Source organism: Coturnix japonica, chromosome 7 (assembly GCF_001577835.2).
Source record: "Coturnix japonica isolate 7356 chromosome 7, Coturnix japonica 2.1, whole genome shotgun sequence".
In the NCBI taxonomy this organism is placed as follows: domain Eukaryota; kingdom Metazoa; phylum Chordata; class Aves; order Galliformes; family Phasianidae; genus Coturnix; species Coturnix japonica.
In genome coordinates this window covers 4,448,993-4,510,819 of record NC_029522.1, presented here as the reverse complement: position 1 = coordinate 4,510,819, position 61,827 = coordinate 4,448,993, and the positions used below count along the sequence as shown (strand labels likewise).

At 40.7% G+C, this 61,827-nt stretch overlaps 2 protein-coding genes and 1 long non-coding RNA gene across 9 annotated transcripts; 2 read left to right on the top strand and 1 right to left on the bottom strand.

Moving 5' to 3' along the window:
- Positions 1-1,098: 1,098 nt before the first annotated feature.
- On the top strand, positions 1,099-3,756 carry LOC107316422. The gene is made up of 3 exons (XR_001556339.2): positions 1,099-1,208; positions 1,901-1,972; positions 3,005-3,756. It is a non-coding gene; the product is annotated as an uncharacterized LOC107316422 (long non-coding RNA).
- A 354-nt stretch (positions 3,757-4,110) lies between these two features.
- On the top strand, positions 4,111-34,872 carry WDR75 (WD repeat domain 75). 6 transcript variants are annotated; one of them, XR_004307902.1, is made up of 23 exons: positions 4,111-4,247; positions 4,340-4,469; positions 4,999-5,064; positions 5,153-5,246; positions 5,978-6,102; positions 6,501-6,571; positions 7,419-7,535; positions 8,053-8,141; positions 9,204-9,362; positions 9,702-9,761; positions 9,845-9,960; positions 10,413-10,582; positions 11,311-11,474; positions 12,761-12,944; positions 14,380-14,474; positions 14,878-14,973; positions 15,530-15,699; positions 16,442-16,501; positions 17,557-17,697; positions 17,778-17,869; positions 23,597-28,310; positions 34,015-34,297; positions 34,402-34,872. XR_004307902.1 is itself a non-coding variant. In XM_015867833.2 (21 exons), exons 1-21 carry the CDS (start codon positions 4,162-4,164, stop codon positions 20,811-20,813), a joined length of 2,493 nt encoding a protein of 830 aa, XP_015723319.1. In that variant the 5' UTR covers positions 4,111-4,161; the 3' UTR covers positions 20,814-21,374. The 6 variants fall into 6 exon arrangements, 1 of the variants encoding a protein (XP_015723319.1); XR_004307901.1 differs by having other exon boundaries at positions 33,412-34,297; XR_004307904.1 differs by lacking the exon at positions 34,015-34,297 and adding an exon at positions 28,420-28,489.
- A 10,127-nt stretch (positions 34,873-44,999) lies between these two features.
- SLC40A1 (solute carrier family 40 member 1) lies at positions 45,000-59,434 on the bottom strand. Of its 2 annotated transcripts, none has more exons than XM_015867835.2 (8): positions 59,159-59,434; positions 58,941-59,008; positions 54,909-55,068; positions 54,006-54,121; positions 53,558-53,684; positions 50,226-50,468; positions 49,088-49,753; positions 45,000-48,155 (listed from the first exon to the last, which is right to left on the bottom strand). In XM_015867835.2, the coding sequence occupies exons 1-8, from the start codon at positions 59,202-59,204 to the stop codon at positions 47,836-47,838; spliced, it is 1,746 nt and encodes a 581-aa protein (XP_015723321.1). In that variant the 5' UTR covers positions 59,205-59,434; the 3' UTR covers positions 45,000-47,835. The 2 variants fall into 2 exon arrangements, with proteins under 2 accessions (XP_015723321.1, XP_032301634.1); XM_032445743.1 differs by lacking the exon at positions 59,159-59,434 and adding an exon at positions 56,272-56,381.
- Between the last annotated feature and the right edge of the window lie 2,393 nt (positions 59,435-61,827).

The following is a 61,827-nucleotide window of genomic DNA, read 5'->3' as shown; positions in this document are numbered from 1 at the left end:
AAAAAAAAAAAAACAACTTAAGAAACTACAGTATGGAATGACACATGCTTGTATGAGGACACACACCTTAAACAACACAGCCACAAAACTAAAACAACAACTAAAACAGGTTGTACTAAAAAGCACCATAAACAGAATCATTACAATGCAAAGCAGATGCACTACCTCCAGCAACACAACAAAGATAAAATAACAAAATCCCAAACTATGTTAACAAAAAAAATTCATAAATATACTAATTACTAAAACAAAAAGAAAAAAGCCCTTACCCTCAAATGACCTCAGGTATGCAGGAACCACCAAAAAATACCAACGCTACTGCCAGCCCTTAAATCAGGTCTGGGAAGGGGTGGATCCTGGCTCCTCCCCTTCCAATCACTCAGAAGCACTGCATACACCTGAACTCTTTAGGTTGGCCCTGCCTTCACACCAGGTGCTCCATCACTGCTTCAAGGCATGACTGAGCATTTGCACTTTAACAACCAAACATCTATTAGTTGTCTTTAGTCTCTGATAAACTCCACAATAGCATAATTGGTATTTCAATATTAATTTTATATTAGATTTATTTATTTGATATTGAATACATTGAAACATGCTGTTTTTAATAGAGGTGTGGCAGAAATACTGAGTCATGGCCAGAAGGTCAAAGGGATAATTATAAGAGCTTTACTGCTCTGTTGTTATTATGCTATTGTTGTATTTTTGTTGTTTTAAGAATTGTTTTTATTATTTAAATTTTAGTGTCTATGTCTTAATTGTTCTTTTGCTTACTGTATGCTAATCATTTAATTTTAAAACTACATTTAATTAAAACCTTTTTAGGAAAAACAAAGAGTTGTGTAGTTAGTTCATATGTTATTGTTAACTTTTACAAGCTTAAGCAGTTTTAATATGGTGCTTTGTGTGAAGAGGTAGTTATCTGCTATGAATTTAGTAAAAAATACTTAAATTTTGTATGTTATTGTGTGAAATGCTACTTAAAACAATTATGGTACAAGTAAAGAATAATTTATGGAAATTTTTTTAGGTGGTGAGAATGCTCAATAATACTCCTTGCAGTAAAGCATTGTCCATAATTGAATTTTTTATTTTTTAGCTGTTCAAGTTACTATTGAATTTTGTTGTTCAACAATTATGCTGTTCATTATTTCTACAATCACACAGAAAGGATGTTCACAGAAGATCTTAATGCTCTATTTTTAAAGGTAAGGACACACTGGTGCTGCCTTCAACTATAGACAATGGGTTGCATTTTGTTAGTACGAGATTGCTTTAGATAATCAAAGCTAAAGTAGGAATACTGCATGTTGTAGTGGATACAGTGAGTATCTGTAGTTTAATTTTTTCTGTTTTTTGTTATTTTGATGAGTTGTTGTTTTCATGGTCTCAAATAATATCTTTATCTTCTTATTAACATTAAGGAAGCAGAGTATTTTATACTATCAGTTTATTATTTGGCAACACAGTTTTGGTTTTGCTTTTTTGCTGAAGTGAGGTGTAGTAGCAAAAAGTAAGAAACTCTGTATGTAGGAAGGTTGGGTTTGTATAGAGGTTCTTAAGGGACATCCCAACTTGCTTTTTATTTCTTAGTTTTTCAGTTCTTATTGCAGTAGTTATCCTTCTAGCACCCTCTAGTGTTCCTAGCCATCATGAAGCACCATTAGAAAGTTTATCTCATCTGCAATGTTTAAAGAGCCATTTCTCCCACTGGAGAACTCCTGATTTACCCCACTGTATGAGTTACCTAGAACATCACATACAACTAATAGAAGATAATCAGTATTAGGTATATTTTCCTGTGATTTTAATATATTACCAAAAGACACCTAAGATTAGTTGTATTATTTATAAACTGTGGGTCAAGTTCTAAAGTCTACTAAATACTTTATCTACATAGATTAAAGCAGTATGCAGCTTACAAGCAGGGAGCTGACTGTAGCCAATTCTGAGCATTCCTCAGCAGAGGGAGGTAAGAAATCAGCTGTTCTATTAAGTTGCATGACTGAAATGAAGCGAGGTTTCAAAAAAGCAAATCCACTAAGTAGTAAATGGGGAGCAAAATCATTACTTCAAAAGCTTATACCCTAAATTGTGATACTGATTTCACACATTAAATTAAAATGGTACAGAAGTACATCACATCCTACCTTAAGAGACTTGATTCTGCTGTCTGAAGTCAGGGTTGTCTACTGGGCCATTAATGCAGGCTTTGGTGTTGATGCAGCAAGTTTGCAGACAGTGAACAAATGCACAATCTTGACACTGTAGGTGAACCAAACAAGCAAGATTGGTTTAGAATGTGCCTCTTTGCCTGGGGAGTTTTCCACCTAAGTTGATATAGTAATATCTTCTCCATATGCTGTTTAGTGTTTCAGAACAAATGCATTTGATCTCATTGGTTTATTTAAAATGTCTCATTAAGTCACACAGGGGATTCTAAAAGCAAACAGCCATTTGCTGTATCCACTAATCACTTGATTCACTGCAGTGCACACAATAGAACTATATACCTTGAAGCACTTTGAAAATCACAACTCCTCCTGAATAAGAGCCATGCTGAAAGCACTGCGGTCCCTAACAGAACCAAGGTGTTACTCTGGAAGAAACATTAGCCAACACCTTTGGCTTTGCACATTGTAGTTACCATATGTTCATTTGAACTAGTTCAAATACAGCACTAAGGCCCCACTTCAACCACGCGAATCTAAATTAGTATTGCCAACAGCTGAGATTGGTTTTTGTTCCTTGCTCATTCATTAACCAGACAAGAAACAGGTACCTTAGGGCAACTCTTAGTGCCCAAATCCTCCTGATAATCTAAGGAGCTGTTCTGGTTCTTTATGCTTTTTGTGCTTGTGCTTTTTTGTGTTGCACTGACCTGGTAGTGCCATTGCTTGGTCTTTACCTTAGTTTTATGGTTTTCAGGAACACTGTGTAGTTTATGATGCAAGATTTCAGACCTTGTGACTAACTTTGTAAAATAATGGTTATTTTGCTGTAGCACACAATTAATAATAGAAAGGTGATAGAAGCACAGTGGTGTATGAAGGGAGCTGCGGGATCACTCTGTCCCTGCAGTTACAGCAGGTTCCCACAGCAGCTCACACAGGAATGTCTCCACAGAAGGGACCCCACAGCCTCTGGACAGCGTGTTCCTGAGCTCAGACACTACTAAGTTCATCTTTGTATGGTCACTCCTGTGTTGCAGTTGGAGCGCACACGTTGCTTTACCTCAGGCTGTTTAATAACCAGTTAAAGCTGAACTGGAGATGTGCGACTGCGGTATGTCAGACGGCTGCTTTTGAAAACAAGAATCAAGAAAATAGGGACCCTTCATGAAGATTAAGCATCCTAGGCCTTGGGTAATGTCAGAACAATAGGACTAGTGGGACATGTCGACATTACTAACACAGCTGGGATAGCACAGCTGAGTCTATAGTTAAGACAATACAGCTAGAAGGGAAAGGTAGCCAAAGAAATTGATTTTGACTGATTGAGTAGAGGAGCTGGGTCGAAGTAACCTGAGGAAGACTTCTGACTTCATCGCAATGACCACTGGAGTGAGACCCCCACTACGGACTGCGCACGCGTCAGTAGGAGGGACAGCATGTAAATGAGGTTCCAGATAAACAATGAATATGTTAATGATTTCTTGGAAATTTGATGAATATGTATACACTTGCTCTATAACTTTGTAACGCTCCTGCCTTTCGTGTGATAGGAGGAGTGATCCCCCATGTGCCCAGCGCTGAATAAACACGTACATGCTTTATAACCTATCTCTGGTTATCACAGAATGACCCGGGTTGGAAGGGACCTCAAGGATCACGTAGTTCCAACCCCCCTGCCTGGCAGGGCCACCAAACATACACCTTTACTAGATCAGGTTGCCCAGGGCCCCGTCCAACCTGGTCTTGAACACCTTCAAGGACGGGGCATCCACAACCTCCCTGTGCAGCCTGTTCCAGGGCCGAACCACTCTCCTCTTATAGAGTCTGATTCCGCACATCACTTTGCTGTGGCCGCCCATCCCTCCCGCAGAGCCCACCCTAACGCCGGTGTCCCACGCCCCTACAGCCGTCCACGTGCTCCGAGCCGTGCAGGAACTGGGCGGAGCTCCGTGCCGGAATTGCGGCCGGGCGGTTCCGCTGGATCAAGATGGTGGTTCCCGCTGCGCTCCGCGTGGTGCGATGCGGCGGCGGGTCCCTGCACGGCGCTCGGGCCGTGTTCTCCGTCGGCAACAAGTAACCGGGGCGGGGGGGGGGGGGGGTTGGTCGGGGCTCTGGCCGGGTCCGGGTGACCCCGCGGGACGTTCACGGCTGTCCGCTGTTCTTAGGTTCCTGCTATGCGCCTCCGGGGACTTCGTGAAGATGTACAGCGTGGCCACCGAGGAGCTCGTGCGGCTGCTGCGAGGGCACAGCGACCTGGTGACGGGCGTGCAGCTCGCCCCGCACAACCGTATGCAGGTGGGATGGGGCGGCGTGCGGGTGTGTGTAGGCAGGAATCGGGTGCGATGGCGGCACGGAGCTATTCCGTGTCTGTTTGCGGTGATTGAGCCGCGTTGAGTCTCGGTGCTTCAGTACAAAGTTAGGGATTCGATGTAAAACCTGACCGTGCTGTGTTCCCAGGAGGGGAGTAAACTCTTCGATAGGGCTGACAGTAGCAGGACTAGAGGAAATGGTTTTAAGTTAAAAGAGGGAAGATTTAGGTTGGATGTTAGGGGGAAGTTCTTCACTAGGAGAGTGGTGAGGCCCTGGAACAGGCTGCCCAGTGAGGTTGTGGATGCCCCGTCCTTGGAGGTGTTCAAGACCAGGTTGGACGGGGCCCTGGGCAACCTGATCTAGTAAAGGTGTATGTTTGGTGGCCCTGCCAGGCAGGGGGGTTGGAACTACATGATCCTTGAGGTCCCTTCCAACCCGGGTCATTCTGTGATTCCGATTCTTGTAACTAATGTTTGGTTCATTGTTTTATTGTGTGTGTTTTGTTTTTTCTCAGCTCTATTCTTGCTCCCTTGATGGCACCATTAAGCTGTGGGACTTTACAGATGGGATTCTTATTAAGGTACGATGAGCTGTTCCTGTTGAGTGATGTTGTTTTTGGTCAGCTGAAAATGATGTGCATTAATTGTTGGACTTGTATTCTTCCCCAGACATTCACTGTGGGATATCGGCTCCTGGCCCTGTATGCGCTGCCTACTTCTGAGGATTCAGTGTTTGTTATCATTCCTAAGAGTGGTGTCAGAGGTACGATGTGATTGCTGCCATCCTTACATTGTTATTGTCAGTCTGAGCAGCAGCATCTGACTGAGCTGTATGCTGTGAAGTGCTTTAACGTGTTAGTCTTGATATTCTTTGAGTGTTAGATCAGCTGCAGGTCTGTATTGTGTGTATCATGTTTTGTTTGTGTTCTGCTTGCAGCTGCACCTGAACCCGCTATCTTGGCCGTGAACTTCAGTGCTGTTGTTCGAATTAGAATATAATTTTTATAATTATTTTTTTTGAAAGGTATTCAGCTCAAAACTACTGAAGGGTACTAATATGTTACGGTAGAATAGTTGCAAATCCCCTTTATAGTGTGTATATGTAATGGTAACTGTTGATCACAGCATTCAGGCTCTGATTAATGGTCTGAGGCAAGAGATGAATCAGCTACAAGAGCACATGAAGGTAGTTCAGCTGTGCTTTGGGAAGGGGTGGTGCTTGGCTCCACCTCTCCTAGATCCCATTTAAGAGCTGACCACCACTAAGGTAGTGTCTCTTTATGGAGATAGCCTCTTTGTGGAGTTTTCTGTGGTGAGCCTCAATGCTGGTGAGCATGTATCTCACCTGAAAGCCTCAGCACTGGCGAGTCTTTTTATTAGATACCCTCTGGCTATTTACTCTGTAGTTACAACTATATACTTGTATTATTCCACGTGTACAGAGTATAAACCTGTTTGTGCGAGTATTTTGTTAACAGATTTTCCTTTGTCCAGGTACATTCCAGCTGGTCTCAGTTAAGCTGACAAAAGCAGCAGGCCAACATGTGGAAGCCAAGGAACTGTCTGTGATTTTGGAGGTTGTGGATGCATCACCCAAGTGTACTGCATTTGGAAGAGAGGTACATTCACCTTTGGGGGGATTGGCTTTTGTTTTGTTGGTTTAGTTTACAGTTAACTTAGATACTGTTTATGCTCTTATAGAAGTACAGCAGAACTTTAGGCTCCTTGATCAAATCTTTTCTTTTAAATTATAACTTCATGAACCTTTGGCTGTATTCTGTTACTTGCATGTTCTTATTTCTGCACAAGTTTTTGAAGCTCCATTTAATTGAAGAAATGACTTTGTTATCTGTGTGTACTGTGCTTTTTTTTTATGGAAAAAAACACAACATGATTTAACATCTCTCGCCAATTTTAAGTCCTTTCTTAGTGAATCATGACTTTCTCTATTTTTCATTTATGTATTAGTACCCAATCTGCATGTACTAACTTCTTAATTGCTGTTTTATTGTAACAGGGTGAATATGTGGCATCAGTAAAGGATGTTCATCTCCAAGTTTATTTCTTTAAAAGGAAGCAATTGAACAGGTATGAGTGAGAACATTAAGTTGTATGGGAAGTGTTGAGTCAAGGCTTGTAGCACTGATTGAGCACCTGGGGGAAGGACCTGGTCAGTGTTGGGAGCACATGTGAAGGCAGTTCAGCTGTGTAACTGGGGGGGTGGGGTCTGGCTGAAGCTCTCTTAGACCCAGTTTAAGGGCTGACTGCTGCTGGGATAGGATCTCCCTCAGGAGTTCTCTCCCTTCTGAAGTTTTCTGCAGTAAGTATGGGTTGTCAGTAATGGTTGAGCAGTCCTCTTTATAGCACCTTTCTTTCACTCTGGTCCTCTTGTCATTGCACTTCCTGTATCTTCTTTCTGTTGTGTTGATCTTTCTGATAGTTACAGAACTATTGCTTTTATTTGACGTGTTTAAACTGTTGTGTTAACTGGTGAGGTGTATGTGCAGCTGAACCCAGTATATTAGAAGCTTCTCTTAAGGAGTCAGAGAGTGTTTGCAGCAGTTGTGTTGGTAGCTGAACTTTTTAGCTCAAGTAATTACTTTTTACAGTTAATTACTTAGCCTGATGCTGGGCTGAAAGAAGTGATGCTTAGTCCAAGGAAAAGTGGACAGGGACGGTGGAACAAAGAGAAGGCTTTCAGCTTGATTGAGGTCAGAGATCTAATGAAATAAAATGGGAAGAAAGATTTTTGACTATGTCTGTTTCTCACTATCTACGTTGGTTTCTAGGAACTTCGGGGTCTTTAATTTTGCTACTCAGAATGGTTCTCATGTGTGTTGGTGCATCAGTTGGTCTCTTTAAATGCTTTTTTTTTAAAAAAAAAAAAAGGAATACCTATATGTTGTATAATTGAAGTTGCTTTTTTAACTTGAAGGTTTTCTCTGAGAGCAACAAATAAAAAAGGTGGAAACAACATCTTTACTTGTGTAGCCTGCCATCCTCAGGAGGATTGTATTGCAACTGGCCACGCTGATGGGAAGATTCGTCTCTGGTATGCATGTTGTGATTCACCTGTGTACCCTGTAGTCTGACTTGAGCATGGGAATTAAGTGAGATCTGAGCAGATAAGTCTAGTTGGTTCTTGCTGTTGTGATTATCTTAGAGACAAAATGAGTAAAGAATAGCAAACCCTTTGATCTGTGATCCTGGTGTTGACTTGAGAGTACACTTTAAGTTTAATGTCAAACAGGAAGATACTCCTGTGAGAACACACTGTTACTTTAAAATGTATTTGAAAAAGTAAGAGCAGTTGTAGTAAGCAGTTGCAGGCAGCTGGTGTCCTACTGACAGCATGCTACTGGCATTGTGTGGTGAACCAGGGGTGCTGTACAGCATGCATTAGGCAAGCTGCTGGTGTATGATTATTTCCTTTTGTTCTACATGTGTTCAAGAAACTAAGGCTGTATAGTCAAGAGGTTAGAAGGAAGGATGGTGTTCAGTATTCCCCTTTGTTTGCCCTGCTGTCGATGTCTTTGTTTAAAAAAAGCTGTTCCCTTTCTTCTCCACAGGAGAAACTTCAACCACCAAAGAGAGTACACGTTCTCTACGCTGCACTGGCATCATGATCAAGTCCTGGATCTAGCTTTTTCACTAGAAGGTGAGTACAAAGATCTTTAAAAGCCAAAGAGTTGGGAACAGAGAATTCAACAGAAGTTCAATATAATCCACTTACTGACTTTGACTACTCTAAGTATGTCCTGGAAGGATCTGAAAATACTGAGAGCAGCTGTGCTTTCTTTATACCAATTGGTTTGATATTTGTTATGTCTAAGATCTGCCTGTAGTGGACATGCTTAGTACAAAGTGCAATGGAAAAAGTACAATGGAGCACCTGGTGGGAAGGCCAAGCCAACCCAGGGGAGCTTGGATGCATGCGTTGCATCTGAGTGACTGGAAGGGGTGAAGCCTAGGTTCCTCCCTTTCTCTGGCCTCATTTGAGGGTTGGCAGTGGAGGTGAGGGCATCTCTTGCTGGAGATCCCTGCCTACTTGAGGCCTTCCTAAGGTAAGCAGCTGTTTTTGTTCATTTCTGCATCTGTGGCTGCTGCTTTTGGGCCTGCTCTCTTTTGCTGTAGCTGGAGCCTTTGCCACCCTGCTATTATCATCCCATTTTTATGACATTCCACTTTTGACAGAATGTCAAATCTAACCTGTCGTAAAATATTTTAAATCCTACTTAACACCTTCTTCCCTTTTGCCAGCAATACCAATGAGTTCTTGTCTGAATCCAAATAAACAGACTCAGGCTTGACTGAGCTTAAGCCTAGTGGCACAAATCCAGTCAGTTATCACATAAAGGTATTCCTTAGCACTGTATTAACAGCAATATACTTCTAGTTGAAGCAAAGCAAGTAATATATTCTATATTCTAATACAAGTACTCAGGTAATCCAAAAGATAATAGGATTTAATAGTTAGAAAGCATTTCTTACATTGTACCATAGGCAGAAGTTCTTGTTATTTATCTAAGTTTCTGTATGAGTTTTACATAGGGTAACAAGAAGTGTAGCTATATGTAGTGCCCAAGCTTGATATGAGGAACAATTCATTTGTATGCGGCAGTTAAAGAAAGGCTTTTCTGGGAATCTGTGCTTATGTCATTGTCATGCGTATGCTGATGTTATTTCTAAAACAAAACCTCTGTGTTTCTCTTATGAAAAGGAACTAACTTGCTGAGTGGAGGAATTGAATCCGTTCTAGTTCAGTGGCACAGTGGATCAGACTACAACAAGGATTTCCTTCCTCGCCTGGGATCTGCTATTGAATATGTCACCATTTCATCTGATGGCGCTTTCTACTGCACCTTGCATACAGACAACAGTATGTCAGCATTTTAACTACAACTTATTGCAAATGTATATGAGCTCTGTTTTGTTAATTCAGCTCAAGCAGACAGATGCTTAAAGCAGTCTTTTGATCTTTTGTTAGTTGCGCAAGTTTTGTTTGAGGACTGCTTATAGCTTGGCTTTTCCTCTTGATTTTTGGAGTCTGACAGGTTGTGAGAAGTTGTGTATGTGCCATATATATATATATATATATATATATATATATATATGATTAAGTAGGTATAACTAAGATATAACTAAGTTCCCTTCTCTGCTGCGGTTGTGATTTACTTATGAAAGGTTTTTGCATTACTTGGTATGCTTTTCCTTTCAGGAATTAGTATAATCAACAGCAACCTGAGATTTGCCAAAACTATTCAAGGGCTAATTAAAGGTATGTGTGATTAAGTTTATTTTCTGCATGTGGCGTACAGTGTGTCTCTTTCAGTCATCGGTTATTTGTTGTCTTGTTCCCAGCCAGGGATGTCAAGACTGGCCTAGTGGTTGATCCTAGAACCAAAGCTTTGGTGCTGAATGGGGAGCCTGGCCACTTGCAGTTCTACAGTCTCCAAAGTGACAAACAGCTCTACAGTGTAAGTTGGACAGGCCAGTGCTAACTTTTCATTTCTTGGTTCTACTTACATGTCAGAATGTCTTTGAAGACTGTATATGGTAAACAAGGACAAGCCATCAGCTGTGCTGTGGGAATAGATTCCAGCCTGAGATACTTTTTTCTGTGTTGCTAGGATCTTTAGTACTTGTAAACATAGGTAAACATTGTTTGGAAAAATTCATTCACCTGCTGATGTCCTCTTCCTTGTAAAATGTTACATATAAACAATCTGTCATTAACATCCCCCGACATTATCCTCCTAATGTTACTGTGGTATTTACGTACCATAGTATTGCATTTCCTAAGTTGCTACTTTTATGCGACAGCCCACTCAGTTCTAATCAGTGCTTTCAAGGCATCCTTCTGCTTTGCTTAGTGAATGGTATCTCTAGATCTGCACTTGAACTTTAGAACTTTTGCTTTGTTTTTCAGTTGGATATTGTTCAGCAAGAATACATCCAGCAAGTGGGTTTAAACCAATTTGACTTGGTAAGTGTTGCATTCAGTGCCCAAGGCAAGTGGTTAGCAACAGTAGAAGAGAGAGAAGAAACGGACCTGGATTTACAGTTGAAGCTGTGGCTCTTTGATGAGAAAACACAAAGGTAATGATAATTAGAGCTGGTCCTCTAGGTGTTTAAGTCTGTATGTTAAGTATCATGCAGATTCCTATAGAAGCTTTGTCTTGAAAAGACATGGTGTTCCAAATTAACTGCTAACATTCTAGAGAAGACCCAAGGAAGGGGTTACTGTGTGGAGCGCTCAAACAACCCTCAAACTAAATGAAAGACAATTGTGAATACTTGCTCTGAATTTAAGAATTTAATTTGCTTATATTAATTGTACAGGGTGGCTGGGGGCTTTAATTCTGTAATGTTTTTGATATTAAATTATTGGGCTGGATGGGAAGGATGTGCAGGTTATTTGGTTTTTTAGTGCCTCTCAGATGTGTTGTTAATTGATTGGTCTCTTCAGGTTACATAAAATTATTAATTCTTGTTTGTTTCTTCTCTGAAGTAATAGGCCCCTGGTTCAGACATTTCCCCAACTTTATAGACTAAAAAAAAAATTAAATACAAGTTAACTTTTTAAAGAGAAAATGAAGTAAAATAATGCTGACTTGCTTAGCAGTAGTAGTGTGACTGGTAACCTAAATGTGGAATAGGTTTCCCTGTTTTCAGGCTGTATGTTTGAGGATGACATTCATATAAGCAAGAATATTAGCTGCTGAGTTTCTATCTGTAGAGGTGCAGAACTAATGGAAGAAAATGGATCTGTAAATGCATTAGCACTTTCACGATCTAATTAGAGCTTTCTTTGAATGTTTCTCTAGCTTTAAACTGAATACTAGAATAAGTATGCCTCACGATGATCACATAACGGCTATGTGCTTCCGTGACATGGAGGAATTGGAAGATGACTCTCTGATGCTGGTGACAACTGGGAGAGATTGTGTGTTCAAGGTCTGGGTGATAGTAGAAGACACTGATCCAGAGGGTAATTATGGTCAAAGCATAATATGCTCTCTTTGTCACCTTAGAATGCTGACCTTAAGTTAATCCTTTCAAAACTAGGTCATCTATTCCTATCCCTGTGTTTATCTTTGCTATTGCTTGCAGTATTGTGTTCTCCGGAGTGTCCTCTGCCATGGGCTTTTGCTGTAGTTATGTGATATGAGAATTTGTTGTGTAAGGAACCTCCATATAAAGACCTGACAGAGCTTGCTGCAGAAGGGTGTGGCAGCCTCTATTCGTTATTTAAAGGGGTGTTTTTAGAATGGTTTCTCCACTCTAGGAAGCTGTATTTTCTTTTTTTGCAGGTATAGTATTCTAAATTTCTTCTTACAGAAGCACAATACATGATGGGATTATGTTCTGTAACATGCATGGAAGTACAAATAAATTGAGTTTGCTTGTGCTTGTCCTGGGAAGGAGAAGATTGTGTAGGTCCAAGTATTTGACATAATGCAGCTTCTTTTAGCAGCAATTAATAAGCAAACTAGTTATATGTAGACCACAGTTCGTGTTTTTATTCGTAGCAAGTCGCTTGCTGTGCCGCTAGAGGGCGCTGAGCCGTTGAAGGGATGTGGTTCTAGTCTTTAAGTCTTGTGGTCACCAACTCGCAGCTTTTACTTAAATATCAAGGACTTATTCGTATGGGCTGAACTTACTTAGCTCTATTTCCTTATCTTATTTAAGTTTTAAAGGCAGGCTGGAAAAATTACTCTATACTGGAAGATGTGAGTGTGTGGTTTTAAGTTTATCCCTTTGTTTTGTTATAGTCATTATCAACTATAGAAAAAATATCTCAGTAGAACAGGCTGGCAGGTTAAGCAAGGCAAGAAAGCAAGCTGATGGGTCTCTTTGTTATCCTGACACTGTATAAATGACCCACAAGTTTTCTTGGAATTAAATGCAACTTGTGCTCTAACTTAATAATGCTCGTGTTCTGGCTACAGTTTAGGAAGAATAAGGTATTTAAGAAGAGTAGATGTTGAGCAAAAGTACTTGAGTATCTTTTCTTAATCTAATGTCTGTCTGTTATTTGGCTAAATGATTACATATGCTGTACCATATCAGTCATGGGATTCACTGGTATGGTGCAAGACGGAGCAAATAGGAAACCTATTAGATGCTTCTTGTAGGTTGTCTGTATTAAACAAAAATTGATGCCTTCTGGAAGAAAATTTGCTTGCTCTTGAGCCACTTTTGCAGCACTGCAATTTGAGCTCTTCTCTTTCTGTGTATAGACCTGAATGTAATTGATTTGATTATTCACTGCAGCGCAGCAAAGTTTGAGTTGGAGCTGTGACTTCGTAGGCAGCTACCACGGCTACCAGGCCACCAACTGCTGCTTCTCAGAAGATGGCTCTTTGCTTGCTGTTAGCTTTGAGGAAACTGTCACTGTATGGGATTCCAGCACTTGGGATCTGAAGTGTACGTTTTGCCATCCACCTGGAAAAATAAGGTACGGCTTTACATCTAGCTTGTTATTTCTTTCTGAACTTGTTGGAACAGGTAGAATCATGTTGTAGGATTTCAGGTTGGAGTATGTTCACCCAAGCTTTGAGTTAATAGTCTAAGTTCATAAACAAGCATAGTATCTACTTCCCTGTTACTCTGAAGGTGAATCAAAGTACTGGAAGAGTATCAATTTAACAAGTTAGTGTTTCATTCTTCTTAAGTGTGATATTCTTGAAAAAGTAGAGATGCAAAGAATAGGACGACCTCAATATAGGCTTCTAGGGCCGTGCAATTAGTACAGCGGTTTGTGATCCCTGTCAACTATCTGTTTTAGTACTTGTCTTAAGAAAATAGGCCAGTAGGTTACTTTGTTGCTCCATGTAGTGAAGCTCTGTGCCAGTTCTCTGTACATAAACAGATTCTGAATGAGCAGGATGCTACAACTAAATGGCAGCTTTGTTTCAGTTCTTTAGCTGCTTCTTCCACACTGTTGCTGGATTCATGTGGAAGGTTCCAAATATCTAGAAGGCGTCTAAAATGAACAGCTAAATATAGCATGTTTGCAGTGTTCTAAGTACTCAGAAATTCAGTATTGCTGGAAGATAATTGATTTCACGTTTGGGATGTGTTTGTTTTGTTCATACTGGTTGTCTGAGATAGAGAGTTCTGTTCCTAAAATAGGTCTGCAGGAAAATCATGAGAGCCTGTTAGTTCTCAATTGTATCTGAGGGAAATGCTTCCCTTGTAGCTTGCTGCAGTGGCAAGCTTTTCCTTTGAGAGGTTTTTTCCTTTACAAGCTTTTGCTATATGCTATAATAAAATGAAATAAGGTACTCTATTTACTATATTAAGTGTCTGTGAAATACGTAAGTTTAAATGGCTCTGCTTAAATAGAGAGGATTTCTTTGCCTTTTTGAAAGCATTCTCATGTACCATTAGAAATCCGTTTTTATTCTCAAACAAGAACAAGAAATAGGAGTGGCTGGAAACAAATGGTGCATCTTCAGTCAGAGTGAGCTATTAGATTAAAATTGACTTTATTTATTACTACTTCCCTTCTGCTAGTGCTCAGCACAATGCTAGACATTCTAGAGGTGTTTTTCCCAGCCCTGGTATTAGCACTTTGTAGTAATTAAAGCTTTATCACTTACTTAGGAGTTTTAAGTTGCTGTTTTAAGTCAAAATACTGTATGATTGGTTCCAAATTCTCTGTAATCCTTACAGACTCTAGTTTACTTGATATCTCCCTGACCTGTGTGTGGGTCCTGTGTGTGCAAGTCTTGCTGCCAGAGGTGAAAACAAAATGCAAATTTCACCTGATGAAATATCAGAACTAAATCTTTAATGAGTATGTCTGTCATTAGTGAACCAAAACTATGTTGGGAAACAGAAACCAAAGTTCAAGGTCATTAACTTGTTTTGGCTGTTTTCTTCTGTAGGAGCATCTGCTTTGGGAGACTAAAGTGTTCTAAATACCTTATTGGTGCCACTGACCACGGCTTTCTCTGTTGCTGGAACCTGCTCAGCTGTGCATGTAAGATCAGCTTAAACGCATGCTAGAGTGGAAGTGAAAACGTTTAACCTTAGAATATACTATTTATACCTTAAAGTTATTGGTGTCTGATTCTAGTTTGACCCCCTACAAAATGTCCTGTGGATTTGTCTTTTGTTCCTGAGTATAGGCAGTGTCTTGCCCAGTATGCACGTGTGTAGTGAATAATGTTATAAATGGTTGTTAACACAACAGCTAGCATTTCCTGCATCTTTATACAGTTTATAATGTTTGTGTGTTTTCTATTTATCTATGAATAACCGTAGTTTAATGCCTTATGTGGAGGTTAAACTGTGTGGGTCTTTTCCATTTGACCTTTTATTTGGTGAAACACCTGAATAAAATTCTCTTTTCACATCTGGTTATTGCTGTGTTTTCTTTGCAGTGGAGTGGAGCGCTCACCTCAGTGTCGTAGTTCTGCAACCTGATCCCCTTTCTGAACATATTGCTGCTTTCTCCTGGGTCCTTAGAGAGTCCAGCTGTGAGTACAAAGGCTTTTTTGATGAGCAGTAGTCAGTGGAACTTAAAACTGGAAAAGTGTAATTCATGTAAAAAGTTTTCTTAGAATTCAGCTCCGTAAAAGCCATTAGTCAGACCTGAGTCTGTGGCCAACCTGGGGAAAACTGAACTATGTTGTCCAGTGGCAATTAAGTACAGTTAAATGTCAGTTTTTAAACGTGTTTCCTGACTTTTATTCCTATAATGTGTTTCCAGAACAGACTATGGTGTAAGATAAAACTGTCTCAGCCCTCACCTCTAAGCGCAAAATCGTAGTTGGATTTAGAGCTAGGTATGAAACTTGTGATCTAAGTCAGGATCAATATTTCCAGAACTACTGTTCTACAGACAAGCTCACTTTGAAGTGTGTTGTCAGAATTGGCTGACTGTGAAAAGGACCTTAAATTATGTGTTCAGCGTATCTAAATAAAACTCCTGTTTCAAGGCAGTCCTGTCCAGCACTTTGGCTGTGATGCATGATGCTTTGATAGCTATCTAGAATTTCATGATTTAAAAGCAAGGTGTTCTTGTATTTGCAGTGTTTGTATTTAAGCCAAATGAGCCACGTCCAGTCTGTATCCAGAGGAATTTGTGTAAGGAAAGGATCCAGTGTGCTGCCTTTGTTCCAAGAGATGAACCTGAAACAATCAGTTCAGAGAAACACCTTTGGCTAAGAAGTTCCCAGCTCTTTTTTCTTACAGATACGCAAGTAAGAAAGAGTCACTGGTGGGGCAGGTGGTTTGTAGGGGGGTGGAAATATACTACATGAAGAGTAACGCTTAATTGCTGCTGAGTCTATGAGTTTACTTCTTGGTAACATGGGAACGCTGCCTGTGCTATTTGTAGTGCAAAGGTTAAGTCATGGACATAAGCAGTGATGGAGCCAGGGGAGCTCAGCTGTGTGCATTGTATCTGAGGGACTGGAAGGGGAGGAGCCAGAATCCACCCCTTCCCAGACTTAGTTTAAGGCTTGGTTGTGGAGATAAGGGCATCTCTTGCTGGAGATACCTGCCAACCTGAGGCCTTCCAAAGGTTAGCAGCTCTTTTTTTTTCCATTTATAGTATCTGTGGCTGTTACATTTGGGCTCATTCTCATTTGTTGTAGTTCGAGACTTTGCCACCCTGATATTATTATGCCATTATAGCTTTACACTGTTGAGCTTAAGTGTGTAGGAGCTGTAGTATTGATAGTTATGCAAATCCTTCCCACAATAATCAGTTCTATCTGTTTTATTAGTGTGATTGCAGTTAGTTTGAGTTCTATTCTGCCCATAAAGGCTATTCAGAGCCTTTAGACCTTTTTATGCTTCCTTTGGGTTCTTTCTAAAAATCAAGAGATGTATGCTTATTTTGCTTGACTAACAAAAGCCCTAGGGCCAAACTTCTGTAGATAAGGTACTGTAATACAATGAGCAGTTTAATGTATTTTAATTGTATGTCATTTATTTTAGGAGCTATTGACAGTTAGCACAAAGTCTCTAGAAGAAAGACTTACGCCATCAAGCACGCAGGTAACATTTGTCTGTGTTCTCTTAGGGGTGAGCGGAGCGGGTCCATGTTTTCCTGGTGTTTCATTGTTGGATACAAATTACCTTTCATTGTGAGAAGACTCATCACGTTAGTGTGAAGCTTCAGGCAGTTATCTGAAGGAGCAGTACTTTTTTTACTTAATGGCAGAATTACTGTTTGGAAAACCTTTAGAAAGTAAAGTATTAGTAAGCTATACTCTTACTTTCCTATTTCCCTGGTCTAAAACAAGCTCTTTCTTTTGGTTTGTTTTGTTTGGAATCTAGAATATGGCACGTTTGTTAATTCTTAGTGAAGATGGAGCTGTTGTCAGTCCCCTTTGATTTATCAGTGGCAAAAAGCTTTCAAATGGTTTCAGTTACGTATTTACATGGAGAGGTAGGATGTGAAGTAGTCTTATAAATTCATTTTGAAGAATTGCTGTATGCCTTATGAGAGGAATAAAACAGTAGCACTTAATTGACTGGTTTGCTAGGCGAGTAGATGGAAATACAAGCTGATGTCGTCCTTAGGTAAAGTTCAGTTGGAATGTGGTTATAAGCCATGGGTTTCTTTGTAAGAGATGCTGATCTAGAAAAATGCCAAAGGGGAAGTTACTGTGTTCTACCTCAACATAAGCAATTGGCTGACTCAGCAGATAGTGTGGTATAAAGGATCTTTTAGTTGGAAGTGGCATATCAAAGCCCTATTTCAGTTTTCCTGGCTCATGTGCCAACTTCTGGTTTTGGAAATTAAGTAGTGTATTAGTGAACTTATGTCTTGTGGTCTTTTCCAAGAGCTGAAGTCTGGGTTCTAGGGAGTTCTATTATGTTTGTGGGGTATTTGTTGGAAAAGATGCCTGACAAAGAATGAGTTTGAAGAGCCATCATATGGCTCAGAGTTGAACCTGAGTGTAGAACTGTGCCAGTTGGTTTGATTTTAAATTCTACTTGAATTATGCAAGCTGAAAATGAGATGCAACTTCAATCTGTGTTACTAAGTTGCAGTTATAACTTTGTTCTCTTTCAATTACAAACTGTTGTTTTTGTTTTAATTCAAGCTGGCAGTGGAGGAAAGTCTTCCTGTGACCCCATTTAGCTTGTTGTTGGGAAAGCACAGGCATCAACAATCTCAAGGAGATGTAGACCTTGGAAAAATGATTTGCCGTCACCACCAACAAGAATCCCCTGCTGTCAAAGAGGTAGGAGAAATTACATTGAGAGTGTAAGCAAAATCATGGCAAGCTGAAGCTTTCATGAATCCTCTTCTATGTCTCTTCAGCTCCTGCACACTCCAGCACACGTTTTGCCATCTGCTTCCTTCCTGTGTCCCATATTTATTAACTCATTGCTCATCTCCAAAGAGAACAAAAGGTAAGAGAGATTCTAAGAAATCTTCTGTGTTAAGTTACTTGAGGTGAATTAAATCTTTATTAAGACTGGTCTTCCAGTGTTCTTAGCGATTCTTTTAATATAGGTGAATACTTAATTGAGGCAACATGTTAATGGCCAAAAAAAAAAACAAACCCACAACTGAGAGAGATAAGCAAGACAAGCTGCTAAATGTGTTGGCCTTTTCAGTTGCTGATCTTAGTTTTCCTGTTGTTTGGCATCACATACTTTTAAGCATAATTTGTATTTTGACTTTCCAATGTTCTTTATAAATTTAAATTGATTTCTGGGTAAGGTTTGTAGAAGTCTGGGATGGCTTGAGTTGGAAGGGACATTAAAAATCATGTAGTACCAACTGTGCTGCCAGGGGCAGGGCTGCCACTCACCAGGTCAAGCTGCTGGTGGCCCCATCCCACCTGGGCCTGTACTCTTAAAGGGATGGGGCATCAATGTCTTTTTGGGGCAGTCTGTGCCAGTGCCTCACCACCCTCTGAGTCAAGAATTACCACTTGACATCTAATCTCAATCTCCCCTCTTTTATTTAAAAATCACTACTCCCTTATCCCACTGTCGTTAGTTTGTGGATGAACTTACTCTCCCTCCTTATTATTAACTCCCCTCAAGTACTGGAAGACCACATTGAGGTATCCCCACAGCCTTCTCTTCCAGGATGAACAGGACCAGCTCCTTCAACCTTTCTCCTTAAGAGAGGTTCTCAGCCCTCTGGTCATCTTCATGGCTTCTTCTGGATTTGCTTGACAGGTGCAGAGCTTTCTCTTACTGGGGTCCCTGGACTCAGATGCAGTATTGTAGGTGGAGTCTCCCAAGAGTTGAGCAAAAGGAGACATTGACGTCCTTCACTGCTGGTCACATATCTCTTGATGTAGCCCAGGATACAGTTGGCCTTCTGGGCTGCAAGGGCACATCATCATCTCATAGTTTATTTTCTTGTCTTCGATGCCTTGAAGTTCTCTTCTACAGTGCTGCTCTTTGTGCTTTCCCTGCCCAGCTTGTAGTCATGTCTAGGGTTGCTCCAAGTCAGGTATGGCGCCATGCACTTGGCCTGTATGAACAGCCTGAGGTGTATGGGGGCCCAGCTTTCCAGTCTGTTGAGATCCCTCTTAATGGCTTCCCTTCCCTTCAGGATGTCAGCCTCAGTTCAGTGTTCATTCAGCTTTGTGTGGACAGCAGATTTGCTAAGAGCATTTATTGCTGCTGTCCATGTTGTAACGAGGATGTTAAATAATTAGTAGTCCTAATCTTAAGGTCAGCACTTGAGAGTTAGTTTTGAGTTATAATTTAATTCCTAATTAATCTCACAAAATAAGGTTGGGAAGACAGGCAAGCTTGTCAGACAGTGCTTTGATCCCAGTTTAGTGGCATGATGTGATAAGGACTTAAAGTGTGTGGATGTGTGCTCCTTTGAGACTAAGATGGGGTCCTAGAAAATGTTCACAAACACCAAGGTTATTAATGGTAATGTAAGGCTACTTTATTATCTCGCCACTTAAAGTGAAGCCAACTAGAGTGTTCTTTTACTTGTACCATTTATTCATTTAAGTGTTTCATGTTTCTCTACTGAGATTAAGACGCTAATATGTCACTGGTATCAGTGGCCATCCTAAATTTGCTAAGGCCAATGAAAGGATGGTTTGCGTAGGCACAACTTAGCCTGAAGAAATGCTGGTTTGGTATGTTTTTATATGTGCATTGTATTCTGATACCACAGCAGTGTCATCAGTTCTGCTGTGTTGTGTTAGCTGGTATTGCTAGCTTTCTTATGAGGGTACCCAAGTAAAAGTCCTGCAGCATCAACAGAAGTGCTAAAAATCACATAGGAAGATGATGCAGGAATTTGTCTGCGGTTTCAGTACTGAGGAATTTAGGAGGTCAGTGGCCTGTGTAAATATTTGCTGCTCTAGAGCTTGTACTTTGACACTGGTGATTAGTATGGCTGTGCGTTTTAAATTGCGTATGAGTATTGGAACTGGAGGGTTGGGCAACTGTATGTAGCTGTGCAGAAGCATTTCCTTATTAATGTTTTTCTTTTCAAGTATGATTTTAATGTTTTTTTCTATGTGTGCCTTCAGTTGAGATTTTAAGTATGATAAATGAGTCTTTAGTAAAAACAAGTGACATTAAGGAGTACTCTGCTGTCATGTAGGACTTAATGATATCTAAACTAAGACTTAAGCAGCAGGCATTTGATCAAACAATGTGAAATTACTGCTTTGCCAATGGTAAGTTTTCTGTGCAACTCTTCTGAGTATGCTAAGTCAGAAGGGAAAGGCTGCTTCAGAAGCCACACTGTTGTTAAGAAAAAATGAAAATTTCCTAGTAAAATGCTAGGTGCTGTAGTAATTAAGTCCAATTAAGCTTTTTCAGGTTTTAAGAGCAGATAGGGCTTATTTGTCTCATCTGCATGTTTATTCTATGCTAAATGCTACATTACTTGATAAGTAATGCTAATGTGCACGTGCTGATCTGCAGAGGAAAGAAAAATGTATGCTTGGTAAGCTTCCTGAAAGCAGAAAATGGTTGTTTGAAAGATGGCTTGTAATTGAGATGGCAGAAGAAGCACAGTGCTTCCTCACAAGTCTGATACTAAAAAACAAAAAACCCAGTGCCTTCTTGAAGTTATTTTTGTAATAATTTACTCTGTAGTATCACAACTATCCAACAACTTCACTGGTTGTTTACAATTGTATCCTCATTCAGTGCTGAAGGAGCTCCTGAGGAAGTTGAAATGGAAAGTGAGGAAGCAGAGGATGATTCAGATGATGAAGACGCTGTTACTGAAATGCAACAGGAAGAGGCAATGCCTATGGAATCGTTAGGAGAGACCACACATAAACTGTCTAAATCTGAGGAAAAAGAACTACGAAAAATAAGAAAAATGGACTTCAGTTGGATATCGGTTTTCTAAATGTACACTTTTTTTATAGTTAAAGTTGCAGCTTTGTGGATTAAATAATCTTCCAAAAATCCTGCAAGTCCTTTGGCTGTTGTTTTTAGCAACTTGAACTTCACTGAGAAAACAGAACTTTTTTCAGTTGTATCTGATCTTAAATACTTAACCTGTATGTTTTCCCCTTGCAAATGTATTTCAAAGGCTACTAGCAAAACTGAATTTACTAAGTGACTTGTGATCAGTTAGCAAATCTCCCCAGATGGGACCAGGCCACTTAAGGCTCAAAGAAGAGCAACAAGCAACTTGAGCTTATGGCCCGCTGAAGTCAAGATATGGTAGGGCAGTCTGGGAGAGTTCTTCTAAGTGTTGTAAATGGGTGAGTCATAAGCCTCCTGCTTAGAGGTTCCTCTACTTCTGAGCTGGTGGATGGGTGATTCAGTATCTCTGAGTCTAGAACATTTCCCTCATGTTTTGTGGTCTTAATGTGTGTACAGTTGTTTTTACAGTACTTGTGTGTTTTTAGCTGTAATGAAAACTATATTCCAGTCATTAAGTAAACTTGGGCGGTAAGAGTGATGCTCTCCTTCTTTAGCTGTTAGCTCTACTGCATTGGAAAATCAAGTGGCCAGTACTTAATCTTCTGACACTGAAAATAGAAACACTGAAAGGAATGGCAACAGTTATTGAAAAAGCTGTCACTTGTTCATGTGCATGGACAGTACTGTGATTCATAATTGAGCATTAAGGATAGGACAGTATGCTGGTTTTGATGTAAGGATTATATTCTGTACTTTAATGTGAATGTAGTTGCTTGGTCCACACTATGTACTATGAGCAATCATTCAAATCTGTATCAAGCAGTTGATAGATGAAGATAGATAAACATGGCATTACCCAGGATTTGACAGAGCAGCGTTCTACTTAGTATCCAGGAACTACCCTGGCAGGAATTAGTAGTCTGTTCTGAACCCAGTTCTATTAAGAAAGCAAACTCTTAAATAACTTTTATGTCTGTGAGTATTGTCCATGATACAGAAGGTTGTTGGAAAGAAGTGGTTGTTTGCCTGGCTTTTCTGTGCAACCTTAGCAGAAGTGGATATGGAGTAAGTGGACTACATTCATAATTGCAGCAGGTAATAAGAAGTAGGTATTTCACTGTATCATATGGTTGTGTTGGAGGAGACCTGTAAGAGGTATCTAGTCCTACTCCCCTGCAACAAACAAGGACATCTGCTCTGGATTGTGCCTCATTCAGTCTGACCTGACTGTCTCTGAGGATGGGACTTACACCACCTTTCTGAGCAGCCTCTTCTGGTGCCTGTCCACCCTTACTTTTAAAAAACCAACCAATCAAACAAAAAAAAAAAATAATCCCTGTTAAAATTCAATTTAAGTCTCTCTTATATTTTGGAATATTTTTCCCCTTTTCAAAGCATGTGCTATACTGGAAAAGCCTGGTAAGTCTTTTTCTTGAATAACAAGAGATAGCAGATATGAAAGCAAAGGAGTGGAAGTTGATTAGAGAAATCTACCCGTATCATTTCATAAGTTTCATAAGGATGCATTGCAGCCTGGTGCTATGCTGTGCTGACCAGTAGGTTAGTGATACTTCTAAGGTAAGGAAAACGCTTTTTTGTGTGTTGAGTTTTCTCCTGGAGTTGCCGTTTTCTTGTGCAAGTCAAGTGTCTAATGGGTAAGTGATTGGGTATGACCAGGAAGCAATTGAGATGGCATTCGGGTATATGCTGGGAAGTGTATCAGGAGTCTTCATTAAGGAAATATCCATCTATCACAAGTAATGTTTCTATCCTTTTTCCTGACCAATTTGGTTTTCCACTGCATGTTTTGGGATCGCAGTATGTCCTTATTGTGTACTTTTGTGTTGAAGTATGTTTCTCATTTCTGTTCTGCATTACACCACATTTAATGGTGATATTCTACCAACTTCAATTGAAAATGCTTATTGAAAGGAATGGCAATTATGTGAGTGCAGAATGCAGAGGGACAGCTGGAACTTGCATGCCTGGTCTGCTCGCAGTCTTGCTGCCTGGGAATGCTTTATTTTTAAAGCAGTTTTCAGTTGTACTTCCAAAGCTTGTCTGGTGGTTTTTTTTGTTACGGTTTAGTAAGTATGTTGTGTTTTTGTTTTTTTTATCAGAAAGTTTTGATACAAAAGAGCATGGAGACTGAATTTAATCTCGTGACTCCAATTAGACCAGGAACTCAACAAGTGACTAAATAGTTCTGTTATGTAGAGGTCAGTGTTCAGTAACTCTGGAGTAGCTCTGGCATCCTTCCCAGTCAGTGATTCTCAAGGAAGTAGTCACTCACATCTTTGCTGGGGCTGAGGCACAGATCAGAGAGCGGGGGTGGAAGCCTTAGGGCAGGAATTGCCTGCCTCCAATGTTCTGCACTCAGTCAAGTGGTCAGCTGAAAGCAGGGACCCGCAGCTTCAGTAGCTATAAATAGCAAATGAAAAGATTGAGGCTGCACCAGTGGGGTTTGAGTGTGGCACTGCCTTCAGGCAGCCCTGCTCTGATGTTGCTCTAATGAGAGGTGATGCTGATCGGTTTGGTAGCTGCCTCCCAACCCAACAAGCCTAGTTGCATGGAGGCTGAAAAGTGTTGTTCTTAGAATGATAACCCTTTCATGAAGGGACAGGATGTAACATGGCTACCGTTTTCCTTTCAGAGTTTTATATATGCTATTCAAGAACAGGGCAAAACTACAAACTGCAATTTGTGTGAAGATGTTTAAGCAGCATCCATATCTGTGTGTTCTGTGTTTCTGTTCAACAGTTGCTGGACAGTTTGACCCTGGGGAGCCCCATGGAGATGCTGGTTAGTGGGATTGGGCAGATGGAGATGGATTCCGTGCAGGCAAGAGGCAACGGCCAGGAGGAGACTCAGAAGACAACAAGAGGAAAATGACAGCCTGAAATATAATTCAGGGAGACAGGAAACTGCTGCAGATTGCCCCTACAGCAGAAAGTTGAGGTGAATACTTATTTCTGACAGGTATTTGTCTAATTGTGTAAACCTCTTCCAAAAGGCATTCTATACTTCATGCTTAATCTATTTCATGTTTTTCTTGTGAAAGTAGTGTTTTCCCCTGCAGTATATATTTCCTTCCACGTTTTTGTTGTAAGCTTCTTTGATAATCATCTATAAAACATGGAAGCAATCAGTATGCTGCTAAGTTTCCTTTAAACAACAGCAACAAGGGTAAGAAACAGCTCTTCAGCCTTTCAGTTTCACTTTGCATTAGGCCCTGAGAAGCACAATAATGCTCCTCTGGAACTTCTTAACAGTAACACCAACTGTGTCCCCAAAGCTGCTCAGTGCAAAATCCTGACTCTTCACAAATAGTTGAGAAAGCCCAGTTTGACTTTACACCTTGGGCACACAAAAAACACACAGCAAATACTAAGTTCTTAAATGTTGCTTTAAGTTCCAACTGCTTGTTGCTTTTAGGCATGTACTCCAGCTACTTGTGTTAAGAAAAAGTTACTTATACCGACTGAAGCCCTTTAGGTAAATAACAAGATGTGGGTGTAAGGAAGTTAGCACAGCTCTGGGAATGTGCTGCTCAGCAGTTTCTTGAGGTCACAGGTTTCTCAGATGTTTTGAATGGCTGCCACAGAAAGAAGCTTTCCCACCTTCCAGCTTGCATCCTCTGCTCGTTTCTGCTCCTTCATCACTGCCAGCCTTGTGCTGGTGCAAGCTCCCATTGCCTTGCGCTGAACTAGACCAGGAGAAGAAATCTGGCTTTGCACTATCCCAGATGATACACAAGTGTGTTGTGTAAGGTGGTTACTGAGCTGCAGCCAAATTCCACTGAGAACAACAGAGGACATTTCTTCAAGAGCTTTTTGTGTGTTCAGGAGACCATGTTCCCATGCTAAATGTGCAGAATCCCACTCCTTTCTCACGCAGACACAGAGCCTGTCTTCTGTTGCTGCAGCCCCCTGGTCAGGCTGTTCCCAAGGCATCTGTCTGAGGGGACAACCTAGCGCTGTTTATCTTATGAGAACAGCCAAGAACAATTTCTTCTTGAGAGCAGGTTTTAGGAAATAAGGTACAACCTAAAAAAGCCAGTTCTGTTGCCTACTTTTCTAAATGGCTTGCTTATACTTCAGACTCCTTGTTTTATAAATAGCACATGATCTAAATTATCATAACTACAGTAACTGATAAACTATAATAACTGATTATCAGTATATTCTGTTCCTGCCTCTACTTGTGTCTGTTTGTCATGTTACTTTGTTTTAATTCAGATTAGATACTGTGATAAAAGCTTCAGCTACCTTGGCCATTTTCTGCTCTCACTTCTGCCTCAAGCTGGCAGAACAGATGAAACCATCAGCATTATCTAAGAGGTCATCGCTTCAATTTTAAGTCACCGCTTTATGAATCCTAAAGGCAAGAGCAACTTTATAGTCTTGCAATCTGTTATTCAAAGGCGAAATGAAACGTTATCCCAAGTGGAATGCTTCTGCAGTGAAAAGTTCTGTTTAGGTTAAGTTCTCTCTATCCTTAGGATGTCTTATGGCTGTGGCTTCTCCTGCTTGGAGCTCTAGTTCTATCAAGGAAGAGATCTTGGGGTAGGAGATACATTACAGTCCTACTTTGGCACTTTGAAAATTCAACTAAATATCTCAGGAGGTTCAGTGTATTTGTTATAATTAAATTAAATAATACTTCCAGATCTGAAAGAACTGTCTCATAGAATCAGAGGCCTGATGTGGAAAAAAAGGAGGAATTGCCACCTTCTGCTGTGCAGGAAACAGATCAACAGTAATGCTCTGCTGCAATCGAGGGAGAAGAGGTCAGAATGTGTGAGCACGTCTTTGCCCAGATTTAGGCTCTGCTCCTTATTTTTCACAGATGGACAGATTGCAGCTTGCTCTATTTCCCATGCAGCTTCACAATCACCAGAGGTAAATTACAAACAGTAGAAACACATGTAAAAAAAGAGCACACATGCCATCAGTACAAAGAGACTATTTAAAACCCAAAATACCCCGTACTGAAAAAAGCTCTTTTTCACTTGCCATAGGGGAAAGGAAAGCTGTGTTTCTGAGAACTATCACATACAGTAGGAAAGTTTGCATTGCTTCCTCCATCAGCGTGTTATTTCTGGACTGCAAACAGCAACCAGACTGGGGATACAGAAAACTAAAGTTCAACTGCTCCAGTGTGAAATCTACTTGCTGATCTCACTGACTGAATGGAAAGCAAGTCGTTTGCTAAATAAAAAGCCACTTCTGAGTCAGCAGGTTTAGTTGGACCCAGAAAACCACCCTGGATACAGAACACTAAAAATCATCTGGATGCAGTAAATGAAAGATGTCCATTTAACTGGTGAAGAATGTTCCAAAAACAGTCCAAGGTGGAACCATGTGCAGTAAGTAGAATTACAAAATAATTAATTACTTAAAAATACTGAAGATAGGCTACAATATAAAAATGGTGGAGGCTTCACGCTGCCCTTCACAGCTTAGTATAACCATAAGCCATTCACATAGTGAAGTCTAGTAGCACTGGTAACAGTGCTAAAAAGTTATCTTTATGGTATGCATGTACCACAGCTGGGCTTGAGGCCTCAAATTCAAGGTGGTCACTGGTTCAAATATGAACAATCCATAGAGCTGCCTACCTGCAACAACAACAAAAAAACCTTTTGAGTAGATTACAGGGCACATAGCTCCTAGAGCAGAGTTCTTAGAGTGTGGCATAGGGAAAGTGCGGCACCTCAGCTCATCAGCAGGCAAAAACTATCAGGTCTGCAGTCCTCTTGTTGATCATCATAGGAACAAAAGACAAAATAGTGATCTTCAGAAAAGGAAAAACATGGCAGAGAAGAAAAGGGTCTCCGAAGGAACATGCAGATGGCATCTAGGAATTACTTCATTTTAATTTTCATCAAATGTCTCCAGAGAATCAAGCTTGTATCTGTAATACTTGCCATCAGTAACTAAGTTGCTCTTACACAATCAAAGACCTGCCAGGAATAGCAAACTTGTGTTCTCAAAGCACACCCAAGCTTTCCCATGCACAAACACCTGTATACTGATCAAACAAACTATAGCTACAGTGTATCACAAGGGCTCGCTCGGTGCTGGACAGCCATCAGGGAACACAGACCTACACCCTGTTAGACATGCCATGTATCCTTCATTAAGAAAACAACTGAGCCACGGAAATGGGTTGATTCCATTAAAGATCCAAATCCCTATGGCAGGCTTTGACATTCCTTTTTTACTTAAGATCTAAGAGCTATTGAAAAAAAACCCCATGTAGCCGAATGCATACTGAGTTCCAATCTACACAAAATTTGAAAAAGAAGCATCTTGACAGAACTCAGAAAACAAAATCTTTTAATGAGACATTTGTTTAATTTTTTTTTCTCCATAGGGGAAGAGAAAGACGGTAGAGATCAGTGTATTTTCTTAATAGTTTACTTAATCACTTTAATTGTCATTTTCTTTCAAGATTCAGAGTACCTGTAGGCTCTGATCTATAGAATGCATTAAGAATAAAAGCAGCAGGGCACCACAGCAATGATTTGGAATCTCTAGGTATTGTTTCCCAAGAAATCTGTAGAACAAAGAATTTCAGAGCAAACGCTCAATTTAAAGTAATAAATTAAAAGCTACTAAATTAAATCCAGTCAATATTAATTATTTCTAAAGTAGAATGTGAGAGGTACAAAACAGCCTTTTTTTAATCCCGTGTTCATTTTCCAAATTCATTTTGACTATTCGTTAGTGAGATCACGTTGCAAAGGAAGGAATGTGAACCAACCCAGTTTGCTAATCCTGCTTTTATGACTTCTTCAAACTGTTAAGAAGGTGCTCATAAAAAGAGAACATCATGAAATGAGGGAAATATATATTTAAAGAAAGGTAGAGTAGGTTATTAGAAACTTTTGGAGAAACTTGAACAAATCAGAAACTCAGAAGAACTCTGTTACTTCCAACAGTCACTGGAGAGAAGCAGGCCTTTCTGGTGTTTTTTTTATAGGAAAGCTCTTATGGGGAGAGAAGTTTGTGCCTTTTGGTAACTTGGTGATGGAATGTGATCCATCTTAGAAGTTCAATTTAGTTTAATTTACAGCTTAAAGTCTCAATTGGAAACCCAAAGCCAGCTAATAAGGTAACAATTCTTTCCCTTCCCTGCCATTTGGAGAACAATGTGTTTGTCATTTTGGGTTGTGGGTTGTGAAGACATAAGATTTGTCAATCCAATGTGATTTGTTTGCTCACTTCGTGAGTCCCTCAAGAAAGAAACAGAAACCAAACAAACAACTGAAACAGCTGTGTTTGCATTTAAACAAACATTAATTGATTAAAGTAATGAGTAACTAAAAAACACTTCAGAAAGCTCATATTTGTGGATCATGAGAATTTACCTCCTTAATCATCTGTGTGCTATCTTCTATTGCAAGGGGAACAAACTCTTTGATACATCACACTTCTACATGTGAGTATGGAATAAAAGAAGATAGCAGGTGAGTGCAACGCTTTCACAAATTCTCTTTATAGTAAATCTACCTTCAGCCCAAGCTTCTAGCTGTCATAGTTCAGTGCTGTTTTTTCTTTTTCTCTCTTTCAAGATAGATTATTGTATAAATAACCTGGCAGCTCTGCCTCTGTTTGGCACAGTACTACTTCTCCTACAAGTATACTGGTATGTATACACATATATGCATACATATATATATATACACACATATATGTGTACACACGCATTGAGTAGATGTCAGTTTTTATAGCATACTGTCTTTAATGAAACATGTTAACTGCTAAGCAGTATCTCAGACAAACAGTTACTGTGGGGAGGGCCAAGACAGCTTGGGAAGGAACCACAGTACCTGCTATTGGTAGAATATTATCCTATAGCTGGGCTCCACTATAGGAAAGTATGAGTTGAAACATGTTCTCCCCTCTAAGTCAGAATCTCTGAGCTTTGAGGGAATTCAATATATTATATGTATGTATATATGTCTTGCTTGACAGAAGAAAGACCTGACTTTCTAGATCTATAAAAACATACAGTACAGTTACAGTAAGTAGAAGCTGAAGAATATGCTTAACTTCACCTGGATCCCAAGAATACATTGCCCAAATCAAAAGAACTTAATTTTTACCCCTTGAAAGTTGCTTCAGACATGTCTGGCCTTTAAGCCAGTCTCAAGAGCCTTTCTTTCCTGCTCTCAGCACCTAAACTGATGACAGTGCTGACAGAGCAAAACTGTTGTGGCTTGGATGGTTTTCTGAAGTGGATCCTTCATGCTTAGTAATCCCCACGGTTGTGCAGAGAAAAGCCACTCTGACTAACCACAAAAAGTAAGTCTTGAGTAATGCTCTGTCTTCTGCTAGCAATCTTGTTACTTACAGTTTATAATGATTTTCAGCTTTACATTTTCACATACCACTTATTTATTTAAAGTATCCTACAGAGAACGAACCACCCAGGAGACAAAGGAAGCAAGCTGTGACCTCAGTCCCACAGCAACATGTCTCCATAAGGACTTCCAGGGCCACAGAAGCCATCCTGCCTTCCTCCTAGGCATACCTTGCCACATATACTGCATGTGTGGCCACATTCCACTAAAGCATCGTTTACCACTGTCTCAAAGTAGAGCTTTTGGGCTAGATAACAAATATTTTTAGAAAAGAACTATAAAATAGCTGAGATGCAGAAAGCTTGAAATACATCTCTCACCCTGAGTGCTTTTATCTTCAGTTTCTGATCAACAGCAAACTATATGACTGGAAAATATATATACTCTTTATCCCTTTAATAATATACCTAAGGTGGGGATTTTATCCCACATTCAACTGCCAAAGAGGAAAGATTATCAGATATTGGCTACACACATCTCTTCTCATACCATCAAACCGCTGCTCAGTCAGATTAAATACAAAGGGAGCTTCCTGGGCTCTGGAGGTAATGTGAAACAGGAAAAGCATTTCCTTCCTCTTGTTCCTGCGAGCTGACTTCCTTCATGAGATGACATGTATTTCATACAGAGATAGAGGCAGCTCCCCTGCAATGCACTGTGCTGTCCCCACTGAAAACAGTGTGAAAAGTAGGAAGAAAAAAAAAAAAAAAAAAGTAGAATATGGATATTCATCCTGTTTGCAGCTTAAGGGAGTGATGGAACCCATTAAGGTTCAGTAGCTAGAAAAAAAAAAAATAATAATTAGAGCCTTTTCTGGCATCTTACAGCACAAATTAGCCTTGGGAACTTGCCAGCAGAGTCACAGAGAACAAAGAACTGAAGAGTTCAGCATGAGGAAGGCGAACTCAGATGAGGGTTAGTAGAGTTTATGTTATTCCCCTCAGGTCCGACTCCAGCAAGTTCAGCAGTCTGCAAGCAGGCAGAGATGTCTGGGGGCGACCAAAGAAATAAGGAGAAAGCACGGTGTTAAAACCAGCTTAGAGTTTTATTTGTTTTTCAGAGACCTCTCTCTAAGGATGGCCCAGAAGGAAATGTCTCTTGCAGGAGAACTGGAGTATTCACAATTAGAAAAAGAGAAATGTAGAGATTTAATATATATATATAAAGTAGATGTCTTAATGGCAGTGTAGTCAAGCACTAATATGATACATTTAGTTTTTATTCCCTAAAGGACGCTGCTTGAGGTGGAGGTTTGTGCTGCAGGTTGAGGTTTCCCTCTGCATGTAGCAGAACCAGGAAGAAAAGTCATTTATCCTTAGTACTGCAAACCTCTGCTACTGCTAGCTTTATTCCTTTGAAACTTAGTTTGAATTAGGAGCTACATCTAACTTTGATATAAAGCAAGTAATTGTCCTGCCCAAAAGACAAGTTGTTATTTTTTCACTTTGAAGATGAATGGCAATAAAGAGCGGGAAGTCACAAATAATTTCCATGGGAAACATATGACTCCACAGTACCCCATCACGGCTCAGACATCTCCTGCTGTGTCTTCTGATTACTCTGCAGAAGGATGTGAAACCTCAGAAGTACTGCTGCTTGTATATTTGTACATGGCAGGAGCACAATGAACGTGATTGCTCCCAGCAGCAGATCTCAGAGCACACTTCTTGCTGGAATCACAATGCACCAAACTCAGATTTTGATCTATTAAAATAGACTATTTACAGCTTAATGGTCCTTTTTGAAGAAACTTCCCCTTCTGAAATCTTTTTTTTTTTTCTAGTGCATTTAGAGCTTCACATTACATGTATGCTTTTACAAGGATTTGCCACTATGCACCTTGCACATACTATGGGTTGGGTACTGACAACGTTAATTAGGATATGAAAGATGCAGAGAAACAATTTTTCCATTGGATTGTTTCAAACAAATAGCAGAAGATGCTGCTGCTTCTATCTTTCCCTTGAACTTGTAACAAACTAAGCCATCCAAAGCTGGTAAGAAACACAATTCTCCCTGGCCAAGCCCAGGTATGTTCAGGACTCACAATAAACAACTGTATTTCTGAAACTGTAGTAAAAAAACATGGCATGAAAATTCAATTACATTCACCAAAAGGTAGAAAGGTGCAGGTGACGTGAAAAGATGTGTTTTCAGTTGCAGCTGTATGGACAACACACACGCTTTCACGTCCATTTTTTCCTTTTCTAGTTCAGCGTTCTCCACACAGCTCTCAATGTGCTTGCACAGCTTCGCTCAGCGTCTCTTGATAGTTCACTCATTTCTCAGCTCCTGCCTCTCATCCTCACATTTCTGGCGTCTCTCTGATATGACCATTAACTTTCAGCCCTATACCAACTACTGCAAAAACCACTTTCAAATTGAAATGTCATTTGATAATCCCTTCTTATCCTGCCAGCTGAAATTACTTGAAACAAACACTATACACATATTTGTTATTTATAAAACAGTTATGTTCCAAAAAACCCCCAACTCTGACAGAGCACAAACAGGAGCTACAGAGATTTATTCCAGATCACAAACAAGGTCAAAGAAGCACATTAGCTCTTTTCAAGACAAAAATAAAGATCATGTGAGCAATGTGCCAACTTTCCATAGACAACCAATAGACAACAATTTGACTTCCTAATTGCATTTCTGCTTTTCCAAGGACAGGGGAAAGAAAAGAGTTTCGAGGAAATGAAACTCCTCAGCTTCAAGTATCAGCACGATTGCATTTGCTACGTGTCAGCGTAGTGTGACTTTATACTAGCAAATATCCTAACAAGTGATCCTTGTTAAGGTAGGAGGCATCACATGAATTTCCTGGTTCCTACAGACATATGGTTTTGGAGTTGACAGCCCCCTGTGCTAAATGTCATGGCAAACTCTTCTGATGTTTAACACTGGAGTAGACTCTTCAGCAGCTACAGCATTCTTACTATACAAAGGCTATGGACAAACAGAGTAAACTGTTCTCCAGTGCTCATTTCTTCCATATCAGTGGCAGCGTGAAAGACAGTTGCATATATTCCATAGTTGAGGCTTATTGGATTAAATTAAGCATAGGCTTGGTATGGTGCTTAAAAATTTCTGGTAACAGATTCACTATGAGAAGACTGTGGCATAAAAAGGGAGCCCAAAAGGCCACTCAGTGGCTCTAGCCTCTAGACAGCAGAAGAAACTGAGACTTAGGCTCAGGGGAAGAACAAGCCCAAGATACGACATCAGCCTAAAAGTGCCCCACAGGTATAAAGGGCAGGGTAGCAGCACTCTGCTCTCCGGGTGTTGGTTATCATAGAGTCCTGGCAGTTACTCGTGCCCACTCCTGTATCCCAGCTGGTCAGTAAGACCTAGGTCACTTTGGAAAACACCCTCTGTGCACATTTCTTACTTGGAGACTCTCTGCTTCGATTGCACTTCTGCTTTATACAAGAAGCAAAATCAACAGTGAGCACTAAGACAGGCCATGGAAGTAATAATTATCAGCACTGAAGTACTGCCAGGTTTAGAAAGCTTAAATCCTTCTGTTGATTGGCCCCTACCCATCCTTGTATGTTAAGCATAACTAAGAAAAATACTTGGACCTCCCAAAAAACGTAAGCCTCCTAACAAATGGATCAAGATTTTACCTCAAAGCAATACATGGTCTCTTCCATAATGAGCTATGTTACCATGTTGTGCAATAGCTGTTTTGTGTTTTGATGATCAGAACTCCTACTCGGGGTTTAGTGCAATTCCAAATACACATAATTAGTTATGAACTTGACTTAGAAAAGACTGCATCCATCTCCCAGCCATGTGAATAGGACTTTGGCTTGTGTCAGTAGAGAATCAGTATTCGCAGCCGGAGAGGTGGACTGTTATTCTGTGACCAGCTGCAACTGTCATTCTGATAATGCTTTATTATCAAGAAAAACAGTATTTTTTAGTTCCTCCTCATCCTGAACAGCAGTAATCCACACAGGGAGTCCGTTCATGTTTGTGTAAAGCACTTGCTGCACGTGTTAATGGCTTGAAATGAAAATAAAAGTTCATGCCTCAAGCCAATAGCTACCAGATTTATGGCATCCAAACTTTATATCTTCTTATGTACTAAAAAACTTCTCAGAATCTGCAACAGGTGATGGGTGGTAAAGATGATATTGTTTAATATTTTAAAGGGTGGACGGCCTTGTTCACCTCTCTCTGTTTTCATTAACAGTATTGTCTGGGTGAACGGATTTCAATGCCTGATCTCAGAAGGTGCTTAGTTTTCCAGGAGCCATCCACATGTACAGTTCAATCAACATGACATGTTGGGTAGAAGGATGAGTTACAGCAGCTAAGTAATATCTCCATTCAAATAAAATAAAATAAAATAAAAAATCAAAGCACGCTGGTAAAGAACTACTGTACTTGGTGAAAAAAACAGAAAGAAAACACTCATCACCAGGGAGTCTCGTCAAGAACATCCTAAAACAGTGTCAGCTAAGGACAAGGCATTGTAAAAGTGTTACCTTTACCAGAGCTCAGGAATCGCAGAATCACACAGAATCACAGAATGACCTGGGTTGGAAGGGACCTCAAGGATCATGAAGTTCCAGCCCCCCTGCCTGGCAGGGCCACCAAACTTCCACAATTACTAGATCAGGTTGCCCAGGGCCCCATCCAACCTGGCCTTGAACACAATACCATGGATCTCTGTTTACCAGACTGCTTGTTTGAGTTGTTGTTTGGAACTACTCAATAAAATTTCAGATCTGAACTCATTTCTTAGGGAATTAACACACCAGTCCCAAGGACCACTTTTAGCCCCCTTTCCCAGCAGGTACAGGTAGCAGTGCTCAGTGAGTCCACCAGCTGCTCGCCAGCTACCACGGGGCAAGGTTCAGAGCAGCGTGGCAAGGTTCCAGCAGCGGTGAGAGGGAAGGAAGCTCTGCTGCGCCTGCCAACAAACCCAGAGACAGCACGCAGAAAGCTGAACTTTGCCTTACATAGAGGCTGACGGACCGAGCTCTGTCTGGCTTTCAGATCTTCATCAGGCTCTACTCACACACAGCAGTTTCAGCTCTGTGGGAATGCAGTGAAAAGAAAGCTTCCATTTTAAGGTTCTAATTTGTAGTGTGCTAAGCCTGTAGTCACAGGTTAGCTTTTGCTACAATATCAGCCCCTGCTAAGTATGCCTTCTCATAAACACTTTTTTCCCTTGCAGTGACTGAGCATTGGCTTTATTCATCTCGTCTTGACACACAGACTCCTGCTTTGCCAGAAACAGCCTGGACAAAAGCTCACAGAAAGTGCCTCACGTTTGTGTTTTCCTGCCAAAATGTTTCATCTTGCCCATGAGTGGCTGAGCGAGCACAGGAGCTCCAGAACTCCCAGTGGCGATTTTCCTGCTGCTACCTGCAGAGGACAAATGATCCGTTCTTGGAGGGGGTTTGTTTTCTTTATTCTTGGGTTTGTTGCTATTCCAAGGCCTTGATGCCACAGGGCACTAATTCTTATCATTTCATCTTCACACGTCACAAACCGCACCCCCCACCCTAAATGCAAATCAATAGGCTGGGACAACAGCAAGGAAATTCTGTTGTGAATCTTGAGGAAAACAAATAATAATAATAATAATAAAATCACTGAGCTGCTTCAACTACAATAAACAGATTTTCCCCTTGACTTAAAGAAACATTTGGGGCTTGACATTTAAAAGCATTTCACTCTCCTACTCTGAAGTTACTTAACTTAGAATGATGTTTTGTAAGTCACATTTTGGAGCAGGCTTAGTACTTTGGCTTCCCCAACATACAATGCAGGGTGTATGCTCTTTAGTTGTTGTTCTTTGTTGGCTCCAACAAGAACATTCAGGTTTTTGAGGCTGATCAAGATTCACGTTTTGTCTTTCCTCAATAATTCCTTTTCACCCCCATCACAATCACAGAACCCATATCTAGTTTTACTGCCCAGCTGGAAAACTCACTGCAGTTCAAGGTCACGGATGGACTTAGCAAAGACAGTTAGGTACCGACTCCCACAGAGGCAAAAGGAGTCACATGAATTCTCACCAGCTCTCCCACAAACCATGCTGATCACGCTCTGCTTTCCCAGTGAGCACTGCTACCAGGTCATATTCTTTCCTGCTCTTGTTCCCCACCCCACCCTGCAAAAGAAACATCCAGAAATTTTTCTTCAGAGGAACACATTCAATTACACAGATACTGGAGGCTGCTCCACAATTTCCCATTCAACCTTCATGCCCCACAGAAAACAAATCTGCTGAGCAGTCCCTGGCAGAAGTGCTACTGCAGGAAGCTCCATGGACGCTTCTTGGGCCCAGGGCTACCTCACAACTTAGCAGATTGTAGCAGTTTCCAGAGGATGCTTCTTAATAAACAAGCTTTTCTTCTCTCTGCAAACACCAAGGTGGATGCATGCAGGGGCATCTAATGCACTGCACTCTATTTTCTGATTGAAAACTGACAGGGGACCATGAAAGCTCAGCTTAGAGGTCAGGCAGAGCACTGCTGCAGGGAGCTCCAAATAGTGGCTCACAGGAGAGCTCCACTTCAGGACTCTGTGGCAAAGCTGATGGAGGAGACGCTCCTGCACGTGATGTTAGCCCAAAGAGATGACAGGGAAAGGGGATAAGAGCGAGGCGTTCTTGTGTGAATAAGGAAAGGGGATTTACAAACTGCTGAACCATCCATCACGTGAGTTTTGTTTCCTTTTTAATTCTAATCACAACTTCTAAGGCACGGGCAGCAACAGCTTTGCTCGTTGCTCGTGATGTGGGTTTCTGCTACACAGAATGAATTCTCAACAGCCACCTACAGTAATACTTACAGTAATGCACACCCAGCTGTAGATTAAATAACAGAAGCATCCTTCAACACACATCCTGCATTTCAAGATAGCTGAAACCTGCATTTTAAATTGTTTCTGCCTTCTTGTTTCAAGTTTACAGCTGACCTCTAATTATTGTGTTGTGCAGTTACTCTCCTACCTGTGTACCAAGTGGCACAAAGCTATATGGTGTAATACAAATGAGGTCACCTTGCCACAATTATATTTCATGGGTGTGGGGTTTCTTTAGCTCAAATATCGTTTTTCTTAAAAGAACTGAAGTATCATAAAGAGCACCAAAGATAATTGTGTTCAATAAGAATAACTTTAGTGACAACTGAATCCTCTCGTTATCTTGCACAGCCTCGTGTGCTCTCATACTTCTAATGGGTGATACATTAATGGAGTTACCACATAATCACAGATAAAGTAAAATGGGAAAGCTGCAACTAAGAAACATGTGACAACAAACCTTAAAATACTCTGGGTCAGGTCCGAACTATTTGCTGGCTAGGAAACTGCTGAATCATTCCCTTTGAGTCACACTGAAAATAGCATTTGATTTGGCAAAGCACATGTAAGCTACTAACATTCCCTATTGTTTAATGTCTGCTGAATAGCTGCTGCTCAGTAAGGACGAGAAAGTGTTATCCTATCTTTGCTATTTGCTTGGGAAGAAAAGAATGGCAAGCATATCTTCTTCTACAGTACTTTCACTACGTTAGTTTTTAAATTGGAAAAAAAAAAAAAAAAAGCCTCCAAAATATTTTGAAACCACTCTGTGAGTTTTCTGAGCTTGAGGCACCTCAGAACAAGTCTCACTTTCCTTTTCACATACACTAGCAGATATTGCTTGCCACTTAGTTACAGTTCTCTCTGGTGAGGCTATTACTTTCCATACAGAGCTTCTGATTTCTTAGACTCAAAAGAAAAAAGAACTTCTCAATATCAATCGAAGACTGAATTACTATGTGGGAAGTGGTGCTCATTGATATCTTTGAAAAGATGATTGCTTAATGTCTTTAACGAGAGGTGAGAGCTTTTTAAAAGTTGAGTTCAAAAGTTCCAGCTGGAGTTAATTATGTTCTCTAATAGGCTTTGTAATGACTGTTTCCCTACTGCTGGCGTCCTACAGGCGGTAGGAGAGACAAGAAGTGCTCTCAGAGTTTATCTCTGGGTTTGTAGTGACCTCCTCCCTTATTCCTTCTGCCCTGGCATGATGGAGCCCCAGGCTGAAGTCCTGGGTTTATCAGCATAGAGCGCAGTGTGGGCTGCTGGCATGAACTTGGCAAAGTCCATTTAAGAAGGGCTAACGTCCCTCTTCTACAGCCCAAGATTCATCTCCTCTTTGTCCTCTGGCACCCATGGCGGTGCTTTAACCTTGCTGAAGGGAAAGGTTGTGCAGTGCAGCCCCTTCATCAGAGCCGCAAGGGGACAGGAATTAAGAAATTATAAGGAAGGAAGATGGTTGCAGTTTTCTCAGCTCAGTCTGGGAGCAGCGCTCCCTTCATGTGCCATGGCCAGAACTCCATGCAGTGACTGACCAGCACTGAATCCACATGTGCTCAGACCAGGGCATAATCTGCTGCTCCCGAGCCTGTGCTGGTGCTCTGAAAACAGTGCAGTCAGCCACGAGGTCTGCGAGTGAGATAAGGATTCTATTGGCCATTTAAAATCTGACCATTGAAAACACACTGGTGTCTTTCAACAGAACAGAAAGTATTCTATTCCTTATCCATTTGCTGTGTAATGTAAGAGTCTGAGTATCACATAATGAAAAGTTCCCACAAATTTCATGTTACTGGAATAGAAATTAAACTGTCTGTGGTGACACAGCCATGTGAAGATGCAGCTCTTGCATTTTGCCTGTAACTTACATATAATTGTGTAATTTTTCTGGCACAAAATCCATCTTTGTAAAATAAGAAAGCGTTCTGGGCAGGAACTGTGGGCAGCCCTGTGTCTCATTCTCCTTGGAAGATCGTTTACTCAGAAAGCAGTGAATGGAGCTTCTGGTGTTTCCTTTACAAAGCTTCAGGCTGTGGTAGGTTGGACACCTGGTTGAAGAGATGTGCTGAGTTAGTTTGCTGATCGAGCAGTGCTGCCCAGCACAGGCCACATGCAGCATCCACAGTGCACAAGAGGTTATAGTTACTATATTTGCCTAGTTAGCTTTCCCACTAGTACTACATAGGTCTCAGAACTTCCACACAGCTGTATTTAGGCAATTCTTCTTGGCGTATGACTTTTTTTTTACCCAGTAATTCAGACTTTTTTCAATTTTAACAACAAATGACTGAGACTATCCAAGTCTAGAAGTGGTGTTTCCCTGCAGCCGCCAAGCTGGAGATATAACTAACCTGTGTTAACTAACCCTTAGTCAGCACCATGAGGATGGCACCATCTCACTCCAGATGAGTTCAGAGGCCAGAGTAAAGGCTATGGTGAGGGAGCAGGGAAGGATGGTGCTCCCCAAAACCTAGTCAGAAGCACCTTCTCCATTTCTAACCAGGGGTTGTGCTTAAGACTTCCAGCATGTGTTTATTTTCTCCATTTTATCGCTTTATAATTGTAACCAGACTTCTGGCTTATTTATCCAGCATGATGTCAGACAAGAGTTGCTGACTCATGCTCAAGTACATCTAATAATGCCTTGTATCGCTTCCTCTGAGAGGTCTTGCAAAATTGTTAGTTCTTTATTTTTTTGGGGGGTAGCGTTGCTCGTAGATAAGAGCGCAGTTGGCTGAGTGAGAACACACTGTAAGAAATGTATGCAGTTCTCCTGTACTGAACTATTTGTACCTATATTACTTCTTAAATTTTTAGTTGGTAACACTAAACGCAGGTATCAATATCTCACCGTTAAACTGTTTGTAAGTTGGCCAGTAAGAGGTGGGATAACACACTGAAATCTTGCAGGGTTGGTGAGAATGATCAGAAATGCATTTTTTTAATTAACAGCTCGGCCTTTTAATGACCAAAATGGTCTCCAAGAAATCTTTCTCTGAATATATCTTTATTCATTCAGTACTTTTACTTGTTGTCATTTCCGGGGATGAGGGTCACTGGAATTTATAATAGCTCAGCCTCAAGAAATGTAACACACAATCAAAAGCTACACAAACAAAACATGCAGCTGCCCTCAACATCTTGTTTGGCACTAGGCCTCAAAAAGAATCTGCTCCTTCAAACTCAGCCCATGAAAGCTCCTGATAACCCTGATAAAGCACCGCAAGTAGGGTAGCTCCTCCATATCCCTGTTTTCCAATGCCTAACATGTCTGAAAAAACAGAAGTAGCCTCAGCCAGTAACTGATACGTTGAGAATGTGCATATCCAGAAGACACAGGCAGCGTTCTGTGGTTTGGAGCTGTGTGGCTGTGGAGGTGCATGGCCAGTGGAAAGAAGATGTGGATCTGTACTTCAGTTTCTTTATCACACTTAAAAGAATTTACATTTGCCAGAAAGTGCAGCATTTATTCATATCATCTTCTGGTGCTCCAGTTTCCAAGCTCTGTTAACCACCTGACCTACATCCTCAGCATCTGAATGGGGTATCTCAACAGGACAGAAGGTGGAACATCAGAAAGAAACATAAATACAGCTTTAAGTTACAGCTTTCTGCTAAAGAGCCAATTATTGGCCTGGGTCTCTTCCACTCAGATAAGAAAAACAATTAGATTTTACCTCAGCAAACCTAAGCAAATAAATTGAAACCCTACAATCTTTCATAACTCTGAGTTTGAACCAGTACCTTAAGTTAAAGCCCAAGCAATTGAAGTCAAGTTACCATTTAATTACTGAAAACAATCTCAGTGAGCAAAGCAGAACTGGATAAGAACTAATTATCAGTGGAGAGAGAAGAAACCTATGTATCCTCTTCAAAGAGGTCTTGCTCTTATCAGTTACTCAAGGCTGCGCTTGCTATGATTCCAAAGAGTCTGGTTCCCCTATTCTCTGAAATCCTTTGTTCAGAAAATATATTCACCCATCTGTCCACATAGTCCCACTGAATGCAAGAAACGGGGAAAACAAACAGCAGGAGCACAGTTTGCTTTCTTGCCTCTTTTGGCAAAATGAGAACAACTGACTAAGAATGAGAGCAGGGACTTCAAGGTGCTGAGATGTGTTTCATTCTTCTGTAGATGCAGTAGTTTCACACTGATTTGTGCTGTCTGCCAGGTTTGGGCACTAGTGAAAGCACAGAAAATAGCAGAAATCAAAGGAGCCAAAGCATGACTCTATTTCTTGGACTACTGAAAATGTCTGGAAAGGCCATTCTGGCACAGGAAAGGCAGTAAAAGAAGGGCAATGAAGGTTTGTGAACCCTGTGTGACAAAAACAGCAACTGCTTTATTGCAAGACAATTTCTAGGACTGCAACTCTGCACAAAACGAACAGAAATATTGTAGCATTAAAAAAAATTAATACACTTTTCCTGATTTTGTTAATATACCAATTCTACATTATTTTTTCCAGATGAGGAAGAAACTGTTCAAAAGACTCTAAGGACGCTTTTTTCTACAAAACTCTTTTCTGTGGCAAGTCTTTAATCTTTTTCTTGTTGTTTTCATATTTCCTTCTATGGGGATATGTTACCTCTGGTGCTGTTCTGTGTGTTTCTCTCCAGGCACCGATCGTGTTCCCACTGCCTCAAGATATTCAGGAGCTGTGTAGAAATTCATTCCTTGTGCCATCCACTCAGTCCTCCAAAATCCTGTGCTTAAGCCCCCAAAACTTGCAGCGGTTTTTTGCAGAGCAGTTCTGCCAACTCAGTCACAACCTCTTGAAAGACAATGTTGAATAAAGCTGCCCCATGCTTAGGCCTTCAGCAAGGAAACTCTGCACCTCACAGGGGCTGTTTAAGGTTCTTAAGGTCCCCAGCTGTGTCACAGTTTGCTCCTTTTGGGCATGACTGAGCAATGCCAAGTAACCATAAGCAGACATGGAATAAGTATTTTGCAGCCAAGCAAATAAAAGTATCTGTACTCATCAAGTTTCAGTTGACTTATTTTTATTTCTCTGAAACTTTTGTCAAAACATCCCAAAGAATGGGCTCTTTATCTTGTTTTGTTATCTTTAGAATATAAATGGACTGCAGCGCACTTCATACTGTAAGCAGTGATTTAGACTGGCCTTACTCCAGCAGCAGCTGAACAAATATTTCTAACATGCACAACTCCCCTCTTTCTCAGATGGACAGACCACACATTATTATAACTCCCTGTCAGTTCTCATGTCTGATGTGGTCAGCCTGCAGAGGTACTCCCAGAAAGGAAGGAATTCAAATAGCACAGCTACCTTTTCAGCAGACTTAACCAGAACATACACTCCTAGGAGCATCCCCAGAGAAAATGGTCTGAACTCTCCAAGTTCAAATGCTCTCCAAGGCACTTCAAGAAGCAGACCGTATAGGAGACGTATATGGATGTCAGCAGGCTTTGCATAAGTTTATTATAGCATGTGAGCCTTTCGGAAAACAGGTTTGGCACGTCTGCTTAATGAAAACAGGTTAGTTTGCACTGTTACAACAAAATAAGTTGAGAGAAAAATGTAATAATCCTGATTGTCATGCTAAATAATTATAGTTGAACAGTTTTAGTTAAAATGGTCTGCTGAAGTAATATGAACTTGAAGAAAGAGGCATTGTTTTGACTCCTTTAGTTCCAGAAAAAAATACCTGAAAGAGCTGAACTGTATCAAAAGTGCTAACATAAGTAATTTATGTTCTCTTGCTTTAGGTGTCCTATTTTAAAGAGATCCTTAAATGAGAAGGTGCTGAGGTTGTGTTACTCTCTAAGCACAAAGAGGATTTTCACAGTTATCATCCTGTTCTTTCAGCAACATATTTCAGAATTCTGCCTTCTGAATTCAGCAGGATCCCTTGGCAGATCTGCTGAATTGTTGTTTTGTGAAAGCTGACTGGTAACTGGTTTGGAGCTTTGACCGAGTACCCACCAAAAAACATTTAAATCTCATAGAAGTTGCTTAAAGATTTTAACAACCCTGCAGAGCAGCTTGAGATACTGAATGCAGAGATCACTCATAAGCAGAAAGCAAACATTCAGTCATTAAACAAAGAGATACATCTATTGATGGGTTAGTTATACATTGAGAAGATTTAAAGGAGAACAATTAATTGCCTATTTCTTGGTGACAGAAGTCCGTGTGCACTTGTCTGCTATCTCAGTAGGGCTCCAAGGGAAATACTGAAGCATACTAACTGAGGACATGCGTTATGTGTAGTGGGATAAGCACAGGTGGAAAAACAGTATGGAAAATAATCAGTAAAAAAGTAACACAGCTCCTGGAGTTGTAAGCATAGTGTGAGCTGTGTCATTCATGCCCATCTTCCGAAACAACATTACATATTATTCCCATTCCCTTTTACATACTCAAATATAGTTGAACACATCACCTCTCAGTATTTAAATGACCACAATTATTTCACTCCTGTCTTGTTTTGTAGAGTTCTAATCACAACTGTTGCACACCCCTGGTTCCTCCTCAGTCAGCCTCAGTCATGAAGGAAAAAGGGGCTGCTGTTCTCCTGTCTTTCACTTCCCAAGTGCCTGTACGGTTCACTTGACAAATCAAACACATCTGTTCCCACTGCTCTCTTCATGTCGCAGAACTGACTTATATTTAGCCTTGTTGCTATAAACATGCAATACATTTGCCAGGCGTACCATAGGCCAGTATTTGAACAGTCTGTTAATCCAGCAGAACTGTAGTGCTCTTGCTTACATTTGATTTCATCTTAATTCTCTTTAAGTTGATATTATTCAATTGTTAAGATGTGCTGTTGACAACAGACTAACTAAAGCCGTATCACACAGCCCATTAAAAGCACATTGCATTTTTAACCACTTTCTAGGGATGTGTGACAGTCACACTCTTCTGTCACTTCCTAACAAACAGCTCCTGGACCAATTGGATAATTTCATCTACACATACCAAAGAGAAAGGTATCCAAACCCGTTAGCAGTTTTGCGAGAATCAGTGGCTGAGAAAAAAGTGGATATGGGACGTTTCCCTTCACAGAGAGGCACAAGCACAGGACTCTGCCCTGTTTGTGCTGGCTGCTCGCTAATCAGCCCACAAGCACTTGCGCACCCGTTGCAGGCACAACGCTCCCAAAGGAGAAATGACTGTGTGTTCAGCTTGGCCCTGCTGATAGCATGGGGCCCAAGGGAATGCTGTGAGAGCTGATGGAAGAGGCAAGATTGCACAACAGGGGCTAAGAGCTAAAGCTACTGCCTAGGACGCGCAGACATAGAAAGCCAAACTTTGCTAGCTTCACTGCTTGGAAAACTCATTTCCAGGCTCAGATAATGGTCTTATGTGAATGCTGATATGCTATAAATTGTACTGAGAACCAACAGCTTCCTGTGTTTTCTGAACCAAACTGTGCAACTTGAAAAAGCATTATGCTGTTATTTGGAGATTGTTTTGTCTAAATGAGTGACCCAGTTTGCTGCGGAAGCCCTATCAACAGCATCTACTGTATGTTCTTCATCCCTTATCTGCCAAAGGAGTAAAACTGATTATATAAATATAAGTCAAGTAACTTTCTGAACAAAGGAGTAAAATCTCAAATTCTGGGTGAAAACAGATTGCTCCATCACTCCCAACCTAGATAAAGAGTAGAAAGCACGCGGCTGCACGCTTATGACCAAACACAATAAAAGTTTAACTAGAAAGAAATACTGACCCACACAAGGACAGGACAAGCCAAAGTATTTGAAAAAGCATTACTGAATAGTTTGCACTTTGTCCATAAACTCTGCAAGTCTTTAGGCAAACATCCTTGTCCAGTTGTTTCTGCTCCTCAGCACTACAAAATTGAAAGCAGAAGCTAGAGGCACAGCCTTATTCCAAGAGCAAAATCCTCTTAGTTAATCCTACACTGCTTACTACAGCATGCAGTTAATAGCACCAGCGTGGAGGAAAAAGAACATGAGTAGAGGGGATAAGAGTACTAAGTACCAGTGTACTAACACGAACTACTAGCTTCACCAGGACTAAATGCCAGAGGAATGTGTACACGGCAAACACTGGTCCTGGAGGATGTGAAAAGCAGTTGACTTTGAAGCAGATAGAAAAACAGCACGATCTCCAGACAACTAATTTCAGAAAACTTATGAGGAAAAAAAGCCTCCGCTCAGTGTGAAAAGCACATAACACCACATGAAAATATGTTGTCTTTGAAAACAACAGGAAACGTACACTCAGCCAATTTAAGCAGATGAGTTAGCTCATTTAAACTGCAGGGAAGGAATTCACTCTATTTGTCATCTTGTATTAAGATTCAATTTTCAGAGCCTGAATCATCAGTGCTAGGTTTGAAAACAACTATTTACAAAATAAAACCAATGAAACAATCCAAGGCATAACAATGAAGTATGCAGCGTGCGATATACTTAGCTTTCCACAGGCATGGCTTGCATCTCCACAAGAAGCGCGAGTTAGAACCTCAATTTCAGCACTGACATCTTGGCAGCTCCTACTATACAGTGCTAAGTCACTTATCCTGTCACTACCAAATCTGATACATGTAAAGCCTATAGTTTTAACCCCCTACAACCTCATTTTCACACGGAAATAAGTAATCTAATACTAAATAACAATTAATAATTCTAATTTTCCCAGTGGAATAACCTCACTGAGGACTACACAAAGAAATCTTTATAGAAAACCCCGCAGCCTAAAATGGAATTCAGAAACATCCTATTAAACAAGTATGGTATTCTTCCAAAGACTGACTGCAAGCAATCCCACACCTTACACAGAAAGCATAAGTCCTGCACAAAAACTCAGCCGAATTATTCCTGAACATTAAAACCAAAACTTGCCGATTCCTCCCTCCTCAGTGCAATTTGTTCAGGTCTCCACCCCATGTCTATGGAAAAGCTATGGAAAGAGTACTAGATGTAGCACACCAAGACACACACAAACTGAAAAACACAAGACAAACATTTTTAAGGCAAATTTATTCATTAGCTTTAACAAGATTAATACATAAATCAATACTATGTCCAGCATAAGGTTGTATAACAAAATAGGCTATTTGGGAAACATTGATTTCTAGTGTGTACATTTTAAGGGCAGTTTTCATCCAAATTGGACATATTTTAAAAAAATAAATAAATACGAGGCCAAAAACGCTTACTTAATGAAACTCTTGCTAAGTAAGACTTGAGGCTCCACATTGCTTCCAAGCACTCATCAGTACAGGTGTCTGTGTACATTTTAAAGACATACACATAGTTGTGCTCCAGCAGCATTTGGTTTTCAAACATCTCATACCCGATTCGGTCCAAAACATACTACATCTCCAAATTAGACCTCATTCTTCCTCACAAAAACTAGCATCCATGTTGCTATTCTGCATTTCAGGATTGTCTCGCCTGCCAATCATTTACCAATACAAATCCTAGGAACAGTATGTATACAAAATATGAAGGACCAGCCCCCTCTCCCAATACTACTTTTTAGGTCTGAGATCCAGGCTGCAATACCTAGTGGGACAATTTGTGAAATAAACCACTATTCTACTGAAATAAGGCTACGGTGATCTTAAAAACAACACCACCACTTTGAGAAGAGCTAAGAAGCTCCCGAGTCTACTTCCCTGTGTATTCCTGGAGGGCAGCCCCCAAGGAACTGCATTTCTACCTCAGTTTCCCGGCAGGACAGCAAGTCCATAGATACGCTGGCATTTAGATTTTCCTCAAGTACAGCATAGAGACACCCAAGCTACCTTTGTTTATATCAAGCAATATTAAAAACTGATCCAAATTTATATTACATAAACAAGACGATATATTTGGAAAATCAGACATTTACAGACAATTCCTTACCGGTTCAACCCTGCTCTTCTTCCACACACTGTAAAGTCAACTCTCTAGGCATCTGTATTCTACAAAGCTAGATAAGCTGGTTTTATTTTACTTCTGGCTCTAGCTCTGCTGACAGCCAAGTTCCCTTTTACCTCAAGAATAAACACAGGATCAAGTCACAAATTTTAAAGCTCTTCTAATTTACACATTTTACCTTTATTACATTGAAAGAAAACCCTAAAGCTTGGTCAAAATATAAACAATTATAAATCTAGTGGAAAATATCCCTGAGAACCTTTCAGTAACGATTGGTTTTGGTCCATTTGAAGAGAAAAATTACTACTCAACAACAGTTCTAGAACTCTGAGGGCTGCAAGTGGGTTGTACATCGGATGCCCATTCCTTCATTTTCATTCCCCTTACAGAATACGGTGAGACAAAAGCCACTAGAGGTTTTCTACGTTCTATTTAGGTAATGTTACAAGGTTTTAGATGGCGAACATACAACCCGATGTAATGCCTTGAATGCTAAGAGTTCACAGGCTTACATTCCAGGGTTCAGGATACGACAACTTAGATGACTGCTAAGGACGGAAGCTAAAATTAAAGACCTTAGAAGTGATGCCACTTACAAGATACTTCAGCAACACATGAATAATATCCTTCATGGTTTTGTATATTGCTTAAAACTTTGCCAAGGAACATTTCATAAAGATCTATATTTCTAAGTCATACTGTCTTACCAAAGGTAAACTCAGAACACTAGAAGGTTCAACTGTACTGAAAAAGTGCTTAGTTAGTATTCACAAAAGTGCACAAATGGCCAGTGACTCTAAAAGCATCGTGTTAGTACACGCGTAAGGTCAACTAACACAAGAACTTATAAATCAGAGTGATAAATGTTTCTCTGTTTCTCTTAAGCTGCTTCAGAGGGCCACACAATCCATCATCTCATCGTTCGTTCTAAACAAGTCAAACCTCACATAAATGTAAAACAGATTAATGCAAGTAATCCACTTCATTTCTTTTGCCTGGAACACATGTTATTTTCCGATACTTAACACTTGAATAGGTTTCCGAACACAAAAGCATTTAAAATAAACTAAAGCTGCTCATACTCTGAAGCAAAGGCTAAATTAGCCTAGACTTGAGCTTTTCTGTACCAGCACTCCTGACCTTAGTACTCTCTGCTACATCAAACCCGAGCAGACCTGTCATTTACAACATAAAAAAAGAGCCATGCTTAATAATGTTACAGTATATTAGTAGCTTTTCTAAAATGAGGTTATGTTCTACTTTATGAAGTGCAACACTGTAATATAATATCTTGTACCTATAGTTACTCTGTGAGAAAACATGCAAAAAAAAAAAAACCTATACAGGTGTTTCTGTAAAGTTAAACCAGAACAAATACAATACTAGACACCTCATCCAGGAAACATCAGAACAAATAGTTCTCTTCAGGAAACCAAAAAGGACACTTGAAGCCTTTTGAGAAGGAAGGGGGGCAATAAATGGAACAGGACATGTTTATGGAAAGGGAAAACAGAAAACCAAACATGGTACATCAAACTTTACTAAAGCAACTAAAAAGTCTTTTTCGCTCAACGAGCCAAGTAACTGTTTGGAATTTGTGGACAAGTATCTATGTTTCACTGCTAAATGGCATCATGGGGGGGCAGTGCAGAAGGACAGAACCAACATGACCTCATAATCAAATACTAGGCAGGACTACTAGCTTTTCCTTTGAAATACCAGTAGTCAAGATTCAATGGAGTTGTCCCTGGCCAAAAATGGAAAGGCTTGTTGTGGGCCCCTTTAATACCAGTGAGTTCCCTTCAGAAGGCTTCATGACATGTTTAAGTTATGCATTCAACTGTAGAGAAACACCCTAGGCACGGTCACAAAAGGCAATTTGTGCTTAACCATGATATTAATGTAGGATGTTAGTAAGGGAAGTGGATCCTTTCACACAGTAGAGGTATTACCAGGCATCGAACTATCAGAAACTGCTTCGGGATCAGGAGTGCAACAAGCAAAAAGCTGTTTTCCCAAGCTTTTCTGAGCAAATCTGAAGTACATTATGTGGCCCATTGCAACAAAAGATACAGAAATAAGCACCAATAAACCAAAAGCTTCCGGATTGGGGGCCAAGATGACCATGATGAAGTGCAGCAGATCAAGAAGGTAATTCATGGAGTTTTGGACACCGTTTATGATGCCTCTTTCAGATTCTGCCACATTTTCTTGGAGCAACTGTGTGACAGTCAAGTCAAAGGACCAAAGGCCTATGGAAGAAAAACACACAGTTACCCATGTAACACAGCTGCTCAAGGTAAGCTTTCATTAATGATACAACCTACTTCACACCTAGGGACAATCAGTTCTGCTAAAGATACACAAGTCAGGTCAAATAAACCTCCCTTCACAGTAGAGCAGATTTCACACTGGCACAGCTAAGAGCCATTTATTTTCCTTCACTGCCTTTCCTGAACCAGCCCTTACAGTTTGACGCATTAACCTCCCCGTCACATCTTGCTTCATCACATCTATTAACAACGTTTTGCTCATCGGTACTTTCTATTTTATAGAAAGTTTACCCTGCAAAACAATTCTTATGTGTGACCCTCCTGCAAAATTCAGCAAAAGCCCCAGGAATTCTCACAGGGTAAAAAGGTACTACAATCCTGACACTACATTATCTGTCAATTACTTTAATTAAACAAAATTAAAAAGATAAAAACAAAACAAAACCCTGTCATTCAAATCACAGTTTCCTCTTCTGATCTCCTTTGCTGGTCACAAGTTTGAAGATTAGACTATCCTTTTAATTAATGGGCTAATTTGTAAGCTGTGAAAACAGAAGGTATTTGTTGCACTGATGTTTGGATATGTTTCCTATCAACAAATAGTTTCATAAGATTGGGAAAAAAAAGAAAATGAGGTGAGATTCCCAGAAAAAAGTCACCTCCAAGTGTGACAATTTTTCACATTAGAGAAGAATACACAACAAATTAGAACTGCAAACTCTGCACTGGCAATACTAATAGAAGATCATTTCATTTGCATGTTAAATGTAATTCATCCTAGATTTGTAATGCAATATTTCCACTGTAGCCTAAAGCTCTCAACTCAGATAGGCGTTTTGTTGTCAGTTATTGTAGGTTCTAGAATTAAAAGCCTTCAATACATCAGATATTAATAGCAACACAATACTCACCAACTCTAGCAGCAATGACTCCTGCAAAGAGGAGACTAACAGAGATTAAAGGCACAGGCTGAGGACTCATCTCTGGGTCAGCATTAGCAGGAGCAGCAGACCCGTTGAACAAGTCGGGCATTCCAGTTGCAAAAGCCACTCCAGGCTCACCTCCTGGAGATGCAATAGTAGGTAATGGCTCATTTTCAAACAGCCTGGCACTGATGTCAGCAAATGGGGAAACAGTCAAATCCAGAGGGCTCCCAGGCATGAATACAGAGACGGCACATAAGACCAGACAGGAAAACTGAGCAACTCCAGAAATAAGGCCTGTGCGGATCAGACCGCATTTGCGACGAAGCCAGGTGAAAGCTACTGTTCCCATTATTCCAGTGATTGCAGAGGCACCCATCAGGAGGCTTAGCACAGAACCACTCAAACCCTGAGTGTATGCATAGCCTGTAGTAATGCAATCAAAGCCCAGAACTGTCATATACAGAAATGCAAGACCCATGCCTGCAAGAAACACAGGCTGGTTATAGTATGCAACCCATCCATCACGAAATGTGATGAAAGGTTCAGCAATTCGGGCAGTGCAGCCAACTTCCTTCTCCCGCTGGGGCTCAAAGCCATTTACATCTTTCTCAACAATTAACTGCACTCCTTCAGCAGGTTTCACATCATTCTCTGCAAACAGAAACGCAACCATTAGATACACTCCTACCACAAAACTGCAGAGTACAAACTGCAAGACAAGTGTTTGCAGCAAATTCAGCGTTTCAAAAGTGCATCAGTTAAACTGGGTAACTATTCTAACCCTACTTTGATAAGCATCTTAAATCTGACCCATATAGTATGATCAAGCCAAGTTTCTTTATCAGTTTAAATTGCTGCTTCCTCAGTGCAACTACGGTAAGAATGCAGATTGAAGAATGCTTCAACTAACCAACTTGTTAATGAATACTCTATTTCCTAAGGAATCAATTTACTTCATACACATGAGCTAGCATTAGATGGTATTTTTATATAGTTTTGTAAGGTTAAATTCATTAACCAGATAAAGTAGGAAGTACTTAAACATCACGTTTTGGTAGTAGAGTATTGACTGCCATAGCAAGAATTGTGTGGATTGGAACAGTTACATTTACGCTTTCGATACCTTTCTTTACATTCAGTTGCTTCAGTTCTGATTCTTCAACTTTGGAACACTTGAGAGCCAGAGAAGGAGTTTTCTGATAAACCTTCCAGAGTAGCAGGTATTCCACGCACATCGACATCAGGTTCCAGCCAGAAATGAATCCACAACCAATCATTGGGGAGCCAAATGTCATTATCTGACCAACTGCCATTGGGGCCAAGATATTGGTCAACTGATCAATTCTTCGTATTGTGGCATTCATATCTGTCAGAATGATTATATAAATTGCTGAACAGCCATTGCAAAATATTCAACAACACATTTGAGAATTACACATATACACACAACACACTAAAAAGTCTTGACTCAATTACAAGTGATTCCAGGAAGAATAAAAATACGCTAGAGTCTCCTTTAAAGTGTTCCTGCATCTGAATTTATTGAGACCAATCCAGGTGTTTCTGAGCCAGATCTCTCCTCTGTCAAAATCCACATTAAGAATTCTTGACATTGAGTGGAAGCATCCTCCTGCAGGTAAATTAATCTTTCACAAGACCACTGGTTACCTCTACATTCAAGTGACACTATGAAATCCTGAGTCTCCCTAACACTCAAACACAGCACACACAACTCTAGAAACCATGCACTGTAGAAGTCATCCCCTAAAAGATAATATTACAAACTACAGTTTCCCTCTATTTATTTCTAATAACTGGTGACCACAGCACCCAACGTGATAGCAGCTGACCTTTGAAATGGCTTTACATTTTCTTATCGAGTCACATTGATAGATGGCAGCTGTACACTTACTCAGCACTTAATGAGCAAAGTCCTCCCTCCCTTCTGTTCCACATTTGGATGTTTATGGTCAAAAGAAGAAATCCATTCTTAGCATGAATGCATCTTACATTTGAATGGGAAGGACGAGGCATTTGCCAGCAAATCAGCTTCAGCCATCACACCCTCTAAGTTGCTTCAGACTCCCAATGAACAGTGTCACTGATTCACCCTTAGAAGCTATCAAATGCTCTAAGCTTTATTACACACCAGGGCTTTGGTCTGCATAAAGGTACATAAACTGATTTCAGAGTCCTATTATGAAAATGAAGCTTATAAAGGGAAATTGAAATAAACAATAAAAAGCTGCTTTGCTAAATCTGTCAAGAATTGTTACTAGTCATTCAAATAAATGTTGAGGTTATTCAATATAGAATTCAAAGTCCATTCAATACTAACAATTCCACTGACATTTAAGTAAGAGGACCAAGTTAGAGACTTGCAAAATATTTGGCTTTAAAAGCTCCAATGACAAAGCTTTCTTTTGCTTGGATAAGGCGAGTATTTCCAAACTCAGAACAGCTATAAAGTAACCAAAGTGAATGAAAAAAATATTGAGGAATAAGGGGCAGCCAAGGCAATCAGTACTTGCCTGTTTTACTCACATTTTTAACTAAGGCTACTTTTGGAAGAAACCTCACAGTGCAGAGATAAACAACGATGTCTTCTGTCAAGTTAACACTGACACTCATTTTTTATTTAAAGGCAATTCCAAAACCACTCACGAATCAAGATAAAACAACCCTATCCAGCCTGAGAGAAACCTGCTTTTAAACAGATTTGGTGAACCAAGATGCTTAACTTTTGTTTTCTTATATTGATTTTTAAATTGAGTAGCAACAGAATTTCCACTAACATCCTGCCTGAATTTCCAATACCACACGTAGTGGTCATGAAACTGCCTGGAGCTGAGAAGCAACACAGAGGCAGGACTGCCTCTCACACAGCAGTTCTCTGCAGGTGCGGCCGCTACCTTATCTGACGTGCAGGAGTACAGGGTTTGGAGACATGATTTGCTGAATAAGAATTAACACAGGAAGAAAGGTTAATGAGAAGCATTGGCACTTCAAATCTCCTAAGGAAAGATCAGACTTTTCCACTTATGATTCATACACATAAAGGAAGTTAATAGCACCGCTGCTCTACAAAACGCATAATCTAGAAAGGCACCGCAAGATCAATACAAGACTTGGGTGGAGAACTAACTTGTCTCACTTTCATTTCCAAGTATATGCTTCATGTGCCTAAGGGCTGATCTCTCCTGGATGATTTGGTCAAGTAAAATTCCTTCATTAGAGATATATTACAGATTTATTCCTAATGAGTAATTTACGCAGTTTCCTACAAAATATAAATCCAGAAGCTGAAATCATGCAAAGTTTAGAAGTATCCAAGCTCCAGAAACATCTCAGACTAGGAACTTTCAGTTCCCTTGTTACTTCAAGGAGCTATAAATGTCTTAGCAAGGTCAAGCTGCTCTGTGCCTTGCTGGCATTTCAGTATCAGTTCCTCTGTACAGAAGACTTTTGGCTCTGTATTGGAAACATTCAGAGCCCTTAAAGCACACCCAAGTTCATCACAAAAGATGCCATTTCCCAGGCTTATGTTATTTATCAGAGTAGCAGCACAGCTAAAGATAAATCACACATTTCTTAGCGTGAATTGCCTTGCTGCTATGAGTACTCTCTGGCAAAGGGCAGCCAGGTTCACTGTGCCAAATAGAGTAATCAACACCAAACTGCAATAGAACTTGCAGAGGAACTCTTTAGCTCTCCTAATAATGCCATACTACTGTGCAGGAAGGGGGTCGGAGGTGGAGGGGGAAGGGAAAGAGAAAAATGTAATAATTACGAAGGCAAAAAAAGATTAAGTCTGAGCTCTTGATATCAAAGTTAACAGATGTCAAAGGAATACTGAGTATTCAGATACTACTGAAGAACTTTTCTTAGCGAGTTCAACACAATGCTAGAGACTAATGGAATTTAAGATACAGCTGTATGAACAGTATTTCCTATCTGCAGCTTCCCAATCCATGCACGTTACTGTTCTGGACTTCATTCCTATGTACCTCTCTTTGACCCCTATGTAAGAAGCCCAGTTACACGGCACTGTTTATTCCAGGGACCTAAAAATAAAGTATTGCAACACTTGGCTTTAAGTTCCTGAAAGTCAAATAGCTGCCCTGGATAAACACTGGATATTTGACTTCAGAGCGCAGTGCACGTTTATTCAGCCAACAATAAAAAAAAAATATTTCCTTTTCAAAACTGCAATTGGACTAAAACAAGGACTAAAGAAGTTTAGGGCTATCAAACAGTTGTAATTGCAACAGCAACTTCTCATCTCTGTAAAAACAGTTCAGAACATTGGCGGAAATAAAGGCTGCCCTTTCTTTATTTGCTGTTTTCCCATAGTACCACGAACCCCAAGAGGCTCTATCCTCCATTAAATTCTAGTCTGACATTAATCTCATAAAGTAAAACAATTTAAAGTATTAGAAAGGCAATGTATTTCACCTGCCAGTTTGCTTCTGTCTTCCCCTGCAACCACAACAATCCAGTCCCTCTGAATTGTGATCGCTGTGGCAGTGCTGGCCAAATTAGCAATGTTTGCTATCGTGATAACCAGGATATAGCACATCGTCTAGAGAAACGGGGGAAAAGTCAGAAGGTGAGAAAAGCGATAAAGGGATCTTGACCCCAGCCTTGTAAAACCAGAAAAGGCTTTTACATTGCAATCATATATTCCACTGTTACTGTTCTACCGTTACTCTTCAGACAACACGATTAAGTCTGCATTACAGTTCCTAGAAAAAAATACCTATTTGTTTCTCTAACTAGCTCCTGGTTTATTTGCCACTTACAGCTCACAGGAACAAAACAAAAGAACAGAAAAACTCAGTCTCCCATACTCCAGTAAAGTTCTTCATACATTATTTCCTTATTAAGGAATTTGAGCACTCACGAGAAGCCATCCATGGTATAAGGTCAAAAGCTGTGTCTTAAACAAGAAGATAATCATCAGGATAATGCCACATAGGATGACAGATGCATTCTGAACAACCAAGGATGTCTGGGCCACTGTTTTAAATCAAAACAGAGAATAATGATCATTAACACAAAAAACAAATAATTAAACTACAGAAGGTATAATCAAGAAACATGCAAAGATTCTTTAGGCATTTCTAGCTTCCTACGCTGCTCACTCAAACATGAGATAAAAATATACTTTCTATTTTGACTTTTCTATTGCCTTTGAAAATCAACTGATGTCTGACAACTTCAAAGCTAAAGTAGTAACCGATTAAGCCTTCACAGAGAAAAAACAAACACTAAACCCAACTATTTAGGTACTGAAACTTTTTTAAAGGGATAAAAGGCTTAGCTGAAGCTTTTGCAATTTAGCATAGCATAGAAGTGATTCTATCGTGTAAAGCCCTGGCAGCTGCCAGTATGTATGAGGAACTTGCCATTATACTCTAGTTTTAATAAGTACTTATACCTAATTGAAAGCATACTGCATTTGCATTAAGCGGAAGCTGTTTTTAACTACATAAAAGACATATTTGAGACATGCAATGCTAGCACTAGACTGTAAAGAACTTTGCCTGTTGTTTTTACATCAACCTGTGGCTTCTTTATCTTTACATATTGTACAAGCTTACCGAAATAGCAAATAACACAATCAAAACCACCCACCTCCTGTCTTGGAAACTTTTTATGATTATTACTGCTGTCAATCACTATCCTCAATAAGCTGAGCTAGCCCAGTTCTCATACTTGATTTCAGAAGTCGACTCTAACAGCTTTGCCTTTTGACACTCATTTAGGCTGTCCTTAAGTAAATAGCCTTCTCCGGACATCTAACCTTTGAGCCTCGAGTTCTTGTCCACCCAGTCTCCAATAATGGCTCCCAGAAGAAGAACTGATCCCGCCACAACCAGTCCATAGACTGCAGTCAGGAGCAAGCTGTTTCCATAAAGTTCAACCAGGAACACAGACACAGCAAAATGCCACATACGATCTCCCTTCAAGAGTAACAGAAAGTACATGTGCAGCATTAATACTCATACTTTTAAAGCATAATGGTTAAATAATTTACTAATGCCCTGAAAAATATCTGTATGAAAGCTACTGAATACATAACACACACGGGTGGGCTTTTTTGATAAATGCATCCTGTTATCATTGATTTTATCCCAGCACCAATAAGATCATGTGACCTCATCAAAAACAGCACAAGCTTAAGATCAAATATAACTATTTCATATATTTTGAATTCTTGATAAAACCAAACCATGTCTGCTACCTGCCGCAGCTAACAAGATTCCCAACTTGCACAAAGCCTCCAGCAGAGATCAGGTTAGCAACAGATGTAACAATTATCAACACAATGTAATACTTCACAATAATCATTAAATGCTGTACTAAAAAACAAAAGCAAGTCAGGTCAAAGCAAGGCACAAATCAAGGGTTCGGTGTTGTCCTCAACATCCCTGAATTTTAACTTCAGTTTTTTCAACAACGGCCAACAGTGGCGTTTTACTAAGAGATGAAATATTAAAGCGTGTTTGGCCTATAGCAATACTTTTACTTGCAATACAAAACTTGCATGTTACGGGTACCAAAACAACAGGCAGAAAAGACCAAAAGCTACATGAGACATCATTTTCAGACTACTGAAAACACCATCTGATCTGTTACCAAAGAGACCTGTAGATTGCTAATGAGTATATCAAGGTTTTCACATTGTCACATGATGGGAGTCAGCATCTCACATTTCTAAGCATGTTATAAGTACTGTACAGAAGTGCTTTATTTAATCTAGTATTAGGCATCCTTCTGAAACAAACAATCCTAGTCTTTCATAAATAAGAGACAAAACTGTTTTCTCCTGTTTTCTCGTGTAAAAAAAGCAATTGCTACGTGAAATAGCAAATACTACAAATTCCTAAGAACCTCAAATATTATCATAGAATCATTAAGGTCAGAAAAGACCTCTAAGATCATCTAGTCCAACTGTCCACCTACCACCACTATTTCCCCACCACGTCCCCTGGCATAACACATAAATGTTTCTTAAACAGCTCCAGAGATGGTGACTCCATCACCCCCCAGACAGCCAACTCCAGTGCCTGACCACTCTTTTGAAGAAGCAGGTTTTCCTAATACACAACCCAAACCTCCCTTGCACAACTCGAGGCCATTCCCTGGTGTGTTATCGCTGTTACCTGGGAGCAGAGGCCAACCCCCACCTCACCGCAACTTCCTTCGAGGTCACTGCAGATGGCAATTAAGTCTCTCCTGAGCCTCCTCTTTCCAGACAAAAAAAGCTAAAGGGCTAAAGGGTTGGGGAAGAAAACGCAACAGAAAATCATCGATAGAGCAAAAGCCTGACACATCTAACTATCAAATAATGCAGTAGTAAAGAGATATAAGGCATGTACTATTTGGAGGGTCAAAATAATTGCAGATAGTTTGATTAAAGCATTCAGTGTAGCACAGAGACATACAAAGTATTTGGCTTGTAACGTACACGGAGTCATCTGAAGGAGGTTTATTCAAACTGTGTAAATGCATTTCCTTTGCCACGGGCAGAAAAAGAACTGTACCCCCAGTTACATGAGATTACACAGAGATTTTTCAGTTAGTTCTGAAGAGAAAGTAATTAAGCAAGCACTGAAGTGTATGAAAGGTAGCAGTGACAACCATTACTGTCAGAAGAAGAAGCCCAGTTTCATTTCATATTCATAAGAAGACTCCCCTGACTCCAGCAAGTTCAGGATTCTGCTACACCAACCAACATTTACCCAGAGTAATGCAATTAGGTCAGCCACCCTGCAAACTTTTGGACAACTACAGCTCTCCCTACCTGAAAACACAAGTTATTCTGAGGAACTAAAAGACTTAATGAGCAAGTAAGATAAGTCAGCATTGCAGAAGAAGAGTAATAGGAAATCACAGAGATTTTAAGCTGCTATGCAATTTCAAGCTAAAACTTACTTTCAACAAGAAGTACTGCCTTCAGAAATTAGTAAAGCCTTAAATAACTTAATCCATCTTTCCATAAAGTGAATATTTCAACTCTAATCTAACTACAGCTGTTCTGCCAGCTGACAAGACTCCCGAGGCCAGCAGAGCCATGGACTGTGCTGAGGAGTCACCACCAGCCTCCTGACAAGAGCGAGGCCCAGCATCACCCAGCAAAGACAATTAGATTCTGTTTCTTTAGTCCTGAGTGACAGACAGGAATGAGTTAAGTACCTAAAGGCAACAGTGGGAGGCCTCAGACACCAGTTGAGCAAAGCAGTCCTCTGAAGCCAAACACACATTCAAACTTTTTACTTACAAAAGCCAAAAAGATATGCTAGAGTTGGTTCAAATCTGAACAGAGGACATTTAATCATTTACAGCTTCTCTGTATTTGGGAATGGCTTAGTAACAAGGAAACCAAATAAGCTCAATCAGAGCAAAACAACATTTCTACTTGTGGACATAGTTCACCACAAAGATATACAATAGTTTAAGTTCTGAAGAGAGGTTCTTGCTTGCTGTTCCTGTTAATAACATTACACTAAACCTTAGAAGATACAGAAGGTGAACTCCTGCAACAGAGCTGCCAAAACAAGCCAAATTTCTGTTGTTTCAGCAGATTTATTTTTTTTCTTTGGCGGTGTTTGTTTTAAGTCAAGGTTTTCAGCACAAAGGAAAAGGCGCTGGAATGAGGAGTAACAAACCCTGCTAACCAGCTGAACAGACACACTGCAGTCCATATCTGTCAGGGCACATGCCAGTGCTTCCCAGCTTCCCTCTGCCACCTCACCTGTTATGCTGGGAGTAGCCTCACTGCTCAGCTCCAGCAGGCTCCAGGCTGGGCTTCCAGCACTACCAGCTGAGCAACTTGCTGGCATTACCAATAAGCTACTGCAGATAACAGCCCTGGACTCTACAGAAGAGCAAAGCAATCAAACACCATCACATAGCTTCGTCAATAGCATCAATAATTGTTAAGATATTGCTCCTATTTAAAGAAGCATCCAATTGTGCTCCATGCAGAACAACCACCCCCTTAACAAAAGCACCAGTATGATTTGCTGAGCTGGTGGATGCAAGGTGCTGTCACTGAGGCACACGGTACTACAGGGGTGCAGCAGCAACCTGCCCTGAGTGGCACAAACCACACCACGATCCAGCCCACAGCCAGGGCTGGAAAGAGAGCTGGGAACGACAGGGGAAACTGTCCACTTCTAGAACCAACCCAACTGAAGCAGACTTAGGATTATATTGCAAGGTTATACGGCTCTTGATTTTATTATATATGATCAGATTGTCTATTTTTCATTTGTATTTTAAGTTTATTGAACTGTAACCCTCAGTTAGTAAGAACTGGAGCAGTAAGCTGCTTTAGTACACAAAGAAAGCATTTCAGCAGCTTCAGTGTTTTGACAGAGCAAACTGGCACTCTGTGGGTTTGCTACTGAAAAAAAACATTTCCTATCATTAAGCACAGGCAGTAGGAGCCCTCTGAGCCCACGGTGCAGTGGGTTACCATTCACATCCTATGCTGGACCATACCCCACACTTACACTTTGGACTTACATTGCAGAAAGCCTCACTGGCTCAGCAGTTACTTAAAGCATAAAAGAAAGCATAACACTAACAGATACCGAATCGGGCTCTCATAAAACTGCTCTCCTGTGTGCTACTAGAAGCTGAGCGTACAGCTTTGTATCTTAAAAAGCTTACAAATCCTTTCGATGACAAGGTGCAGTAGCAAATCCTCCGTAGTGGCGGCGTAGCGCTATTGCGCGACTCTTTCGTGCTAAGTGCCGAAAACACGCAGGTAAGTAAGTGCCGGAGCAGCAGCACTCCACTTCCAGCAGGCCAGCAATCCACTTACCCAAGTGGACAACGCATGTCCAAGGTAAAGCAGAAACTTCGCAGACGTGAAATAGCCAACCAAGGCTCCTAAACGAGAAAGAGACAGAGATTGAGGCTGGCCGGCAGCGGTTCCCTGCCCTGGCCGTTCAGGACCCGCCGCTACGCCTTTCCAGCCCCCCAGCCCTCTCCGCTCCCGGCAGCCGAGCGTGGGCCGCCGACAGCCACCGCCGCACTGACCGCAGCGCCGCTGTCGCTGTCCCTTCGGCCCGGCTTCTCGCGCCATGCCGGCCCGCTCCGCCGCTGGGCAACACCGGGAGGAAAAAAGGGGGGACGCGCGGCTTCTCTCCGTGTTGCCTTCCCCGACTTAGCTAGCACTGTAGCTGAAGTCGGAAAGCCCTAGCCTTATGCGCCGCTGCCGGCGGGACCCTACGGCGCACAGAAGCCTGGCGCCGGCCCGGTGGGCTCGGCGCGGCACTGCCGGAAGCACGAAGGCTGGGGGCTCGCAGCCGAGCCGCGCTTTGTAGGCGGCGGCGAGTACCGCCCAGCTCCGCCCCGCCCCGGGGCGGTACCGCTTCATGCTCCGCGGCGGGCCGGGCAGCCCCAGCGCCCGTGGCTCACGGCGATCTGGTTTGGTTTGCTCCTGCTTTGTCCCCTTTTCCCCACACCTTTCAAAATGCGAGTTTTGAACGCTTCAGCAAGCTGAAACTGTGAGATAAGCACCGAGTATCGCAAGGCTGTGGCTCTCAAGCCTGTAAAGGACAGCGCTCCCAATTCTTTGCCTTCAAAAGGCAAAATAAACTAAGTAAGCCTCATTCACTGAAATAAGCTTCTAAAGAAGATGGTGACTCCATTCGTTTGATACTAGCTTAGACCAAGTAGCCTAGTTCCTACCATAAGATCTCCCTCCCCCTCTCACCACCATCAAACCAGTATTCTTATAGACTTAGGCAATAGTCCAGAATAGTCAGAACACAAGGATCCTCGGAAAATATTTGAAGAGTTCTGTCCTTCTAAAGCCTCTGTGACTGCTTCTGCTCACCAGGGCTGAAATAATATATTTTTCATTGTGTAGCACTGCAAAGTTCCTTCCTATATGTGTCAAACCTTTTTTTCCCTTTCCCCTACTATACAGGCCACCAAATGTCCTACGTAATACAGCAATAGTCTGTTCTAGTTTTGCCACTCTTGTGACCCCGTTCAAAGTATTTGCTGTATTAATTAGATGACTTTCTACGCATGAATCACAGTTCATCCTCTACATAAAGGCAACCACCTTGGTAAAAAATAACACACAAAATAAAATCATATAAACATAGCAAGCCTTGAATTACCGCTTTCATGGGATTGGCCATCCTAGACAAGTGTTTCTTCTCCTGGTATTCTCCTTAGAAGAAGCACACCTTTCCCCACATTGGTGTAGACATACTGCTTCAATTGTATTCTTCTTTATGTTTACGTAGAAAAGATTTTCCTAAAACTTCACATTTTAATACCCTGTATTAGACAAATAATCTACAGTATATACAAATCAACAGACACAGAGCTACTGTCATGCCCATGTCTCAACTGTCCATCCTTGCACCCTGCCTGGAAGCTCAAGTGTGTTTGCAAGCAGAGGCACTGAATGAGCTCTGCATTCTCCTGGCACTTAAGCACCTTGCACCTTAAGCAACAAGCTCTGTAGCAGCACTGAGAGACACCCGTGTGATCCATACAGGGCAACGCAGCTGACCTGCACCATTTCCATCCCTGCAACCAGTGGAATTTCTGGATGCTGATACAAAAGTGACTGAATGGGATGGATCTGGGCTCTGGCCTAGCCTGCCAGCTAATACAGCAGCAGTACCTAATACAGCAGCAGAACCTAATACAGCAGCAGTGCCTAATACAGCAGCAGTACCTAATACAGCAGCAGCAGTAGAACTGGATCCTGAAGAGATTTACCCCCTGTATAGTAACAACAGAAAAGCACTGCTGGTTACACCTTTGATTGCTACTAAAGAATAACTCGGATGAATTTAAGTTGAAATAACCATTTCTGGTTGAATGCTCACTGCTATTTACACATGTTAGAATCTGTTTCTGAAATCAAACAGTTCTCCTTAATTTTGCTCTTACTTTGCTATGTGATCCAGGTGCTCATTACAATATGTCTGTGCCCAGTTTTTTCCCCATAAAAATGGGAATCACACAACATTCCTTATAATGCCTATGTTAAAACGCATACATTAGTTTAAAGCATTTGGTTTGTACATTTAAAAAGATGCTAAAGCCAAAAGATTCTTATATTTGGACTTACACCTCCAAACATTATTAGATTCTTTTGTGAATATTTTTGACTGGAATTGCGACTATTTGTAGAGGCAGTTCTTGTAACTGCAGGACTGGCTCACAGGAGTCTTCTCAGCACAGTATGTGCAGATTTCAGATGCTCTTAGGGAGGTGTTTTATAGCCGTGCAAGAGGACTTACCTGTTTTACTTGGTATAGACCAGACTCAGCATTCTGACAGCAGTAATTTACATAATGGGAAAGCGATGGATTTGAGCCCAGGTCTGACTAATTGTCATTGACAGAGCAGAATTGGAGACCAAAAAAAAGGGCAAGATTTTGGAGACAGAAGGCCTTTCCTTTGTGCTAAAAGATATCTTAAGGTGCAGTAAGTCTGCAAATAATGTTTCTTAGTTATAAACATTAAGGTTCAAATTTTGCTTTACAACAAGGGCAACAGGTATGTGCAGAAACTATGGATTATATTTACAAGGGTTGACCAAAACTATAGGACAACCTTGCTATGCAGATAATGCTGGCTTTCCACCATTCACTGGAATGTACACATTTGCGGGCAACCCAGTAGCCTCTTCTATTGCAAGGCCAACCCCAGCCTACTTATTAACTTACCTACAT

What these genes read in the sequence shown, in the direction of transcription:
- WDR75 (XM_015867833.2), top strand. Translation starts at nt 4,162, where the DNA reads ATGGTGGTTCCCGCTGCGCTCCGCGTGGTGCGATGCGGCGGCGGGTCC. An exon ending in GTGACAAACAGCTCTACAGT is followed by an intron (nt 9,961 to 10,412) that starts GTAAGTTGGACA and finishes TTTGTTTTTCAG; the next exon opens with TTGGATATTGTTCAGCAAGA. An exon ending in GAACCTGCTCAGCTGTGCAT is followed by an intron (nt 14,475 to 14,877) that starts GTAAGATCAGCT and finishes TTTTCTTTGCAG; the next exon opens with TGGAGTGGAGCGCTCACCTC.
- SLC40A1 (XM_015867835.2), bottom strand. Translation starts at nt 59,204, where the DNA reads ATGGCGCGAGAAGCCGGGCCGAAGGGACAGCGACAGCGGCGCTGCG. An exon ending in ACAGCGACAGCGGCGCTGCG is followed by an intron (nt 59,009 to 59,158) that starts GTCAGTGCGGCG and finishes TTTCTCGTTTAG; the next exon opens with GAGCCTTGGTTGGCTATTTC. An exon ending in GACATGCGTTGTCCACTTGG is followed by an intron (nt 55,069 to 58,940) that starts GTAAGTGGATTG and finishes TTACTCTTGAAG; the next exon opens with GGAGATCGTATGTGGCATTT.